This window comes from Dendrobates tinctorius, unplaced genomic scaffold (genome assembly GCF_039654945.1).
Source record: "Dendrobates tinctorius isolate UK_male_01 unplaced genomic scaffold, ASM3965494v1 ptg000038l, whole genome shotgun sequence".
Lineage (NCBI taxonomy): Eukaryota > Metazoa > Chordata > Amphibia > Anura > Dendrobatidae > Dendrobates > Dendrobates tinctorius.
In genome coordinates this window covers 2649365-2721453 of record NW_027361706.1, presented here as the reverse complement: position 1 = coordinate 2721453, position 72089 = coordinate 2649365, and the positions used below count along the sequence as shown (strand labels likewise).

Sequence of the window (72089 nt, the reverse complement as noted above, 5' to 3'; positions counted from 1 at the left end):
TTGGATAGTAAGCCAACATGATCACAGAAGTTCCAAGTTAAAAAAAAAAATAGTTTATTACAATAAGAGTTTGTTCACATAACCATATAATATGGCCTAGAACTATCTGATGTTTTATCAGATAGCACAAGACCCAATGTTATACCCCTGGGCAGAGCAGATCTGCTATTTTTTTCTCATACTAATTTGGCATGAGAAAAAAAATCGCAGCAATGCCACCTGGCCACGTCCTGATGGGCACCATCAAGAATGTTCATGAAGTGACCAGATAAAGTCCATTATCATCCTTCTCCGTGGTTCAGCTGGACGTGGCTCTTCTTTAGCACATGAGGTTCACGAAGGAGTCACAAAAGCATTTTTTTACTAAGCAGATATTCCATTTGTTGCTCAAACTGTTTTTATTGAAAATGTTCTAATTATTATATAAAATGGAGTTAAACAACATGAAGTAAGAGAAAAGGAAAAATATGGTGAAACAAGGGAAAATAAAGGAAAATGGGAGAAGGAACTATCACAAAGCAATAACAGTTATTGTGTCTCTGATACATGTACCAAGAGATATTAAGATCAAGGGTAAAACAATGGAATTATCATTTCTTTGACAGTATCTCACCAGTTTGATAGTTTCATTATCACATATTATGAAAGCTAGCTATGTTCCTGATCAGGGCTACCAAAAGGAATTTCAGGGCCCCATAATGGCAAAATTTTCGGGCTCCCTTGAGACTCCACCCAGGCTCCACCCCAGTTCTGCCTCTACCCCCAAGCCCCGCCTACACCCTTCGAACTTTGCACAGTCCCATCGCCCACTCTTGGAAAAACTCTTCTGCCCCGTCGTCACCAATCACACATTAATAGTTCCCATGTAACGATACCACAAACGTAACCATCAGCTTTTGTTTTGACCAACAGGTTTTTTAAGCCTGCCACCACGACAAGGTAGACTCTTTTGGCAGGGCCCTACTCTACTCTAACGTATTAAACATTTCTTAAAATATCCAATAATCTTTTTAGGTATATTTTTTACTTATTTTTCTTTAAGGGAATGTGTCACATACATTTATAAAATTTTTAAACTAATTGAAATCAGATTGTTATAATCTTTTGTATAATCTGTATTTCTGATTGCAGATCATTGTATTCTGTTTCCTGTACATTTATGGAAGCTGCTCTCTTGCCTGTTTGAAGATATGGACATTGGACATATACATGTACAGTATATATATCATAAGACATTATAAGGGACTCTATTTCCTTGGCAGAGTTTTCTATTCATGTTCTCATGTTTAGTGACATGCAGATGTCATTGTGCAGGAAGGGGGAAGAGGTGAGCTGTGACACTACCTACTGTGAATGGTGAATTCTATTAACTCTCATTGTAATCCTGCCTATTATGATAATGAGGTGACTGCTAATAAGGGATCTCTTCTGGACATGCCAGTCTATTAGAAAAGTCGTTTCTTTTGATTTATTATTTTATGATATAAGGGGTGACAAAATTTAAAGTAAATTCTTGCAAAACTTTAAACTATGATTAAAAGGATTGGACATTTTCTGGTTATTGTTGACGAATGTTTTTGAGATGATAAGGCTGACGTTTTTAATGATACCACTTTTGCGGAGATATTTTCTTTTGATCGACCGTTATTGCATTTTAATGCAATGTCACAGCGACCAAAAAAAAGTAATTCTGTTTTTTTTATTTTTTTCCCGCTACACCGTTTAGCGATCAGGTTAATCCTTTTTTTTATTGATAGATCGGGCGATTCTGAATGTGGCGATATCAAATATGTGTATGTTTAATTTTATTTTTATTGTTTAATTTTGAATGGGGCATGATTTAAACTTTTATATTTTTCTATTTTTTTTCGTCTTTTTAAATACATTTTTTTTTTACTTTTAGCATGCTTCAATAGCCTCCATTGGAGGCTAGAAGCTGCCAAAGCTTGATCGCCACTGCTACATCTAGGCGATGAGCAGATCGCCTACATGTAGAAGAAATACAGCATTGCTATGAGCGCTGTCCACATTGTGGCGCTCATAGCAATCCGGCATCAACAACCATAGAGGTGTCCAGGAGACCTCTGATTGTTGTGCCAACGCATTTGTGACCCCCTTATCACGTGACGGAGGACAGCGGTGCGCGTATTTCTGACCACGCGGCCAGAGTGCTTGTTAAATACCGCTGTCAGTGTTTGACAGCATCATTTAACTAGTTAATAGGCGAAGGTGGATCGCGATTCCACTTGCGCCTATTGCAGGCACATGTCAGCTGTTCACCGCCGGAGCCCTCATCAAAGCGGGGGAGATGTCCAATGATGGACTATGTCCGTCATTGGACATTAAGGGGTTAAGATTGTTGTACTTGTGTTTATTATGGACACCCCTTTTCACATGTAAAGCACCATGGCACGATGGAAAAAATGGAGCTATAATAATAAATAATGGCAATAATATACACATTGGTTAATAATAACCAGATAGTGGTCAATGTCCAAAACCTAAAAGCTTAATAACACATTCCGACTAAACATTTTGCTAATTAAATCTATTTTCTTTAGAGTCATTTAGTTTAACCCTTTGGTCAAATACATAAAGTGCAAAATTACAGTACCAATAACAGAAAAGAAAACAAACAAATAAAGAAAACAGACAAAACAAAGACAACACTTATAACCAATCAGAACAATGAAAATAAGGTCATTTTGTGGGATCAGAGAAACAACAAAGCATTATCATAAAGACAGAATATAAAACTTATCCACAACAAGACCATTAATATGAGGCATACAGGAAGGACTAGCTTACCATTTCTATTACCTGTATGCCCATATTAATAGGTCCTATATGTCTCGCGGGGGGGGGGGTGACAGATTCCATTTAAAGCATAAACAGACATATATTAATTCTTATCTATTTAATAGGATGACGACAGCTGTCCAGACCTGCATCCCACCACAACCACCAATCCGGAGTAATCCCTGGCGAATGCTATCCTCCTCAGTGACACAGTGAAAGGCTACGCGCCACCTTCTGCTCTGAGGGTATGTACTCATCTAAGAGTGATGCTCAAACTGTTAGGGTGCAGCTGTGGGACCCTATTTTCAGAGATGATGTCCTCCACCCAAGTCTCAAAAGCTGAAAGGGTCTTCAGGAGAGGTGGGTAGTCGAGCTAGGCTATCAGACGGTCACCTCTGTAGCTGTAATGTCATCCTTCCTATGGTTCCATTCAGGGGTGAACAAGGGCAGACATGTTGTTGATGCAACTGCACACGGGCCAAGAGGTAAGGGTACCAATTTCCACTTCCAAAGCTGATGAAGCTGTACGTTATGATGAGTCATTGGGCTGATCATTAGCATAAAATCAGAATCTAAAATTTATCCACAACAAGACCATTAATATGAGGCATACAGGTAGGAGTATCTTAACATTTCGATTACCTGTATGCCCATATTAATAGGCTACATATGTCTTGCGGGGTGACAGATTCTATTTAAAGCATAAACAGACATATATAAATTCTTATCTATCTAATAGGATGACGACAGCTGTCCAGACCTGCATCCCACCACAACAACCACTCCGGAGTAATCCCTGGCGAATGCTATCCTCCTCAGTAACACAGTGACTGGCTATGCGCCCCCTTCTGCTCTGAGGGTATGTACTCTTCTAAGAGTGTTGCTCAAACTGTTGGGGTGCAGCTGTGGGACCCTATTTTCAGAGATGATGTCCTCCACCCAAGTCTCAAAAGCTGAAAGGGTCTTCAGGAGAGGTGGGTAGTCGAGCTAGGCTATCAGACGGTCACCTCTGTAGCTGTAGTGTCATCCTTCCTATGGTTCCATTCAGGGGTGGACAGGGGCGGACATGTTGTTGGTACAACTTGTGCAACTGCACACGGGCGATGAGGTACATATATTAATCTCTATCTATCTATCTAATAGGATGACGACAGCTGTCCAGACCTGCATCCCACCACAACAACCACTCCGGAGTAATCCCTGGCGAATGCTATCCTCCTCAGTGAGACAGTAAATGGCTACGCTCCCCCTTCTGCTCTGAGGGTATGTACTCATCTAAGAGTGATGCTCAAACTGTTGGGGTGCAGCTGTGGGACCCTATTTTCAGAGATGATGTCCTCCACCCAAGTCTCAAAAGCTGAAAGGGTCTTCAGGAGAGGTGGGTAGTCGAGCTAGGCTATCAGACGGTCACCTCTGTAGTTGTAGTGTCATCCTTCCTATGGCTCCATTCAGGGGTGGACAGGGGCGGACATGTTGTTGTTACAACTTGTGCAACTGCACACGGGCGATGAGGTACATATATTAATTCTTATCTATCTATCTAATAGGATGACGGCAGCTGTCCAGACCTGCATCCCACCACAAGAACCACTCCGGAGTAATCCCTGGCGAATGCTATCCTCCTCAGTGAGACAGTAAATGGCTACGCGCCCCCTTCTGCTCTGAGGGTATGTACTCATCTAAGAGTGATGCTCAAACTGTTGGGGTGCAGCTGTGGGACCCTATTTTCAGAGATGATGTCCTCCACCCAAGTCTCAAAAGCTGAAAGGGTCTTCAGGAGAGGTGGGTAGTCGAGCTAGGCTATCAGACGGTCACCTCTGTAGCTGTAATGTCATCCTTCCTATGGTTCCATTCAGGGGTGGACAGGGGCGGACATGTTGTTGGTACTACTTGTGCAACTGCACATGGGCCAAGAGTTAAGGGTACCAATTTCCACTTCCAAAGCTGATGAAGCTGTGCGTTATGATGAGTCATTGGGCTGATCATTAGCATAAAGACAGAATCTAAAATTTATCCACAACAAGACAATTAATATGAGGCATACAGGTAGGACTAGCTTAACATTTCTATTACCTGTATGCTCATATTAATAGGCCATATACGTCTCGCGGGGGGGGTGACAGATTCTATTTAAAGCATAAACAGACATATATAAATTCTTATCTATCTAATTGGATGACGACAGCTGTCCAGACCTGCATCCCACCACAACAACCACTCCGGAGTAATCCCTGGCGTATGCTATCCTCCTCAGTGAGACAGTAAATGGCTACGCGCCCCCTTCTGCTCTGAGGGTATGTACTCATCTAAGAGTGATGCTCAAACTGTTGGGGTGCAGCTGTGGGACCCTATTTTCAGAGATGATGTCCTGCACCCAAGTCTCAAAAGCTGAAAGGGTCTACAGGAGAGGTGGGTAGTCGAGCTAGGCTATCAGACGGTCACCTCTGTAGCTGTAGTGTCATCCTTCCTATGGTTCCATTCAGGGGTGGACAGGGGTGGACATGTTGTTTTTACAACTTGTGCAACTGCACACGGGAGATGAGGTACATATATTAATCCTTATCTATCTATCTAATAGGATGACGACAGCTGTCCAGACCTGTATCCCACCACAACAACCACTCCGGAGTAATCCCTGGCGAATGCTATCCTCCTCAGTGAGACAGTAAATGGCTACGCGCCCCCTTCTGCTCTGAGGGTATGTACTCATCTAAGAGTGATGCTCAAACTGTTGGGATGCAGCTGTGGGACCCTATTTTCAGAGATGATGTCCTCCACCCAAGTCTCAAAAGCTGAAAGGGTCTTCAGGAGAGGTGGGTAGTCGAGCTAGGCTATCAGACGGTCACCTCTGTAGCTGTAGTGTCATCCTTCCTATGGTTTCATTCAGGGGTGGACAGGGGCGGACATGTTGTTGGTACAACTTGTGCAACTGCACACGGGCGATGAGGGACATATATTAATTCTTATCTATCTATCTAATAGGTTGACGACAGCAGTCCAGACCTGCATCCCACCACAACCACCACTCCCGAGTAATCCCTGGCGAATGCTATCCTCCTCAGTGACACAGTGAGGGGCTACGCGCCCCCTTCTGCTCTGAGGGTATGTTCTCATCTAAGAGTGATGCTCAAACTATTGGGGTGCAGCTGTGGGACCCTATTTTCAGAGATAATGTCCTCCACCCAAGTTTCAAAAGCTGAAAGGGTCTTCAGGAGAGGTGGGTAGTCGAGCTAGGCTATCAGACGGTCACCTCTGTAGCTGTAGTGTCATCCTTCCTATGGTTCCATTCAGGGGTGGACAGGGGTGGACATGTTGTTTTTACAACTTGTGCAACTGCACACGGGCGATGAGGTACATATATTAATCCTTATCTATCTATCTAATAGGATGACGACAGCTGTCCAGACCTGCATCCCACCACAACCACCACTCCGGAGTAATCCCTGGCTAATTCTATCCTCCTCAGTGACACAGTGAGGTGCTACGCGCCCCCTTCTGCTCTGAGGGTATGTACTCATCTAAGAGTGGTGCTCAAACTGTTGGGGTGCAGCTGTGGGACCCTATTTTCAGAGATGATGTCCTCCACCCAAGTCTCAAAAGCTGAAAGGGTCTTCAGGAGAGGTGGGTAGTCGAGCTAGGCTATCAGACGGTCACCTCTGTAGCTGTAGTGTCATCCTTCCTATGGTTCCATTCAGGGGTGGACAGGGGCGGACATGTTTTTGGTACAACTTGTGCAACTGCACACGGGCCAAGAGTTAAGGGTACCAATATCCACTTCCAAAAGCTGATGAAGCTGTGCGTTATGATGAGTCATTGGAGTGATCATTAGCATAAAGACAGAATCTAAAATTTATCCACAACAAGACCATTGATATTAGGCATACAGGTAGGACTAGCTTAACATTTCTATTACCTGTATGCTCATATTAATAGGCCATATACGTCTCGCGGGAGGGTGACAGATTCTATTTAAAGCATAAACAGACAAATATAAATTGTTATTTATCTAATAGGATGACGACAGCTGTCCAGACCTGCATCCCACCACAACAACCACTCCGGAGTAATCCCTGGCGAATGCTATCCTCCTCAGTAACACAGTGACTGGCTACGTGCCCCCTTCTGCTCTGAGGGTATGTACTCATCTAAGAGTGATGCTCAAACTGTTGGGGTGCAGCTGTGGGACCCTATTTTCAGAGATGATGTCCTCCACCCAAGTCTCAAAAGCTGAAAGGGTCTTCAGGAGAGGTGGGTAGTCGAGCTAGGCTATCAGACGGTCACCTCTGTAGCTGTAGTGTCATCCTTCCTATGGTTCCATTCAGCGGTGGACAGGGGCGGACATGTTGTTGGTACAACTTGTGCAACTGCACATGGGCCAAGAGGTAAGGGTACCAATTTCCACTTCCAAAGCTGATGAAGCTGTGCGTTATGATGAGTCATTTGGCTGATCATTAGCATAAAGACAGAATCTAAAATTTATCCACAACAAGACCATTAATATGAGGCATACAGGTAGGACTAGCTTAACATTTCTATTACCTGTATGCTCATATTAATAGGCCATATACGTCTCGCGGGGTGGGGTGACAGATTCTATTTAAAGCATAAACAGACATATATAAATTCTTATCTATCTAATTGGATGACGACAGCTGTCCAGACCTGCATCCCACCACAACAACCACTCCGGAGTAATCCGTGGCGAATGCTATCCTCCTCAGTAACACAGTGACTGGCTACGCGCCCCCTTCTGCTCTGAGGGTATGTACTCATCTAAGAGTGATGCTAAAACTGTTGGGGTGCAGCTGTGGGACCCTATTTTCAGAGATGATGTCCTCCACCCAAGTCTCAAAAGCTGAAAGGGTCTTCAGGAGAGGTGGGTAGTCGAGCTAGGCTATCAGACGGTCACCTCTGTAGCTGTAGTGTCATCCTTCCTATGGTTCCATTCAGGGGTGGACAGGGGCGGACATGTTGTTGGTACAACTTGTGCAACTGCACACGGGCGATGAGGTACATATATTAATCCTTATCTATCTAATAGGATGACGACAGCTGTCCAGACCTGCATCCCACCACAACAACCACTCCGGAGTAATCCCTGGCGAATGCTATCCTCCTCAGTGAGACAGTAAATGGCTGCGCGCCCCCTTCTGCTCTGAGGGTATGTACTCATCTAAGAGTGATGCTCAAACTGTTGGGGTGCAGCTGTGGGACCCTATTTTCAGAGATGATGTCCTCCACCCAAGTCTCAAAAGCTGAAAGGGTCTTTAGGAGAGGTGGGTAGTCGAGCTAGGCTATCAGACGGTCACCTCTGTAGCTGTAGTTTCATCCTTCCTATGGTTCCATTCAGGAGTGGACAGGGGTGGACATGTTGTTTTTACAACTTGTGCAACTGCACACGGGCGATGAGGTACATATCTTAATCCTTATCTATCTATCTAATAGGATGACGACAGCTGTCCAGACCTGCATCCCACCACAACAACCACTCCGGAGTAATCCCTGGCGAATGCTATCCTCCTCAGTGAGACAGTAAATGGCTACGCGCCCCCTTCTGCTCTGAGGGTATGTACTCATCTAATAGTGATGCTCAAACTGTTGGGGTGCAGCTGTGGGACCCTATTTTCAGAGATGATGTCCTCCACCCAAGTCTCAAAAGCTGAAAGGGTCTTCAGGAGAGGTGGGTAGTCGAGCTAGGCTATCAGACTGTCACCTCTGTAGCTGTAGTTTCATCCTTCCTATGGTTCCATTCAGGAGTGGACAGGGGCGGACATGTTGTTTTTACAACTTGTGCAACTGCACACGGGCGATGAGGTACATATATTAATTCTTATCTATCTATCTAATAGGATGACGCCAGCTGTCCAGACCTGCATCCCACCACAACTACCACTCCGGAGAAATCCCTGGCGAATGCTATGCTCCTTAGTGACACAGTGAGGGACTACGCGCCCCCTTCTGCTCTGAGCGTATGTACTCATCTAAAAGTGATGGTCAATCTGTTGGGGTGCAGCTGTGGGACCCTATTTTCAGAGATGATGTCCTCCACCCAAGTCTCAAAAGCTGAAAGGGTCTTCAGGAGAGGTGGGTAGTCGAGCTAGGCTATCAGACGGTCACCTCTGTAGCTGTAGTGTCATCCTTCCTATGGTTCCATTCAGGGGTAGACAGGGGCGGACATGTTGTTGGTACAACTTGTGCAACTGCACACGGGCCTAGAGTTAAGGGTACCAATTTCCACTTCCAAAGCTGATGAAGCTGTGCGTTATGATGAGTCATTGGGCTGATCATTAGCATAAAGACAGAATCTAAAATTTATCCACTACAAGACCATTAATATGAGGCATACAGGTAGGACTAGCTTAACATGTCTATTACCTGTATGCTCATATTAATAGGCCATATACGTCTCGCGGGGGGGGTGACAGATTCTATTTAAAGCATAAACAGACATATATAAATTCTTATCTATCTAATTGGATGACGACAGCTGTCCAGACCTGCATCCCACCACAACAACCACTCCGGAGTAATCCCTGGCGAATGCTATCCTCCTCAGTAACACAGTGACTGGCTACGCGCCCCCTTCTGCTCTGAGGGTATGTACTCATCTAAGAGTGATGCTAAAACTGTTGGGGTGCAGCTGTGGGACCCTATTTTCAGAGATGATGTCCTCCACCCAAGTCTCAAAAGCTGAAAGGGTCTTCAGGAGAGGTGAGTAGTAGAGCTAGGCTTTCAGACGGTCACCTCTGTAGCTGTAGTGTCATCCTTCCTATGGTTCCATTCAGGGGTGGACAGTGGCGGACATGTTGATGGTACAACTTGTGCAACTGCACACGGGCGATGAGGTACATATATTAATCCTTATCTATCTATCTAATAGGATGACGACAGCTGTCCAGACCTGCATCCCACCACAACAACCGCTCAGGAGTAATCCCTGGCGAATGCTATCCTCCTCAGTGAGACAGTAAATGGCTACGCGCCCCCTTCTGCTCTGAGGGTATGTACTCATCTAAGAGTGATGCTCAAACTGTTGGGGTGCAGCTGTGGGACCCTATTTTCAGAGATGATGTCCTCCACCCAAGTCTCAAAAGCTGAAAGGGTCTACAGGAGAGGTGGGTAGTCGAGCTAGGCTATCAGACGGTCACCTCTGTAGCTGTAGTGTCATCCTTCCTATGGTTCCATTCAGGGGTGGACAGGGGCGGACATGTTTTGGTACAACTTGTGCAACTGCACATGGGCCAAGAGTTAAGGGTACCAATTTCCACTTCCAAAGCTGATGAAGCTGTGCGTTATGATGAGTCATTGGGCTGATCATTAGCATAAAGACAGAATCTAAAATTTATCCACAACAAGACCATTAATATGAGGCATACAGGTAGGACTAGCTTAACATTTCTATTACCTGTATGCTAATATTAATAGGCCATATACGTCTCGCTGGGGGGGTGACAGATTCTATTTAAAGCATAAACAGACATATATAAATTCTTATCTATCTAATTGGATGACGACAGCTGTCCAGACCTGCATCCCACCACAACCACCACTCCGGAGTAATCCCTGGCGAATGCTATCCTCCTCAGTGAGACAGTAAATGGCTACGCGCCCCCTTCTGCTCTGAGGGTATGTACTCATCTAAGAGTGATGCTCAAACTGTTGGGATGCAGCTGTGGGACCCTATTTTCAGAGATGATGTCCTCCACCCAAGTCTCAAAAGCTGAAAGGGTCTTCAGGAGAGGTGGGTAGTCGAGCTAGGCTATCAGACGGTCACTTCTGTAGCTGTAGTGTCATCCTTCCTATGGTTCCATTCAGGAGTGGACAGGGGCGGACATGTTGTTTTTACAACTTGTGCAACTGCACACGGGAGATGAGGTACATATATTAATCCTTATCTATCTATCTAATAGGATGACGACAGCTGTCCAGACCTGCATCCCACCACAACAACCACTCCGGAGTAATCCCTGGCTAATTCTATCCTCCTCAGTAACACAGTGACTGGCTACGCGTCCCCTTCTGCTCTGAGGGTATGTACTCTCCTAAGAGTGATGCTCAAACTGTTGGGGTGCAGCTGTGGGACCCTATTTTCAGAGATGATGTCCTCCACCCAAGTCTTAAAAGCTGAAAGGGTCTAAAGGAGAGGTGGGTAGTCGAGCTAGGCTATCAGACGGTCACCTCTGTAGCTGTAGTGTCATCCTTCCTATGGTTCCATTCAGGGGTGGACAGGGGCGGACATGTTGTTGGTACAACTTGTGCAACTGCACACGGGCGATGAGGTACATATATTAATTCTTATCTATCTATCTAATAGGATGACGACAGCTGTCCAGACCTGCATCCCACAACAACCACCACTCCGGAGTAATCCCTGGCGAATGCTATCCTCCTCAGTGACACAGTGAGGGACTACGCGCCCCCTTCTGCTCTGAGCGTATGTACTCATCTAAAAGTGATGGTCAAACTGTTGGGGTGCAGCTGTGGGACCCTATTTTCAGAGATGATGTCCTCCACCCAAGTCTCAAAAGCTGAAAGGTTCTTCAGGAGAGGTGGGTAGTCGAGCTAGGCTATCAGACGGTCACCTCTGTAGCTGTAGTGTCATCCTTCCTATGGTTCCATTCAGGGGTGGACAGGGGCGGACATGTTGTTGGTACTACTTGTGCAACTGCACACGGGCCTAGAGTTAAGGGTACCAATTTCCACTTCCAAAGCTGATGAAGCTGTGCGTTATGATGAGTCATTGGGCTGATCATTAGCATAAAGACAGAATCTAAAATTTATCCACAACAAGACCATTAATATGAGGCATACAGGTAGGACTAACTTAACATTTGTATTACCTGTATGCTCATATTAATAGGCCATATACGTCTCGCGGGGGGGGGTGACAGATTCTATTTAAAGCATAAACAGACATATATAAATTCTTATCTATCTAATTGGATGACGACAGCTGTCCAGACCTGCATCCCACCACAACAACCACTCCGGAGTAATCCCTGGCGAATGCTATCCTCCTCAGTAACACAGTGACTGGCTACGCGCCCCTTTCTGCTCTGAGGGTATGTACTCACCTAAGAGTGATGCTAAAACTGTTGGGGTGCAGCTGTGGGACCCTATTTTCAGAAATGATGTCCTCCACCCAAGTCTCAAAAGCTGAAAGGGTCTTCAGGAGAGGTGGGTAGTCGAGCTAGGCTATCAGACGGTCACCTCTGTAGCTGTAGTGTCATCCTTCCCATGGTTCCATTCAGGGGTGGACAGGGGCGGACATGTTGTTTTTACAACTTGTGCAACTGCACACGGGCGATGAGGTACATATATTTATTCTTATCTATCTATCTAATAGGATGACGCCAGCTGTCCAGACCTGCATCCCACCACAACTACCACTCCGGAGAAATCCCTGGCGAATGCTATGCTCCTTAGTGACACAGTGAGGGACTACGCGCCCCCTTCTGCTCTGAGCGTATGTACTCATCTAAAAGTGATGGTCAATCTGTTGGGGTGCAGCTGTGGGACCCTATTTTCAGAGATGATGTCCTCCACCCAAGTCTCAAAAGCTGAAAGGGTCTTCAGGAGAGGTGGGTAGTCGAGCTAGGCTATCAGACGGTCACCTCTGTAGCTGTAGTGTCATCCTTCCTATGGTTCCATTCAGGGGTAGACATGGGCGGACATGTTGTTGGTACAACTTGTGCAACTGCACACGGGCCTAGAGTTAAGGGTACCAATTTCCACTTCCAAAGCTGATGAAACTGTGCGTTATGATGAGTCATTGGGCTGATCATTAGCATAAAGACAGAATCTAAAATTTATCCACAACAAGACCATTAATATGAGGCATACAGGTAGGACTAGCTTAACATGTCTATTACCTGTATGCTCATATTAATAGGCCATATACGTCTCGCGGGGGGGGTGACAGATTCTATTTAAAGCATAAACAGACATATATAAATTCTTATCTATCTAATTAGATGACGACAGCTGTCCAGACCTGCATCCCACCACAACAACCACTCCGGAGTAATCCCTGGCGAATGCTATCCTCCTCAGTAACACAGTGACTGGCTACGCGCCCCCTTCTGCTCTGAGGGTATGTACTCATCTAAGAGTGATGCTAAAACTGTTGGGGTGCAGCTGTGGGACCCTATTTTCAGAGATGATGTCCTCCACCCAAGTCTCAAAAGCTGAAAGGGTCTTCAGGAGAGGTGAGTAGTAGAGCTAGGCTTTCAGACGGTCACCTCTGTAGCTGTAGTGTCATCCTTCCTATGGTTCCATTCAGGGGTGGACAGTGGCGGACATGTTGATGGTACAACTTGTGCAACTGCACACGGGCGATGAGGTACATATATTAATCCTTATCTATCTATCTAATAGGATGACGACAGCTGTCCAGACCTGCATCCCACCACAACAACCGCTCAGGAGTAATCCCTGGCGAATGCTATCCTCCTCAGTGAGACAGTGAGGGGCTACGCGCCCCCTTCTGCTCTGAGGGTATGTACTCATCTAAGAGTGATGCTCAAACTGTTGGGGTGCAGCTGTGGGACCCTATTTTCAGAGATGATGTCCTCCACCCAAGTCTCAAAAGCTGAAAGGGTCTAAAGGAGAGGTGGGTAGTCGAGCTAGGCTATCAGACGGTCACCTCTGTAGCTGTAGTGTCATCCTTCCTATGGTTCCATTCAGGGGTGGACAGGGGCGGACATGTTTTGGTACAACTTGTGCAACTGCACATGGGCCAAGAGTTAAGGGTACCAATTTCCACTTCCAAAGCTGATGAAGCTGTGCGTTATGATGAGTCATTGGGCTGATCATTAGCATAAAGACAGAATCTAAAATTTATCCACAACAAGACCATTAATATGAGGCATACAGGTAGGACTAGCTTAACATTTCTATTACCTGTATGCTAATATTAATAGGCCATATACGTCTCGCTGGGGGGGTGACAGATTCTATTTAAAGCATAAACAGACATATATAAATTCTTATCTATCTAATTGGATGACGACAGCTGTCCAGACCTGCATCCCACCACAACCACCACTCCGGAGTAATCCCTGGCGAATGCTATCCTCCTCAGTGAGACAGTAAATGGCTACGCGCCCCCTTCTGCTCTGAGGGTATGTACTCATCTAAGAGTGATGCTCAAACTGTTGGGATGCAGCTGTGGGACCCTATTTTCAGAGATGATGTCCTCCACCCAAGTCTCAAAAGCTGAAAGGGTCTTCAGGAGAGGTGGGTAGTCGAGCTAGGCTATCAGACGGTCACTTCTGTAGCTGTAGTGTCATCCTTCCTATGGTTCCATTCAGGAGTGGACAGGGGCGGACATGTTGTTTTTACAACTTGTGCAACTGCACACGGGAGATGAGGTACATATATTAATCCTTATCTATCTATCTAATAGGATGACGACAGCTGTCCAGACCTGCATCCCACCACAACAACCACTCCGGAGTAATCCCTGGCTAATTCTATCCTCCTCAGTAACACAGTGACTGGCTACGCGCCCCCTTCTGCTCTGAGGGTATGTACTCTCCTAAGAGTGATGCTCAAACTGTTGGGGTGCAGCTGTGGGACCCTATTTTCAGAGATGATGTCCTCCACCCAAGTCTCAAAAGCTGAAAGGGTCTAAAGGAGAGGTGGGTAGTCGAGCTAGGCTATCAGACGGTCACCTCTGTAGCTGTAGTGTCATCCTTCCTATGGTTCCATTCAGGGGTGGACAGGGGCGGACATGTTGTTGGTACAACTTGTGCAACTGCACACGGGCGATGAGGTACATATATTAATTCTTATCTATCTATCTAATAGGATGACGACAGCTGTCCAGACCTGCATCCCACAACAACCACCACTCCGGAGTAATCCCTGGCGAATGCTATCCTCCTCAGTGACACAGTGAGGGACTACGCGCCCCCTTCTGCTCTGAGCGTATGTACTCATCTAAAAGTGATGGTCAAACTGTTGGGGTGCAGCTGTGGGACCCTATTTTCAGAGATGATGTCCTCCACCCAAGTCTCAAAAGCTGAAAGGTTCTTCAGGAGAGGTGGGTAGTCGAGCTAGGCTATCAGACGGTCACCTCTGTAGCTGTAGTGTCATCCTTCCTATGGTTCCATTCAGGGGTGGACAGGGGCGGACATGTTGTTGGTACTACTTGTGCAACTGCACACGGGCCTAGAGTTAAGGGTACCAATTTCCACTTCCAAAGCTGATGAAGCTGTGCGTTATGATGAGTCATTGGGCTGATCATTAGCATAAAGACAGAATCTAAAATTTATCCACAACAAGACCATTAATATGAGGCATACAGGTAGGACTAACTTAACATTTGTATTACCTGTATGCTCATATTAATAGGCCATATACGTCTCGCGGGAGGGTGACAGATTCTATTTAAAGCATAAACAGACATATATAAATTCTTATCTATCTAATTGGATGACGACAGCTGTCCAGACCTGCATCCCACCACAACAACCACTCCGGAGTAATCCCTGGCGAATGCTATCCTCCTCAGTAACACAGTGACTGGCTACGCGCCCCTTTCTGCTCTGAGGGTATGTACTCACCTAAGAGTGATGCTAAAACTGTTGGGGTGCAGCTGTGGGACCCTATTTTCAGAAATGATGTCCTCCACCCAAGTCTCAAAAGCTGAAAGGGTCTTCAGGAGAGGTGGGTAGTCGAGCTAGGCTATCAGACGGTCACCTCTGTAGCTGTAGTGTCATCCTTCCCATGGTTCCATTCAGGGGTGGACAGGGGCGGACATGTTGTTGGTACAACTTGTGCAACTGCACACGGGCGATGAGGTACATATATTAATCCTTATCTATCTATCTAATAGGATGACGACAGCTGTCCAGACCTGCATCCCACCACAACCAGCACTCCGGAGTAATCCCTGGCGAATGCTATCCTCCTCAGTAACACAGTGACTGGCTACGCGCCCCCTTCTGCTCTGAGGGTATGTACTCTTCTATGAGTGATGCTCAAACTGTTGGGGTGCAGCTGTGGGACCCTATTTTTAGAGATGATGTCCTCCACCCAAGTCTCAAAAGCTGAAAGGGTCTTCAGGAGAGGTGGGTAGTCGAGTTAGGCTATCAGACGGTCACTTCTGTAGCTGTAGTGTCATCCTTCCTATGGTTCCATTCAGGGGTGGACAGGGGCGGACATGTTGTTGGTACAACTTGTGGAACTGCACACGGGCGATGAGGTACATATATTAATTCTTATCTATCTATCTAATAGGATGACGACAGCTGTCCAGACCTGCATCCCACCACAACCACCACTCCGGAGTAATCCCTGGCGAATGCTATCCTCCTCAGTGACACAGTGAGGGGCTACGCGCCCCCTTCTGCTCTGAGGGTATGTACTCATCTAAGAGTGATGCTCAAACTGTTGGAGTGCAGCTGTGGGACCCTATTTTCAGAGATGATGTCCTCCACCCAAGTCTCAAAAGCTGAAAGGGTCTTCAGGAGAGGTGGGTAGTCGAGCTAGGCTATCAGACGGTCACCTCTGTAGCTGTAGTGTCATCCTTCCTATGGTTCCATTCAGGGGTGGACAGGGGCGGACATGTTTTGGTACAACTTGTGCAACTGCACACGGGCCAAGAGTTAAGGGTACCAATTTCCACTTCCAAAGCTGATGAAGCTGTGCGTTATGATGAGTCATTGGGCTGATCATTAGCATAAAGACAGATTCTAAAATTTATCCACAAGACCATTAATATGAGGCATACAGGTAGGACTAGCTTAACATTTCTATTACCTGTATGCTCATATTAATAGGCCATATACGTCTCGCGGGGGGGGTGACAGATTCTATTTAAAGCATAAACAGACATATATAAATTCTTATCTATCTAATAGGATGACGACAGCTGTCCAGACCTGCATCCCACCACAACAACCACTTCGGAGTAATCCCTGGCGAATGCTATCCTCCTCAGTAACACAGTGACTGACTACGCGCCCCCTTCTGCTCTGAGAGTATGTACTCATCTAAGAGTGATGCTAAAACTGTTGGGGTGCAGCTGTGGGACCCTATTTTCAGAGATGATGTCCTCCACCCAAGTCTCAAAAGCTGAAAGGGTCTTCAGGAGAGGTGGGTAGTCGAGCTAGGCTATCAGACGGTCACCTCTGTAGCTGTAGTGTCATCCTTCCTATGGTTCCATTCAGGGGTGGACAGGGGCGGACATGTTGTTGGTACAACTTGTGCAACTGCACACGGGCAATGAGGTACATATATTAATTCTTATCTATCTATCTAATTGGATGACGACAGCTGTCCAGACCTGCATCCCACCACAACAACCACTCCGGAGTAATCCCTGGCGAATGCTATCCTCCTCAGTAACACAGTGACTGGCTACGCGCCCCCTTCTGCTCTGAGGGTATGTACTCATCTAAGTGTGATGCTCAAACTGTTGGGGTGCAGCTGTGGGACCCTATTTTCAGAGATGATGTCCTCCACCCAAGTCTCAAAAGCTGAAAGGGTCTTCAGGAGAGGTGGGTAGTCGAGCTAGGCTATCAGACGGTCACCTCTGTAGCTGTAGTGTCATCCTTCCTATGTTTCCATTCAGGGGTGAACAAGGGCAGACATGTTGTTGATGCAACTGCACACGGGCCAAGAGGTAAGAGGACCAATTTCCACTTCCAAAGCAGATGATACTGTGCATTATGATGAGTCATTGGGGTGATCATTAGCATAAAGACAGAATATAAAATTTATCCACAACAAGACCATTAATATGAGGTATACAGGTAGGACTAGCTTAACATTTCTATTACCTGTATGCTCATATTAATACGCCATATACGTCTCGGGTGGGGAGGGAAAGATTCAGTTTAAAGCTTAAAACATACATATATAAATTCTTATCTATCTAATAGGATGACAACAGCTGTCCAGACCTGCATCCCACCACAACCACCACTCCGGAGTAATCCCTGGCGAATGCTATCCTCCTCAGTGACACAGTGAGAGGCTACGCGCCCCCTACTGCTCTGAGGGTATGTACTCATCTAAGAGTGATGCTCAAACTGTTGGGGTGCAGCTGTGGGACCCTATTTTCAGAGATGATGTCCTCCACCGAAGTCTCAAAAGTTGAAAGGGTCTTCAGGAGAGGTGGGTAGTCGAGCTAGGCTATCAGACGGTCACCTCTGTAGCTGTAGTGTCATCCTTCCTATGAATCCATTCAGGGGTGAACAGGGGCGGACATGTTGTTGGTACAACTTGTGCAACTGCACACGGGCCAAGAGTTAAGGGTACCAATTTCCACTTCCAAAGCTGATGAAGCTGTGCGTTATGATGAGTCATTGGGCTGATCATTAGCATAAAGACAGAATCTAAAATTTATCCACAATAAGACCATTAATATGAGGCATTCAGGTAGGACTAGCTTAACATTTCTATTACCTGTATGCTCATATTAATACGCCATATACGTTTCGCGGGGGGTGACAGATTCTATTTAAAGCATAAACAGACATATATAAATTCTTATCTATCTAATTGGATGACGACAGCTGTCCAGACCTGCATCCCACCACAACAAACACTCCGGAGTAATCCCTGGCGAATGCTATCCTCCTCAGTGAGACAGTAAATGGCTACGCGCCCCCTTCTGCTCTGAGGGTATGTACTCATCTAAGAGTGATGCTCAAACTGTTGGGGTGCAGCTGTGGGACCCTATTTTCAGAGATGATGTCCTCCACCCAAGTCTCAAAAGCTGAAAGGGTCTTCAGGAGAGGTGGGTAGTCGAACTAGGCTATCAGACGGTCACCTCTGTAGCTGTAGTGTCATCCTTCCTATGGTTCCATTCAGGGGTGGACAGGGGTGGACATGTTGTTTTTACAACTTGTGCAACTGCACACGGGCGATGAGGTACATATATTGATCCTTATCTATCTATCTAATAGGATGACGACAGCTGTCCAGACCTGCATCCCACCACAACAACCACTCCGGAGTAATCCCTGGCGAATGCTATCCTCCTCAGTAACACAGTGACTGGCTACGCGCCCCCTTCTGCTCTGAGGGTATGTACTCTTCTAAGAGTGATGCTCAAACTGTTGGGGTGCAGCTGTGGGACCCTATTTTCAGAGATGATGTCCTCCACCCAAGTCTCAAAAGCTGAAAGGGTCTTCAGGAGAGGTGAGTAGTCGAGCTAGGCTATCAGACGGTCACCTCTGTAGCTGTAGTGTCATCCTTCCTATGGTTCCATTCAGGGTTGGACAGGGGCGGACATGTTGTTGGTACAACTTGTGCAACTGCACACGGGCGATGAGGTACATATATTAATTCTTATCTATCTATCTAATAGGATGACGACAGCTGTCCAGACCTGCATCCCACCACAACCACCACTCCGGAGTAATCCCTGGCGAATGCTATCCTCCTCAGTGACACAGTGAGGGGCTACGCGCCCCCTTCTGCTCTGAGGGTATGTACTCATCTAAGAGTGATGCTCAAACTGTTGGGGTGCAGCTGTGGGACCCTATTTTCAGAGATGATGTCCTCCACCCAAGTCTCAAAAGCTGAAAGGGTCTAAAGGAGAGGTGGGTAGTCGAGCTAGGCTATCAGACGGTCACCTCTGTAGCTTTAGTGTCATCCTTCCTATGGTTCCATTCAGGGGTGGACAGGGGCGGACATGTTTTGGTACAACTTGTGCAACTGCACATGGGCCAAGAGTTAAGGGTACCAATTTCCACTTCCAAAGCTGATGAAGCTGTGCGTTATGATGAGTCATTGGGCTGATCATTAGCATAAAGACAGAATCTAAAATTTATCCACAACAAGACCATTAATATGAGGCATACAGGTAGGACTAGCTTAACATTTCTATTACCTGTATGCCAATATTAATAGGCCATATACGTCTCGCGGGGGGGGTGACAGATTCTATTTAAAGCATAAACAGACATATATAAATTCTTATCTATCTAATAGGATGACGACAGCTGTCCAGACCTGCATCCCACCACAACAACCACTCCGGAGTAATCCCTGGCGAATGCTATCCTCCTCAGTGAGACAGTAAATGGCTACGCTCCCCCTTCTGCGTTGAGGGTATGTACTCACCTAAGAGTGATGCTCAAACTGTTGGGGTGCAGCTGTGGGACCCTATTTTCAGAGATGATGTCCTCCACCCAAGTCTCAAAAGCTGAAAGGGTCTTCAGGAGAGGTGGGTAGTCGAGCTAGGCTATCAGACGGTCACTTCTGTAGCTGTAGTGTCATCCTTCCTATGGTTCCATTCAGGAGTGGACAGGGGTGGACATGTTGTTTTTACAACTTGTGCAACTGCACACGGGAGATGAGGTACATATATTAATCCTTATCTATCTATCTAATAGGATGACGACAGCTGTCCAGACCTGCATCCCACCACAACAACCACTCCGGAGTAATCCCTGGCGAATGCTATCCTCCTCAGTAACACAGTGACTGGCTACGCGCCCCCTTCTGCTCTGAGGGTATGTACTCTCCTAAGAGTGATGCTCAAACTGTTGGGGTGCAGCTGTGGGACCCTATTTTCAGAGATGATGTCCTCCACCCAAGTCTTAAAAGCTGAAAGGGTCTTCAGGAGAGGTGAGTAGTCGAGCTAGGCTATCAGACGGTCACCTCTGTAGCTGTAGTGTCATCCTTCCTATGGTTCCATTCAGGGGTGGACAGGGGCGGACATGTTGTTGGTACAACTTGTGCAACTGGACACGGGCGATGAGGTACATATATTAATCCTTATCTATCTATCTAATAGGATGACGACAGCTGTCCAGACCTGCATCCCACCACAACAACCACTCCGGAGTAATCCCTGGCGAATGCTATCCTCCTCAGTAACACAGTGACTGGCTACGCGCCCCTTTCTGCTCTGAGGGTATGTATTCACCTAAGAGTGATGCTAAAACTGTTGGGGTGCAGCTGTGGGACCCTATTTTCAGAGATGATGTCCTCCACCCAAGTCTCAAAAGCTGAAAGGGTCTTCAGGAGAGGTGGGTAGTCGAGCTAGGCTATCAGACGGTCACCTCTGTAGCTGTAGTGTCATCCTTCCCATGGTTCCATTCAGGGGTGGACAGGGGCGGACATGTTGTTGGTACAACTTGTGCAACTGCACACGGGCGATGAGGTACATATATTAATCCTTATCTATCTATCTAATAGGATGACGACAGCTGTCCAGACCTGCATCCCACCACAACAACCACTCCGGAGTAATCGCTGGCGAATGCTATCCTCCTCAGTGACAGAGTGAGAGGCTACGCGTCCCCTTCTGCTCTGAGGGTATGTACTCATCTAAGAGTGATGCGCAAACTGTTGGGGTGCAGCTGTGGGACCCTATTTTCAGAGATGATGTCCTCCACCCAAGCCTCAAAAGCTGAAAGGGTCTTCAGGAGAGGTGGGTAGTCGAGCTAGGCTATCAGACGGTCACCTCTGTAGCTGTAGTGTCATCCTTCCTATGGTTCCATTCAGGGGTGAACAGGGGCGGACATGTTGTTAGTACAACTTGTGCAACTGCACACGGGCCAAGAGTTAAGGGTACCAATTTCCACTTCCAAAGCTGATGAAGCTGTGCGTTATGATGAGTCATTGGGCTGATCATTAGCATAAAGACAGAATCTAAAATTTATCCACAATAAGACCATTAATATGAGGCATACAGGTAGGACTAGCTTAACATTTCTATTACCTGTGTGCTCATATTAATAGGCCATATACGTCTCGCGGGGGGTGACAGATTCTATTTAAAGCATAAACAGACATATATAAATTCTTATCTATCTAATTGGATGACGACAGCTGTCCAGACCTGCATCCCCCCACAACAACCACTCCGGAGTAATCCCTGGCGAATGCTATCCTCCTCAGTGAGACAGTAAATGGCTACGCGCCCCCTTCTGCTCTGAGGGTATGTACTCATCTAAGAGTGATGCTCAAACTGTTGGGGTGCAGCTGTGGGACCCTATTTTCAGAGATGATGTCCTCCACCCAAGTCTCAAAAGCTGAAAGGGTCTTCAGGAGAGGTGGGTAGTCGAGCTAGGCTATCAGACGGTCACCTCTGTAGCTGTAGTGTCATCCTTCCTATGGTTCCATTCAGGGGTGGACAGGGGTGGACATGTTGTTTTTACAACTTGTGCAACTGCACACGGGCGATGAGGTACATATATTAATCCTTATCTATCTATCTAATAGGATGACGACAGCTGTCCAAACCTGCATCCCACCACAACAACCACTCCGGAGTAATTCCTGGCGAATGCTATCCTCCTCAGTAACACAGTGACTGGCTACTCGCCCCCTTCTGCTCTGAGGGTATGTACTCTTCTAAGAGTGATGCTAATACTGTTGTGGTGCAGCTGTGGGACCCTATTTTCAGAGGTGATGTCCTCCACCCAAGTCTCAAAAGCTGAAAGGGTCTTCAGGAGAGGTGAGTAGTCGAGCTAGGCTATCAGACGGTCACCTCTGTAGCTGTAGTGTCATCCTTCCTATGGTTCCATTCAGGGGTGGACAGGGGTGGACATGTTGTTTTTACAACTTGTGCAACTGCACATGGGCGATGAGGTACATATATTAATCCTTATCTATCTATCTAATAGGATGACGACAGCTGTCCAGACCTGCATCCCACCACAACCACCACTCCGGAGTAATCCCTGGCGAATGCTATCCTCCTCAGTGACACAGTGAGGGGCTACGCGCCCCCTTCTGCTCTGAGGGTATGTACTCATCTAAGAGTGATGCTCAAACTGTTGGGGTGCAGCTGTGGGACCCTATTTTCAGAGATGATGTCCTCCACCCAAGTCTCAAAAGCTGAAAGGGTCTTCAGGAGAGGTGGGTAGTCAAGCTAGGCTATCATACGGTCACCTCTGTAGCTGTAGTGTCATCCTTCCTATGGTTCCATTCAGGGTTGGACAGGGGTGGACATGTTGTTGGTACAACTTGTGCAACTACACACGGGCCAAGAGTTAAGGGTACCAATTTCCACTTCCAAAGCTGATGAATCTGTGCGTTATGATGATTCATTGGGCTGATCATTAGCATAAAGACAGAATCTAAAATTTATCCACAACAAGACCATTAATATGAGGCATACAGGTAGGACTAGCTTAACATTTCTATTACCTGTATGCTCATATTAATAGGCCATATACGTCTCGCGGGGGGGGTGACAGATTCTATTTAAAGCATAAACAGACATATATAAATTCTTATCTATCTAATTGGATGATGACAGCTGTCCAGACCTGCATCCCACCACAACAACCACTCCGGAGTAATCCCTGGCGAATGCTATCCTCCTCAGTGAGATAGTACATGGCTACGCGCCCCCTTCTGCTCTGAGGGTATATACTCATCTAAGAGTGATGCTCAAACTGTTGGGGTGCAGCTGTGGGACCCTATTTTCAGAGATGATGTCCTCCACCCAAGTCTCAAAAGCTGAAAGGGTCTTCAGGAGAGGTGGGTAGTCGAGCTAGGCTATCAGACGGTCACCTCTGTAGCTGTAGTGTCATCCTTCCTATGGTTCCATTCAGGGGTGGACAGGGGTGGACATGTTGTTTTTACAACTTGTGCAACAGCACACGGGCGATGAGGTACATATATTAATCCTTATCTATCTATCTAATAGGATGACGACAGCTGTCCAAACCTACATCCCACCACAACAACCACTCCGGAGTAATCCCTGGCGAATGCTATCCTCCTCAGTGAGACAGTAAATGGCTACGATCCCCCTTCTGCTCTGAGGGTATGTACTCATCTAAGAGTGATGCTCAAACTGTTGGGGTGCAGCTGTGGGACCCTATTTTCAGAGATGATGTCCTCCACCCAAGTCTCAAAAGCTGAAAGGGTCTTCAGGAGAAGTGGGTAGTCGAGCTAGGCTATCAGACGGTCACCTCTGTAGCTGTAGTGTCATCCTTCCTATGGTTCCATTCAGGGGTGGACAGGGGCGGACATGTTGTTGGTACAACTTGTGCAACTGCACATGGGCGATGAGGTACATATATTAATTCTTATCTATCTATCTAATAGGATGACGACAGCTGTCCAGACCTGCATCCCACCACAACCACCACTCCGGAGTAATCCCTGGCGAATGCTATCCTCCTCAGTGACACAGTGAGGGGCTACGCGCCCCCTTCTGCTCTGAGGGTATGTACTCATCTAAGAGTGATGCTCAAACTGTTGGGGTGCAGCTGTGGGACCCTATTTTCAGAGATGATGTCCTCCACCCAAGTCTCAAAAGCTGAAAGGGTCTTCAGGAGAGGTGGATAGTCGAGCTAGGCTATCAGACGGTCACCTCTGTAGCTGTAGTGTCATCCTTCCTATGGTTCCATTCAGGGGTGGACAGGGGCGGACATGTTGTTGGTACAACTTGTGCAACTGCACACGGGCGATGAGGTACATATATTAATCCTTATCTATCTATCTAATAGGATGACGACAGCTGTCCAGACCTGCATCCCACCACAACAACCACTCCGGAGTAATCCCTGGCGAATGCTATCCTCCTCAGTGAGACAGTAAATGGCTACGCGCCCCCTTCTGCTCTGAGGGTATGTACTCATCTAAGAGTGATGCTCAAACTGTTGGGGTGCAGCTGTGGAACCCTATTTTCAGAGATGATGTCCTCCACCCAAGTCTCAAAAGCTGAAAGGGTCTTCAGGAGAGGTGGGTAGTCGAGCTAGGCTATCAGACGGTCACCTCTGTAGCTGTAGTGTCATCCTTCCTATGATTCCATTCAGGGGTGAAAAAGGGCAGACATGTTGTTGGTACAACTTGTGCAACTGCACTCGGGCGAAGAGGTACATATATTAATCCTTATCTATCTAACTAATAGGATGACGACAGCTGTCCAGACCTGCATCCCACCACAACAACCACTCCGGAGTAATCCCTGGCGAATGCTATCCTCCTCAGTAACACAGTGACTGGCTACGTGCCCCCTTCTGCTCTGAAGGTATGTACTCTTCTAAGAGTGATGCTCAAACTGTTGGGGTGCAGCTGTGGGACCCTATTTTCAGAGATGATGTCCTCCACCCAAGTCTCAAAAGGTGAAAGGGTCTTCAGGAGAGGTGGGTAGTCGAGCTAGGCTATCAGACGGTCACCTCTGTAGCTGTAGTGTCATCCTTCCTATGGTTCCATTCAGGGGTGAACAAGGGCAGACATGTTGTTGATGCAACTGCACACGGGCCAAGAGTTAAGGGTACCAATTTCCACTTACAAAGCTGATGAAGCTGTGCGTTATGATGAGTCATTGGGCTGATCATTAGCATAAAGACAGAATCTAAAATTTATCCACAACAAGACCATTAATATGAGGCATACAGGTAGGACTAGCTTAACATTTCTATTACCTGTATGCTCATATTAATAGGCCATATACGTCTCGCGGGGGGGGTGACAGATTCTATTTAAAGCATAAACAGACATATATAAATTCTTATCTATCTAATTGGATGACGACAGCTGTCCAGACCTGCATCCCACCACAACCACCACTCCGGAGTAATTCCTGGCGAATGCTATCCTCCTCAGTGACACAGTGAGGGGCTACGCTCCCCCTTCTGCTCTGAGGGTATGTACTCATCTAAGAGTGATGCTAAAACTGTTGGGGTGCAGCTGTGGGACTCTATTTTCAGAGATGATGTCCTCCACCCAAGTCTCAAAAGCTGAAAGGGTCTTCAAGAGAGGTGGGTAGTCGAGCTAGGCTATCAGACGGTCACCTCTGTAGCTGTAGTGTCATCCTTCCTATGGTTCCATTCAGGGGTGGACAGGGGTGGACATGTTGTTGGTACAACTTGTGCAACTGCACACGGGCGATGAGGTACATATATTAATCCTTATCTATCTATCTAATAGGATGACGACAGCTGTCCAGACCTGCATCCCACCACAACAACCACTCTGGAGTAATCCCTGGCGAATGCTATCCTCCTCAGTGACACAGTGAGGGGCTACGCGCCCCCTTCTGCTCTGAGGGTATGTACTCAACTAAGAGTGATGCTAAAACTGTTTGGGTGCAGCTGTGGGACCCTATTTTCAGAGGTGATGTCCTCCACCCAAGTCTCAAAAGCTGAAAGGGTCTTCAGGAGAGGTGGGTAGTCGAGCTAGGCTATCAGACGGTCACCTCTGTAGCTGTAGTGTCATCCTTCCTATGGTTCCATTCAGGGGTGGATGGGGCGGACATGTTGTTGGTACAACTTGTGCAACTGCACACGGGTGATGAGGTACATATATTAATCCTTATCTATCTATCTAATAGGATGACGACAGCTGTCCAGACCTGCATCCCACCACAACCACCACTCTGGAGTAATCCCTGGCGAATGCTATCCTCCTCAGTGACACAGTGAGGGGCTACGCGCCCCCTTCTGCTCTGAAGGTATGTACTCATCTAAGAGTGATGCTCAAACTGTTGGGGTGCAGCTGTGGGACCCTATTTTCAGAGATGATGTCCTCCACCCAAGTCTCAAAAGCTGAAAGGGTCTTCAGGAGAGGTGGGTAGTCGAGCTAGGCTATCAGACGGTCACCTCTGTAGCTGTAGTGTCATCCTTCCTATGGTTCCATTCAGGGGTGGAAAGGGGCGGACATGTTGTTGGTACAACTTGTGCAACTGCACACGGGCGATGAGGTACATATATTAATTCTTATCTATCTATCTAATAGGATGACGACAGCTGTCCAGACCTGCATCCCACCACAACCACCACTCTGGAGTAATCCCTGGCAAATGCTATCCTCCTCAGTGACACAGTGACTGGCTACGCGCCCCCTTCTGCTCTGAGGGTATGTACTCATCTAAGAGTGATGCTCAAACTGTTGGGGTGCAGCTGTGGGACCCTATTTTCAGAGATGATGTCCTCCACCCAAGTCTCAAAAGCTGAAAGGGTCTTCAGGAGAGGTGGGTAGTCGAGCTAGGCTATCAGACGGTCACCTCTATAGCTGTAGTGTCATCCTTCCTATGGTTCCATTCAGGGGTGGACAGGGGCGGACATGTTGTTGGTACAACTTGTGCAACTGCACACGGGCGATGAGGTACATATATTAATTCTTATCTATCTATCTAATAGGATGACGACAGCTGTCCAGACCTGCATCCCACCACAACCACCACTCTGGAGTAATCCCTGGCGAATGCTATCCTCCTCAGTGACACAGTGAGGGGCTACGCGCCCCCTTCTGCTCTGAAGGTATGTACTCATCTAAGAGTGATGCTCAGACTGTTGGGGTGCAGCTGTGGGACCCTATTTTCAGAGATGATGTCCTCCACCCAAGTCTCAAAAGCTGAAAGGGTCTTCAGGAGAGGTGGGTAGTCGAGCTAGGCTATCAGACGGTCACCTCTGTAGCTGTAGTGTCATCCTTCCTATGGTTCCATTCAGGGGTGGACAGGGGCGGACATGTTGTTGGTACAACTTGTGCAACTGCACACGGGCCAAGAGTTAAGGGTACCAATTTCCACTTCCAAAGCTGATGAAGCTGTGTGTTATGATGAGTCATTGGGCTGATCATTAGCATAAAGACAAAATCTAAAATTTATCCACAACAAGACCATTAATATGAGGCATACAGGTAGAACTAGCTTAACATTTCTATTACCTGTATGCTCATATTAATAGGCCATATACGTCTCGCGGGGGGGTGACAGATTCTATTTAAAGCATAAACAGACATATATAAATTGTTATATATCTAATTGGATGACGACAGCTGTCCAGACCTGCATCCCACCACAACAACCACTCCGGAGTAATCCCTGGCGAATGCTATCCTCCTCATTAACACAGTAAATGGCTACGCGCCCCCTTCTGCTCTGAGGGTATGTACTCATCTAAGAGTGATGCTAAAACTGTTGGGGTGCAGCTGTGGGACCCTATTTTCAGAGATGATGTCCTCCACCCAAGTCTCAAAAGCTGAAAGGGTCTTCAGGAGAGGTGGGTAGTCGAGCTAGGCTATCAGACGGTCACCTCTGTAGCTGTAGTGTCATCCTTCCTATGGTTCCATTCAGGGGTGGACAGGGGCGGACATGTTGTTGGTACAACTTGTGCAACTGCACATGGGCGATGAGGTACATATATTAATCCTTATCTATCTATCTAATAGGATGACGACAGCTGTCCAGACCTGAATCCCACCACAACAACCACTCCGGAGTAATCCCTAGCGAATGCTATCCTCCTCAGTGACACATTGAGGGGCGATTCACCGCCTTCTGCTCTGAGGGTATGTACTCTTCTAAGAGTGATGCTCAAACTGTTGGGGTGCAGCTGTGGGACCCTATTTTCAGAGATCATGTGCTCCACCCATGTCTGAAAAGCTGAAAGGGTCTTTGTGAGAAATGGATTGTCAAGCTAGGCTATCATACGGTCACCTCTGTAGCTGTAGTGTCATCCTTCCTATCTCTCCATTCAGGGGTGGACAGGGGCGGACATGTTGGTGCAACTTGTACAACTGCAGACAGGACAAGAGGTAAGGGGACCCATTTCCACCTAAAAAGCAGTTGAAATTGTGCGTTATTATAAGTCTTTGGGGTGATCATTAGTATAAAGACAGAATGTAAAATTTATCCACAACAAGACCATTAATTTGAGGCATACAGGTAGGACTAGCTTGACATTTCTATTACTTTTATTCATTCAGTGACATCACTAGTAGAAGGTAATGGGGGTGAAACCAACAACCAAAACATTTAGTGACATCACAAGTAGTGTCTTATGGGGGCAAAGCTAACAACCAAAACATTCCGTGAAATGAAAAATAAGAGCTAATGTGAATGAAGCCAACAACCATAATCTTCCGTGACATCATATGACGCAGCTATTTGGGGTGGATCAACTATCCCATCACTCTAAGACAGTGTTCCCCAACTCCAGTCCTCAAGAGCCACCAACGGTTCATGTTTTCAGGATTTCATTCGTATTGCCCAGGTGATGGAATTTTTGCCTGTGCAGGTACTGCAATTATCACGTAGGCCATACTAAGGAAAGCCTGAAAACATGAATCCTTGGTGGCTCTTGAGGACTGGAGCTGGGGAACGCTGCTCTAAGACATAACAAGGAACAGCTAATGTGGGCAGAGCCAACAGTTACCACATTCCGTGACATCGCAAGTAGCAGCTAGTGGGTGCGGATCCAACAACCTCACTTCCACTGAAGTGCATTGTCCAATATATTAGAGATCAAACTATATGAATCCTAGCAATGTGGGGGAATATTTGAATAGTTTTACTACATATGGAGCTAATATGTATATACATCGGTGTTGTACCAGGATTTCCCAATATTGGTTGGATTTATATTTTTGACCTGGACTGTATTTTACTATGTGTCTCTATAACATCCGACAATTACATAATTATCTTCATGTTACATGTGTTCCCTTTACAGGATGTAACTTTAATCTCCCAGATTTGGATGATTCTATAACAATACATGGCCTAAAAATCAAGAAGTCGTCATGTTCCAGTTATGGCTGAGGGGATTCTCTTAATTAACTAATTAACTAATCTATGGACCTGATGAGCAAGAAAGTCAGAAACCAGTAAAATGTGATGGATAATCGGTAAATCATTGTCATTTCTGTACTTGAAGATAAATCCCGTCACATCCTATGTATCTCTTTACTGTTGGAAGAAAGGCTGTAAAATTTGGACATCTCCTAATATGAGGGGTTCACTATTTTTTTTGGACCTGCTTGTATTATAGAGAATAAAGACTCCTTAATGAATAAAAAATAAATGAGAAATAGATGATAGAAGAAAATGAAGGACACAACAAGAGATGACATAGCGCCGACTTATCTCTCTCCACCGTCTGCAACTGTCAGATGGAATGTTGGCTCTGCAGCTCTTTACACAATGTTTGTGTGTGATGTCATAATGCAAGGGGGCAGAGCCAGAAACCTCAACATTCTGTGACATCATCAGCAGGAGCAGCAGCTGTTTAAAGAGACCAGAGCAGGCCATACAACCAATTCATTACCATATACATGAAATGGACTCTAATTATCCACCTTGGCTTCTTAAAACTTTTATAAAATGCCACAATGTTAACATACACTGTAATTCCAGAGTAGTTCCTACTGATTTGAACAGTGATAAATCAATAATAATAACTCATATATCCCAGTATTATAGAAGATTAGATTATATGGATGGTTGGATGGGGAGGTGGACATGCTACTGTAGGATAATGTTACTATATACCAGGGTTGGGCTATTACTTATCCCAAGGGGCTACATGATAGACAGTAACATATTAATTACAATTATTATTTTATAGTAATAATAACTTTATAACTTAATATTGAGCAGAATTAAATATGCTGACACCCCATACATACCATATGAGCCCATATACAGCTCTCCTCTATACCTCTTTATACTGTAAGAGCTCACACTTAGCTTCCTACATACAGTATGATTCCTCACATAGCCCCTCTATATACGTTGTCAGAACCCACATAGCCTCTCTATACATAGTATGAGCCCCCACATAGCCTCTATATATAGTATGAGCCTCCACATAGCCACTCTGTATATAGTATGTGCCCCCAAATAGCCTCTCTATATTCAAAATGAGCCCTCACATAGCCTCTCTATATTCAATATGAGCCCTCACATAGCCTCTCTATATATAGTATGAGCCTTCACATAGCCCTTTGTATATAGTATGAGACCACACATAGCCACTCTATATATAGTATGAGCCCCCACATAGCCTCTATATATAGTATGAGCCCCCACATAGCCACTCTCTATATAGTATGAGCCCCCACATAGCCTCTATATATAGTATGATCCCCCACATAGCCACTCTATATATAGTATGAGCCCCCACATAGCCTCTATATATAGTATTAGCCCCACATAGCCTCTACATATAGTATGAGCCACCACATAGCCACTCTATATATAGTATGAGCCCCCACATAGCCTCTATATATAGTATGAGCCCCCACATAGCCACTCTTTATATAGTATGAGCCCCCACATAGCCTCTATATATAGTATGAGCCCCCACATAGCCTCTACATATAGTATGAGCCACCACATAGCCTCTCTATATTCAATATGAGCCCTCACATAGCCTCTCTATATTCAATATGAGCCCTCACTAGCCTCTCTATATATAGTATGAGCCCTCACATAGCCCTTTGTATATAGTATGAGACCACACATAGCCACTCTATATATAGTATGAGCCACCACATAGCCTCTCTATATTCAATATGAGCCCTCACATAGCCTCTTTATATATAGTATGAGCCACCACATAGCCACTCTATATATAGTATGAGCCCCCACATAGCCTCTATATAGTATGAGCCCCCACATAGCCACTCTATATATAGTATGAGCCCCCACATAGCCTCTATATATAGTATGAGCCACCACATAGCCTCTCTATATTCAATATGAGCCCTCACATAGCACTTTGTATATAGTATGAGACCACACATAGCCACTCTATATATAGTATGAGCCCCCACATAGCCTCTATATAGTATGATCCCCCACATAGCCTCTCTATATTCAATATGAGCCCTCACATAGCACTTTGTATATAGTATGAGACCACACATAGCCCCCTATATACAGTATGAGCCAGAGGTGTATCTAGAAGTGATGAGCAAGCCTGCTTGCCACTGCTCAATACTTGATCAAGCATCGCGGTCAGTGGCGTAGCGTGGGGGGGGCAGGGGGGTGGTCCGCCCCAGGCGGCACGTGTGTGAGGGCGGCGCGGTAGCAGCCGCAGCAATTCCTCTCCTCTGTGGGAGAACTCATTTCCGCCCAGTCTCCCTGGCTGTGGATGGTGCAGCAGTGCTGGAGGTCTCCTCCTTCCTCCAGTTATGGGGGTGGCTGGGATTGCTGTAGGCCAGCCCAGTCTGATGTGTATACACTGGATCCAGGGCAGGGTTTGCTCCATGCTCTCACTCATGCTGAATGTGCCCGGGACAGGAGCTGTACAGCCTGGGAAACAAGTCCTCTGCCAGGCTGATGCCCACTCCTGCCCTGCAGGTAAGCTGCCCCCCTGCTGTGCTGGGGGCACTGTGTGGGTGAGGGGCTATAGAGTGCCAGGAAGCTCTGCTGCAGGGATCTGTGCCCCAGGCATGGGGGGAGAGCAGGGCAGCCCTGCTAATCCTATTAGTATGTGCAACTAGTAGAAAACTCATGAAGTTTTTTTTTTTTCTTTTTTTATTATTAATGGAAAAAACTGCTTCACCAGGCTGCATGCCCTCTGTATGTGTGATCCCTGCCAAGAGGTTCTGCAGCAGCAGCTCAGAGCTGATAATAGTGATGTGGTTATGCACAGATATAGCAGAGTTGGGTGTGTCATATAACTGCATGCTGTACAAGCAGTGAAGCAATTGCATTGTAAGCACTTTCCCATTCCACATCTTGTAGCCCAGTTTAGGAGCCTGAATTTTACGTACCCTTACGACTTGACTTTTTTACACCCCTTGTGCATGTCGTACAGCAGGCGGTTGACACAACTGATGAGAACTGAGGGGAAAAAAAGAAAGATTGCCAGGGAATTGCTCACAATGCAATTGCTTGATATATAGTAGGACCCAATGCAAAAACAATTGCCTTATTATGTGACAACTAGCTGGAGAGCTCGGCGCTGCCCGGGCATAGTTACTAACTGTGGTTAGTTATAACAAATTATAATTATCCGCCATCCCATAGTCCCGTGCCCATATACCCATCACACATCCTCCATCCCATAGTTCCGTGCCCATATACCTGTCATACATATTCTCCATCCCATAGTCCCGTGCCCATATACCCATCACACATCCTCCATCCCATAGTCCCGTGCCCATATACCCGTCATACATATCCTCCATCCCATAGTCCAGTGCCCATATACCCATCACACATCCTCCATCCCATAGTTCCGTGCCCATATACTCGTCATACATATCCTCCATCCCATAGTCCAGTGCCCATATACACATCACACATCCTCCATCCCATAGTTCCGTGCCCATATACTCGTCATACATATCCTCCATCCCATAGTCCAGTGCCCATATACCCATCACACATCCTCCATCCCATAGTCCCGTGCCCATATACCCGTCATACATATCCTCCATCCCATAGTCCCGTGCCCATATACCCATCACACATCCTCCAACCCATAGTCCCGTGCCCATATACCCATCACACATCCTCCATCTCATAGTCCCGTGCCCATATACCCGTCATACATATCCTCCATCCCATAGTCCCGTGCCCATATACCCATCACACATCCTCCATCCCATAGTCCCGTGCCCCTATACCCATCACACATCCTCCATCCCATAGTCCCGTGCCCATTTACCCATCACACATCCTCCATCTCATAGTCCCGTGCCCATATACCCGTCATACATATCCTCCATCCCATAGTCCCGTGCCCATTTACCCATCATACATATTCGCCATTTCATAGTCGAGTGCCCATATACCCGTCATACATATCCACCATCCCATAGTCCAGTGCCCATATACCCATCACTCATCCTCCATCCCATAGTTCCGTGCCCATATACTCGTCATACATATCCTCCATCCCATAGTCCAGTGCCCATATACCCATCACTCATCCTCCATCCCATAGTCCCGTGCTCATATACCCGTCATACATATCCTCCATCCCATAGTCCCGTGCCCATATACCCGTCATACATATCCACCATACCATAGTCCAGTGCCCATATACCCATCACACATCCTCCATCCCATAGTCCCGTGCCCATATATCCATCATACATATCCACCATCCCATAGTCCAGTGCCCATATACCCATCACACATCCTCCATCCCATAGTCAACCATTATGACATCATAATGAGCGGAGGCAGGGCTTGCAACCTATGATGACATCAGCGTCGCCATGGCAACCATTGTGACATCATAATGAGGGGCGGGGCTTGATACGCACACACTGCTTCCCCAGGATGCAAATAGGGGCATTATGACATCATAATGAGGGGCGGGGCTTGACGCGCACACAATTTTTCCCCAGTATGTAGGCAGGGGCAAAATTGTTTGGTGAATTGGAACGCACAGGGTTAAAATTTCGCCTCACAACATAGCTTAAGACGCTCTCGGGGTCCAGACGTGTGACAGTGCCAAATTTTGTGGCTGTAGCTGCGACGGTGCGGATGCCAATCCCGGACATACACACATACATACATACACACATACATACATACATACATACAGTTGTGGCCAAAAGTATTAACACCCCTGCAATTCTGTCAGATAATACTCAGTTTCTTCCTGAAAATCTTTGCAAACACAAATTCTTTGGTATTATTATCTTCGTTTAATTTATCTTAAATGAAAAAACACAAAAAGAATTGTCCTAAAGCCAAATTGGATATAATTCCACACCAAACATAAAAAAGAGGGTGGACAAAAGTATTGGCACTGTTCGAAAAATCATGTGATGCTTCTCTAATTTGTGTAATTAACAGCACCTGTAACTTACCTGTGGCACCTAACAGGTGTTGGCAATAACTAAATCACACTTGCAGCCAGTTGACATGGATTAAAGTTGACTCAACCTCTGTCCTGTGTCCTTGTGTGTACCACATTGAGCATAGAGAAAAGAAAGAAGACCAAAGAACGGTCTGAGGACTTGAGAAACCAAATTGTGAGGAAGCATGAGCAATCTCAAGGCTACAAGTCCATCTCCAAAGACCTGACTGTTCCTGTGTCTACCGTGCGCAGTGTCATCAAGAAGTTTAAAGCCCATGGCACTGTGGCTAATCTCCCTAGATGTGGACGGAAAAGAAAAATTGACAAGAGATTTCAACGCAAGATTGTGCGGATGTTGGATAAAGAACCTCGACTAACATCCAAACAAGTTCAAGCTGCCCTGCAGTCCGAGGGTACAACAGTGTCAACCCGTACTATCCGTCGGCGTCTGAATGAAAAGGGATCGTATGGTAGGAGACCCAGGAAGACCCCACTTCTTACCTCGAGACTAAAAGCCAGGCTGGAGTTTGCCAAAACTTACCTGAAAAAGCCTAAAACGTTTTGGAAGAATGTTCTCTGGTCAGATGAGACAAAAGTAGAGCTTTTTGGGCAAAGGCATAAACATAGAGTTTACAGGAGAAAAAGAGAGGCATTCAAAGAAAAGAACACGGTCCCTACAGTCAAGCATGGCGGAGGTTCCCTGATATTTTGGGGTTGCTTTGCTGCCTCTGGCACTGGACTGCTTGACCGTGTGCATGGCTTTATGAAGTCTGAAGACTACCAACAAATTTTGCAGCATAATGTAGAGCCCAGTGTGAGAAAGCTGGGTCTCCCTCAGAGGTCATGGGTCTTCCAGCAGGACAATGACCCAAAACACACACTTCAAAAAGCACTAGAAAATGGTTTGAGAGAAAGCACTGGAGACTTCTAAGATGGCCAGCAATGAGTCCAGACCTGAATCCCATAGAACACCTGTGGAGAGATCTAAAAATGGCAGTTTGGAGAAGGCACCCTTCAAATATCAGGGACCTGGAGCAGTTTGCCAAAGAAGAATGGTCTAAAATTCCAGCAGAGCATTGTAAGAAACTTATTGATGGTTACCGGAAGCGGTTGGTCGCAGTTATTTTGGCTAAAGGTTGTGCAACCAAGTATTAGGCTGAGGGTGCCAATACTTTTGTCTGGCCCATTTTTGGAGTTTTGTGTGAAATGATCAATGTTTTGCTTTTTGCTTCATTCTCTTTCGTGTTTTTTAATTTAAGACAAATTAAATGAAGATAATAATACCAAAGAATTTGTGTTTGCAATCATTTTCAGGAAGAAACTGAGTATTACCTGACAGAATTGCAGGGGTGTCAATACTTTTGGCCACAACTGTACATATATACATACATACATACACACTTTGAGCTTTATATATTAGATGAGGGAGTTATGCCAAATGACAAACATGGCTCTGCTACATCTGTAAGTAAGCTGAATTTAAGCAAAAGCATTATAAATGCAGAATGGTCAAATTGCTGGATGAGCTTTCTGGATGCCCTGGTGCCGGTGTTTGCGCTGTCACGCTACTGCACACCAGGACGTACAGCAACGCGACCAACAGGTTTTGGATTTATTATTTTCTTCTGTGATATTTTATTGGATTGTTTCATTGCAGACAGGGTTTCGCTGTTAATCCACCTTTACTGGGGACGGCCAGATATTTGTGGTATTAATACACAAACATCTTTAGTCCACACAGCTCTTGCTAATACATGGGGGTCCTGGGCAGGTGACCACCTCGCAATGACGGGTATACAGGGTTTATCTTCGTGAGACTTTTATTTTGGTTTCCTTTCTTTGGTAGCATCATTGTTGGCACTTGCTATGTGGTGGGGGCCCTCTGTGTGGCGCTGTAGGTGGGGGCCCTCTGTGTGACTGTGTTTGGTGGGGGTCCTCTGTGTGGCGCTGTTTGGTGGGGGCCCTCTGTGTGACGCTGTTTGGTGGGGGCCCTCTGTGTGGCGCTGTTTGGTGGGGGCCCTCTGTGTGGCGCTGTTTGGTGGGGGTCCTCTGTGTGACGCTGTTTGGTGGGGGCCCTCTGTGTGGCGCTGTTTGGTGGGGGCCCTCTGTGTGGCGCTGTTTGGTGGGGGCCCTCTGTGTGACGCTATTTGGTGGGGGCCCTCTGTGTGGAGCTGTTTGGTGGGGGTCCTCTGTGTGGCGCTGTTTGGTGGGGAGCCTCTGTGTGGCGCTGTTTGGTGGGGGCCCTCTGTCTGACGCTATAGGTGGGGCCCCCAGCCCCTTATGTATTATCAACGACCAAAGGGGCGGCAAATTTTTCGACCGCCCCGGGCGCCACAAACAGTTGCTACGCCACTGATCGTGGTGCTTGGTTACACTCGTTACTCGATTGAGTATCGCGGGTGCTCAAGTGCCATTCTCAAGTAGTTTTGGATTAGAGGCATACAGGCAGGATTTATTGCCTTACAGGCCTTCCATAGGTATACTGCTGCTGTAAGCTAAAAACAAAAGTCCTTTTCAAGGCAACATATTTTCTTTTACCTATTAATACCAGAAAATTTGCATGCATAAATTATATACGTAATTTAAAAAAGCACAAGGCGTGGGGTAAGGGACAGAGAAGTTTACGTGCTGCTGATGGTGCACGCAGAGGCCAAAGCCGTTGGCCAAGTGAAACTATGCATGCTTTGGGAACACAACAAACACGATCATCCATGAGACGTAGGTTCCTGTCCCATTTTGCAGAGGGTTGCAGGACACCACTCTTAAAGAGAGATCAGTGCAAACAGGTGGTTGGTTAAATGGCAGATAATGCTTCCAGTATTTCCCAGCACTACCTGTCTTCCACACGGTCCAGTCTCACTAGCCAGGAGTCTGGACCACAGAATCCTCACCCTGATCCTCTTTCCTCCCACCATGGCGAGTCCCAGGAGCAGTAACGGCGTTAGGGGCAGGCAGACCAGGCAGCTGCCTAGGTTCCCCGCTAACCCAGGGGCCCCCGGGTAGCGGCACATTACACATCCGCTATGGGGCCCGTGAGGCGGGGGGGCTTACCTGCCGCTAGTGGCGACTCCCCCCACCGCCGCCACATTGAACTATACCGGTGTCTGCATTAGTATAGAAGTTGAACCAAAGCAAATGCCGAAATTCTTAAGTGGATTCTATCACTGTGAACAAAAAAATCATACACCAATCAGATAGGAGAATGTATGCATATAAGATATGATTAATCAGAAGCTGTAAAGTGCATTTCTACAAGGACAGCTCCATGGTCTACTTCCATATTTTCACCTGCAGTATGATTAGAATATCACAATACTCCGAGCTCCTGCCCCACTGCTAAGCAGTTCAAATGCTTGATTTTTCATTGATTGAATCATTTGATTTTTTCCAGGGCTAGCTTCTTGCTTACTAAATGTTCCAGATTGTTCCTTTTGTTCATATAATCTGTAACCAGTTTTGGGATATCAGAACCCTTGTAGCCTCCAAATATAGATCCTTTCAAGGTACGCCCTGTGACAAGCAAACCTGGATGCAAACAAAGTGTGTCCTTGGGAGATGCCACACCCAACACAACAGCAACACCATTTCCACAGTAAGTACACTGGAGAGCAGTCAGCATGGTTTCAGTGCGTCCTGCACATTCAATGGCAAAATCCACTCCTCCGTTAGTTAGCTCCGTAATGACCTCATGGATGGGTTTATCATAATCCTTTGGGTTTAGGCACTCAGTGGCTCCCAGTTGTAGGGCTTTTGGATACTTATCCTTATGTGAACCTACGCCAATGATTCGTGTAGCGCTTGCATCCTTGCATCCTACAATTGCTGAACAACCAACTCCTCCCAAGCCAAAAACAGCACAACTAGAGCGCTTGGTCACCTTAGCAGTGTTGACAGCTGCACCATATCCAGTAGCAAATCCACAGCCTATAAGACAAACTTCAACAAGGGCACGGGCATCTGGGTCGCCCTCCAAGGGCTGTGGGGTACTCGGTACCGGGCCAGTGTAAGTGGGATAAGTCACAGCAGCTGTGACCCGGTCCGTGGCCCTGGGCGCCCAAATCAATGGTGGTTTGTAATATAGTTTATGTGATAGTTTGTGACGCCACCTGTGGTGTTTGGCAAGCAAGATGGTAAGCCAACGCTGCGTGCAGATCCTCTGGGGCTGATGGTGTGTTGCAGCATAGATGGTGTAGCTCCCCGCAGGTGAAGCTGTAACCCCAGGACAGTGTATAGGCGTAGGCGGTGTGAGGAATGTTGGTAGCCAGATGTAGCGGTGCTGACGGTGTTGGCGCACAAATGAATGGAAGACACCAGGGCTTGCAGTTCCAAAGCTTTACTCACAGTTCATGGTACACACTGGTGCCTGACTCCGGGGTAGAGACTCAATCAACCTCCCGGGCTAGTCAGGATTATCCTCTCCAACACTCCGCCAACATGTACCTTTCCTGAACGACTCCTCTATTGCGCCTTTTAGTGTGAAGAGCTCGAGCACCGTGGTACTCTGAAGTTCCTCCTGTCAGATGTTCCTAACAACTCTACTCGTATGGCAGACAGCTGTAGCCTCTCTTGGGGACTCCCTTCTCCGGAGTCCTGGCTCTCTATTCAGTTGCTGTTGTGCCCCAAGTCTTAGATGGGAGTAGTGCATTTACAGCCAACTACTCCACCGGTGTCTGCTGCAGAACCATAAGTGTCCATACAACCTCGGGGACCGGTCCCTGGCCTTGCGCTGAGAACCTATAGGCAGGGTTCCTCTTCCAACCCACAACTCCTCTCTGTTCTCCTACTCCTTCGTTCCGCACTGTTTCTTCTCTCTCTTATGGAAGCTTAGGTTGCAGTTCTACGTCTTTCTCCTTCTGTTCCTTTTCCGTGCCAGATGGCTCAGGTCACTGAGGCAGCTGCAGCACTCCTTCCTCCATCCCTTCTTCCAGGGATCCCCACTCCTCCCGAGTGGCTCCTTTCCTTCCTTTCTGACCCTCTGTCAGACTGAACCTCCAGACTGATCTGTAATTCTAAACCTTCCCAACCTTTTATATATCTCAACTCCACCCACCTCCCAGCACATCTCGTGTTACGAAGCAAGGACCCACGAAAGGTGCGCTGCTACCCTCTAAGCATGGAGCCGCAATGTGGTCCTGCTGAACTATCCTGTGTGTGGGGTGCAGGTGTTGGAGTGTGGAAAGGAGTTCCCTACTTACCTAGGTGGTGGGGCACTACACCTTAGGAGAAGGTGCAGTACCTCTGTGGCGACTGAGCCTCAGGGGCGCCACACATCCACTTTGGCAGCGCAAATGTCAGACACCACTGTGTATTCAGTAAATGTACTTGTGCATGCGTAATGATTAGTGTTGAGCTATACCACCCGATACTGAAAAATATCGTATCGGAATGGATCGGCCGATCTAAAAAAAAGTATCGGGTATCGCAGATTCCGATCCCGAAGTCCCATTCAAGTCAATGGAACAGAAATATCGGAATAAAAAAAAACCCTTTCTTTCCCTGTAGGTTAATTCTACATGAAGAAAAACAACTAATAATAATGTAGAATGTATTGTGGGAGGTGTAGGAGACATTAAAGCCATAGAGGTTTAGCCCAATCAAATGGAATAGCAGGATTTTTTTTTTTTTAAAGACGTTCGTAGTTACAAAGATATTGACTATGTTAAAGTCTTTAATTTTTTGTCAGATATGTATGTTTCACTACTTCCATGCTCTTTACCTTCTTTTTTACTTCTCCCACACTTTCTCCTTCATGATCCTCAGCAGCAGCATCTTTTTCATCAACTTCTTCTTCTTTTTCTTCTTTTTTTTCTTCTTTTTCTTTTTTTTTTTTTACATTCTTCATATTCTTCTTATTCAACTATTACTCTTCTTCATATTCTACTTCTTCATCTTCTTCCTATTCTTCTTCATCATATTCTTATTTGTGTCAGGCATTCCTGTAGTTGTTATCTATAAAAGTTTGAAGATTACACCTTCCGTTCAGCCTGTCACAAAAGATTTACAACAGGATTTGTCCACGTTCAGTTTGTCCTGCAGCAGCAGGCCTTTTCCAGGGGCACCACGAGGAGGAACGGACACACCCCTGTTGTGAGTTCATTTTCCCCTTCACCGTCGCTGTCTGATGAACTCCCTCTTCTGGTGAAGGAAGGTAGTGAGGCTGATTACCAAACACCTGATCTGGTAGATGATGACTGGGTAACAGGAAATTCTGACTGGATATAAGGCAGCCGACGCCCTTCTGAGTCGCTGGTGATTTCTCTGCTGGATTCTTGGAGACCAGTCTGATTCCTGCTTCCCAAAGATAAATTTTTGCTCTGCTATTGAACTTATTAGTTTTGTTTTGTTTACCTTGTTTTTTGGAGTTCAGCCATCCCCGGTCGGGGGTGTGCTGAGTTCCATTTTTGTCTCTTGGCTCTGTCTTCAGAATTTACCTGAGTGCTGATATAGCGACTTCAGGGCCTGTTTTTCCTATCAGACGGTTGGGACATTTTTTGGTAGGGTTTTTTACGGATTGCAGACAGCAGCTTTTCTATCCTGTCCTTTTTAGTTAGCTTGGGCCCCATCGTTTGCTCAACCTATCTTTCTATCTGTGTTAGTGTTTTCATCTTGCTTCACCGTCATTATTTGTTGGGGCTGCCTATTGCTTTGGGGTCTGCTCTGGGGCAGTTTAGATTTCCCCTTTCTTTCTTTAGGCCTATTTAGTTCTCTGGCTGTGATCGAGGGGTCTAGGGCATCGTAGGAACCCCCCACGGCTACTGTTAGTTGTTGTGGATAGGATCAGGGGTCTGCAATCTGATAGCTACCAACCTCTCCGGTTTTTCTGGACTTAGCTTGTATTTTTGTTTTTTCCTCCTTCGGTGACTCATTCATAACAGAATTACCAGCCATACCGCAGATCCTAGGGTACTCAATAGCAGGAAAGAATTGTAAAAAAAAAAAGAGAGTTTGTCAGAATGTTTTTTTTTTTTTTTTGTGTATATTTCTTCCTCTATGTCTCTGAGGCCGTAGGGGGAATTTTTTTTTTTCTTTCTCAATGGAGATGAAGCAATTGTCTGATCGTGTGGAGCAGCTCACTGCTGAAGTGCGGGGAATTTCCGCCTATCTTGCTCATTCTCATGCTGCTGAACCAAAGAACCCTACTCCTGATGTGTTTTTGGGGATCGGTCTAAATTTTTGAATTTTAAGAATAATTGTAAATTATTTTTTGCCTTGAAGCCTAACTCGTCGGGGAGCTCCACGCAGCAGGTTAAAATTGTCATCTCTTTGCTGCGCGGCGATCCCCAGGATTTCTTTGAAACCTGATGATCCTATTCTTACTAATGTGGACGCATTTTTTCAAGCCTTGGGGTTGTTGTATGATGAACCTAATGCTATTGATCAGGCTGAAAAGGCCCTGTTGGCATTGAGCCAGGGTCGGGATTCTGCAGAGTTGTACTGTCAAAAATTCCAAAAGTGGGCGGTCCTTACTACCTGGAATGATGGTGCCTTGGCAGCTCTCTTTCGGAAGCGTTTGTCAGAAACCGTAAAAGATACTATGGTGGTCTCTTGGCTCTGTCTTCAGAATTTACCTGAGTGCTGATATAGCGACTTCAGGGCCTGTTTTTCCTATCAGACGGTTGGGACATTTTTTGGTAGGGTTTTTGGTAGGGTTTTTTACGGATTGCAGACAGCAGCTTTTCTATCCTGTCCTTTTTAGTTAGCTTAGGCCCCATCGTTTGCTCAACCTATCTTTCTATCTGTGTTAGTGTTTTCATCTTGCTTCACCGTCATTATTTGTTGGGGGCTGCCTATTGCTTTGGGGTCTGCTCTGGGGCAGTTTAGATTTCACCTTTCTTTCTTTAGGCCTATTTTGTACTCCGGCTGTGATCGAGGGGTCTAGGGCATCGTAGGAACCCCCCACGGCTACTGTTAGTTGTTGTGGATAGGATCAGGGGTCTGCAATCCGATAGCTACCAACCTCTCCAGTTTTTCTGGACTTAGCTTGTATTTTTGTTTTTTCCTCCTTCGGTGACTCTTTCATAACACACCCCCATACACTGCTTAGTCTTCTTCTGCTAATAAATTTGATAATATCCTTTGCTCAGATTTTTAGTCTTATGCTTAATGTTCTTCTGCTTTTGTTTTTTATGCTTCTTGGTCTTCTGTCTCTTGTTGTTCTGCATCTTGGTGGTTGTCTTCCTGTTCTTTGTCCTCTTGGTCATCTTATTCAGGGTCATCTTTTAGGTATTCTTCTGTGTGGTCTTCAGGGTATTTGTCTTCAGGGTCATTTTCATGGAGATCCAGAGTGAGAATCAAAAACCATTTCCACAAGCTTGAACTTGGAAAAGTAGCAGAAGTTACAAGAAGGCTGAGGAACTGTCGAGAACCAGCTGACGGTACTGGAACCCGGAGTGGCAGCAGAATGAACAAGAGCCAATGGCGCAACCATGGACCAGCTGACTGTGCTGGAACACAGTTACTAAGCAGGAGGTACCTGTGCTCCAAAGCACTACCAAGGACCAGCAGACGTTGCTGGAACTCGGATACCAAGAAGGAGGCACCTAGGCCAAAGGCACTGCCGAAAACCAGCTGACGGTGCTGGAACCCGGATGGGTAGCAGAAGGAACAAGAGCCAATGGGACAACCGTGGAACAGCTGACGGTGCTGGAACACCGTTACTAAGCAGGAGGTACCTGTGCTCCAAAGCACTACCAAGGACCAGCAGACGTTGCTGGAACTCGGATACCGACAAGGAGGCACCTAGGCCAAAGGCTCTGCCGGGAACCAGCTGACGTTGCTGGAACCCGGATGGGTAGCAGAAGGTACCCATGATTAACAAAGTTTTGCATCCGCGAGCAGGCCGCAGTTACCGAAACCCACAGTCCTACAGGGGGTGCTTGTCCTATTGGCACTATGGAACCAGCCTTTTTTACCAGAACCCGCAGCCCAAATAGGAAGCACCGAAACTGCAGGCACCATAGACTCGGCTAACCCTACCGCAACACGACAGGACAACGTATCGGTGGCAAAGTGACGTTGACACTACCCGGAAACAGCAGGCGTGCTGTAACAAGGCTGGGCAGGAGGGAGTACCCGTGCCAAAGACAATGCCGAGAACCAGCTGACGGTGCTGGAACCCGGATGGGTAGCAGAAGCTACAATACTCAATGGAACTACCGAGAACCAGCTGACGGTGCTGGAACCAGGAGGGGCAGCAGAAGGAACAAGAGCCAATGGCCCAACCGTGGACGAGCTGACGGTGCTGGAACACGGTTTCTAAGCAGGAGTTACATGTGCTAAAAAGCACTACCAAGATCCAGCAGACGTTGCTGGAACTCGGATACCGACAAGGAGGCAACAAAGCCAAAGGCTCTGCCGGGAACCAGCAGACAGTGCTGAAACCCGGATTGGTAGCAGAAGGTACCCATGATCAACAAAGTTGCAAGGCCGCGAGCAGGACGCAGTTTCCGAAACCCACAGTCCAACAGGGGGTGCTTGTCCTATTGGCACTACAGAACCAGCCTTTATTACCAGAACCCGCAGCCCACATAGAAAGCACCAAAACTGCAGGCACCATAGACTCGGCAAACCCGACCGTAACACGACAGGACAACGTATCGGTGGCAAAGTTACGTTGACACTACCCGGAATCAGGCGTGCTGGAACCAGGCTGGGCAGGAGGGAGTACCCGTGCCAAAGACACTGCCGAGAACCAGCTGACGGTGCTGGAACCCGGATGGGTAGCAGAAGCTACAAGAGTCAATGGAACTACCGAGAACCAGCTGACGGTGCTGGAACCCAGAGGGGCAGCAGAAGGAACAAGAGCCAATGGCACAACCGTGTACCAGCTGACAGTGCTGGAACACGGTTTCTAAGCTGGAGTTACCTGTGCTGAAAAGCAATACCAAGAACCAGCAGACGTTGCTGGAACTCGGATACCGACAAGGAGGCATCAATGCCAAAGGCTCTGCCGGGAACCAGCAGACGGTGCTGGAACCCGGATGGGTAGCAGAAGGTACCCATGATCAACAAAGTTGCAAGGCCGCGAGCAGGACGCAGTTTCCGAAACCCACAGTCCAACAGGGGGTGCTTGTCCTATTGGCACTACAGAACCAGCCTTTATTACCAGAACCCGCAGCCCACATAGAAAGCACCAAAACTGCAGGCACCATAGACTCGGCAAACCCGACCGCAACACGACAGGACAACGTATCGGTGGCAAAGTTACATTGACACTACCCGGAAACAGGCGTGCTGGAACCAGGCTGGGCAGGAGGGAGTACCCGTGCCAAAGACTCTGCCGAGAACCAGCTGACGGTGCTGGAACCGGGATGAGTAGCAGAAGCTACAAGAGTCAATGGAACTACCGAGAACCAGCTGACGGTGCTGGAACTCAGAGGGGCAGCAGAAGGAACAAGAGCCAATGGCACAACCGTGGACCAGCTGACGGTGCTGGAACACGGTTTCTAAGCAGGAGGTACCTGTGCTAAAAAGCACTACCAAGGACCAGCAGACGTTGCTGGAACTCGGATACCAAGAAGGAGGCACCTAGGCCAAAGGCTCTGCCGGGAACCAGCTGACGGTGCTGGAACCAGGCTGAGCAGGAGGGAGTACCCGTGCCAAAGACACTTCTGAGCTGCAACTGGCGATGTTGGAGCCATGGGGTCAATCATGCAGCAGGCTGAGGCCTACTTCGAGCTAGTTTTATATTGGTTGTACACAACTACTGATTTTAACCGGGCTCTACTTGGGCCTCTGGTTCTACTGTCTCTAGTATTTCCCCTGGCCTACAACCCCGCCAGTCGCCGCTCTGAAGTGGCGTGTGCACAATCCACACTTGTTCCTGTGTGACTGGGGCTCAGTCACGTCAGTTGATCCACTGATGTGTGTCCGGCAAGGTCTCCTGCTCTGTCCACATTCCGACTACTAGTAATGGGAATGGGGACAGAGCGGCAGACATTGCCGGACACACATCAGTGAATCAACTGACGTGCCTGAGCCACAGTAACACAGGAACAAGTGTGGATTGTGCACACGCCACTTCAGAGCAGCGACTGGCGGGGTTGGAGGCCAGGGGAAATACTAGAGACAGTAGAGCCAGAGGCCTAAGTGGAGCACGGTGGAAAATCAGTAGTAGTGTGATTTTGGAGGCAGCAGGAGACTTTGCCATCCACATAGCAGGGGAACAGCAGGCGTTACTGAACCCCACAGACACAGGAGCGAGTGTTTGAATCTGTGCGGACAGCACTTCCAAGCTACAACTGGCTGTGTTGTAGCCCAGGATCAATGCTCCGAGCAGGCTGAGGCCTACTTGGAGCGAGGAGAAAATGCGTTGCAGTGTGAGTTTGGAGGCAGCAGGAGACATTGCCATTCACACAGCAGGGGAACAGCTGGCATTACTGAACCCCACTAACACAGGAGCTAGTGTGTTTTGCTCTGTGAAGACGGCACTTCTGAACACCAACTGGCGTTGTAGGAGCACAGGATGAGGCATGGAGCAGGCTGAGGTCTGATGTTGTTGGCATGTGGATGGAGCAGGAGACTTTGCCGTCTACACAGCAGGGGAACAGCTGGCATTACTGAACCCCACTAACACAGGAGCTAGTGTGTTTTGCTCTGTGAAGACGGCACTTCTGAACACCAACTGGCGTTGTTGGAGCACAGGATGAGGCATGGAGCAGGCTGAGGTCTGATGTTGTTGGCATGTGGATGGAGCAGGAGACTTTGCCGTCTACACAGCAGGGGAACAGCTGGCATTACTGAATCCCACTAACACAGGAGCTAGTGTGTTTTGTTCTGTGAAGACGGCACTTCTGAACACCAACTGGCGTTGTTGGAGCCCAGGATGAAGCATGGAGCAGGCTGAGGCCAACTTGCAGCACGTTTTATAGAGGTTGTAGACTACTACTGATTGTAACCGTGCTCCACTTAGGTCTCAGGCTCCACTGTCTCTAGTATTTCCCCTGGCCTCCAACCCCACCAGTGACAGCTCTGAAGTGGCGTCTGCACAATCCACACTTGTTCCTGTGTTACTTGGGCTCAGTCCTGTCAGTTGATCCCCTGATGTGTGTCCGGCAAGGTCTCCTGCTCTGTCCTCATTCATACTACTAGTAATGGGAATGTGGACAGACCAGGAGACCTTGCCGGACACACATCAGGGGATCAACTGACGTGACTGAGCCCCAGTAACTCAGGAAGAAGTGTGGATTGTGCAGACGCCACTTCAGAGCAGCAACTGGCGGGGTTGGAGGCCAGGGGAAATACTAGAGACAGTGGAGCCAGAGGCCTAAGTGAAGCACGGTTAAAAATCAGTAGTAGTTTGAATGTGGATGGAGCAGGAGACTTTGCAGTCCACACAGCAGGGGAGCAGCTGGCATTACTGAACCCCAATAACACAGGAGCTAGTGTTTTTCTCTGTGCAGACGACACATCTGAGCGACAACTGGCTGTGTTGAAGCCCAGGGATTATAGTTCAGGTGGTAGAAACATGAACACAACAGGAGACCTGGATACAGTTGCCAACCAATTATTTAGTCGGGAAGAGGACTGGCAAATTCTGGGGAGATCCAGGCCTTGTTCATTTTCAGAAAAGTAAGCCGGTCAACGTTATCGGAAGAAAGTCGCGTGCGACGGTCTGTTAGTACACCACCTGCGGCACTAAAGACGCGTTCCGATAATACACTGGCAGCAGGGCAAGCCAGCACCTCCAATGCATACTGGCTAAGCTCTGGCCATGTATCCAGCTTAGAGACCCAAAACTTGAAGGGGGAAGAGCCATCTGGGAGTACACTCACAGGGCAAGACATGTAGTCTGTCACCATCTGATGGAAACGTTGCCTCCTGCTGACTGGAGCCGTCAGTGATGGTGTAGACAATTGTGGCGGACACACAAAACTTTGCCACATTTGGGCCATAGTGGTCTTGCCTTGTGCTGAGGCGCTGCCTCTGCTCCCTCTTTGTGCCGAGTTTCCTCCACTGGCTCGATGCACAGAGGTGCTTTGTAAAGCACTAGCACCACTGCTGTCGGGTGGAATGGAAAACATGATGGACTGCACCAGTGTGTCTTGGTACTCCCGCAGTTTACACTCCCGGTTCAACGTTGGTGTGAGGGTTTGCAAGTTGTCCCGGTAGCGAGGATCTAGGAGGGTGTACACCCAATAATCAGCCGTATAGAGAATGTGGGCGATGCGACGGTCGTTTCTCAGGCACTGCAGCATGAAGTCAACCATGTGCTGAAGACTCCCAACTGCCAAAGAACCGCTGTCCCCTGCTTGAGGCGTGATCTCTGCCTGCTCTGCATCACCCCACCCTCGCTGTACATACTGACTAGAGCTTTGTGTACCTCCCTCCTCTGGAGAGATGTCTTCCTCCTCCATCGACTCCTCCTCATCCGCCTCACAAAGTGTCCCCTGCCTAGGCCTTTGTGAGGAAGCACGTAGCGCAGACTGTCCAGTAGCAGATGGCATTTGGGACTCCTCATCCTCCACCTCTTCCAAAACCTCATCCCTTAGTGCTTGCAGTGTTTTTTGAAGCAGACAGATAAGGGGGACAGTCATGCTGACTAGTGCATCATCTGCACTCGCCATCCGCGTGGAATCATCGAAGGCACGCAAAACGAGGCAGATGTCCTTCATAGAGGCCCAGTCAGTGGTGCTGAAGTGTGACCGGCGCACAGTGCGACTTGTTTGCGCCTGATGCAGCTGGTACTCTATGACTGCTGCCTGCTGCTCACACAACCGCTCCAACATATGTAACGTAGAATTCCACCTGGTGGGTAAGTCACATATGATGCGATGTTCCGGAAGGCGTAATCGGCGCTGCAGAGCAGCAAGGCGCGACCTTGCCGTGCTGGAACGCTGCAAGTGAGCGCACTCTATGCGGACCTTGTGCAGCAGTGCATCAAGATCCGGATAGTCGCTCAGAAAGCTCTGCACGACCAAGTTGAGCACATGTGCCAGACATGGGATGTGAGTGAGGTTGCAAAGGCCAAGAGCTGCCACCAGATTTCGGCCATTGTCACACACTACCAAGCCCGGCTGGAGATTCGCTGGCAGAAACCACACGTCGCTCTCCTGCTTGATGGCATTCCAGAGCTCCTGCGCTGTGTGGCTTCGATTCCCCAAAGAAATTAATTTCAGTACGGCCTGTTGACGTTTGGCGACGGCTGTTTCAGAGGAACTTGAGTAGGAGGAGGAGTCAATGTGTACAGACTGGATTCCTGCAATCCATGGAGTTGGCAGAACACGTACAGCGCCACTCTCCAGATCTGTACCCGGCTCAGCAACATTGACCCAATGGGCAGTGAGGGAAAGGTATCGTGTCCCTGTCCATGGTTACTGGTCCACGCATCGGTGGTCAGGTGGACCTTGCTACTGACGGCGTTTAGTAGCGCATATTTTATGTTTGCCTCCACATGTTTCTGCAGGGCAGGGACGGCTCGCCTGCTGAAATAAAAGCGGCTGGGCACGGTGTATTGTGGGACCGCCAATGCCATGAAGTCCCGGAAGGTGTCAGTCTCCACCAGCCTGAATGACAGCATTTCAAGTGCCAGTAGTTTGGCAATGCCAGCATTCATAGCCTGTGCTCGGGGATGGTTTGCCGAGTATGGTCACCTTTCTCCCATGCCTGTGCTACCGATGGCTGTCGAGTGGCCTGGGAGTGTGAGGATGACTTGGAATGTGGTGCTGTGGGTGGAATGTCACAGGGTCTCCGGACAACAGTGCCAGAGGTTCTTCCTTGGCGATCCTGTGAGGAAGCCGAACCAGCTGTGTGTGAGCTGGAGGAAGAGGCCCCAACACGAGCTGAAGAGGTGGTAGGTGGTGCTGTACGTTGGCCTACGTCTTCAGTGTGTCTGTGTAACTCCACCTCGTGCTTGGTCCGCACATGTTTCCACATATTAGTGGTATTGAGGTTGCTGACATTTTTCCCTCTTTTGACTCTCTGATGACACAGCTTGCATTTGACAAAGCAAATGTCATCTGCAACTGTGTCAAAAAAGGACCACGCACTGCAAGTCTTGGGAGCGCCCGTTTTGCCTTTTGAAAGTGGAATGCTCCTAACGTGTGCCGAAGTGGAGGCTACAGGCAACCAAGTCTGCCCCTCTCCCTCTCCCTCCGGTTTTGGCCGTTCGGGGAATCTCTTCCTCAGAGTTGCTCCCACCACCTTCCTGTTCCTCACGCCATGATGGGTCAAGGACCTCATCATCTACACTCCCCTCTTCAAACACCTGCTTCTCCTGGGTTGTCTCGCCAGCACCGTACGCAACAGAAAGTGGCAACTGTGTCTCGTCATCATCTGATGCGTACTGAGGTGTGCTGACCATAGGCACTGACCCACCCGCCTCTTCAGATTCAGAGGGACAAAGAAGTTGCGCATCACTGCATACTCCCTCTTCTTCACAATCTGGAATGCTGCTTGGCTGGCCCCCTCTTTCCAAACCAACAGATTCCAAGAACAGAAGTAGAGACTGTGATGGCTCCTGTCCAGTGCTCTCTGACTGCCTGGGCACTTTGGCAGGTGGTGAAGAGACAGATGGTTGCTCTTCGGTGCTCTGGCCCTGAGAGGATGTGGAAGTAATTGAAGTCGATGCGTTAGCTGGCATCCATCCCACAACGGCTTCAATTTGTTCCTCCCGCAGCAGTGGGGTACGTTGAGGTCCTACAAAGCTGCGCATAAAGGACTGTTGCCTGCTAAAACTGGGGGATGCTGACTCACTGGTGCCAACAGCAGGCACAGACTCTCCACGTCCTCTCCCTGCAGAATCCCCACGTCCTCTCCCTGCAGAATCCCCACGTCCTCTCCCTGCTGAAACTCCACGCCCACGTGCCTTACTCCCTGCCTTCTTCATCTTGCTAGACTGAGAAAGATAGGCAGAAAAGTACAAAGGGGGGCCTTAGTGTGCTTATTCCTGAACAGCTGGTTACAGGTATAAGAAACACTAATTTTATGAAGTGTGTGTATCGACTACACTTTAATGGGAGCTAATGTGGCCTACACAACTTTCAACTGTAGTGTTTGGTGAACTTTGCTGTTTTTTTGGGGGGGGAAAAAAACTAAAATGATGTGATCAAAGATTTGAAAGTGAGAGTATCACCAACTTTCTGGAGCTATTACAATGCAGGCAGGTAACCTACAATGCAAAAGATGAGGCTCCAAAAAATTTGGGTAATACTAATCTGGCTGCAGCTGAAGGGCACAAGCCAGAAAAAAGGCTTCTCTACTCCTATATAGTGTTTGCAACCAACCAATGTAGATGGATATGGATGGATGCACACTAATAGGAGAAGAAAAAATGAGCTGCAATTAAAGAAAAATATGTGCGAGGCAGTGACGCACGCTGAGCAGCCTACAACCAGACGTAGCTGCCGGACACACTACTCAGCGTGAGCTGCACTCACACACAGTCAGAGACCTCTCAGACAGCCGTGAACAGTGCAGCTAAGTGGGCACTAGCACTGACAGGCTGCAGAAAGGCTCCGCTGTGTACTCCTAGAGTGTTTGCAACCACCATATATGGATACGGATGGATGCACACTAATAGGAGAAAATATGAGCTGCAATAAAAGAAAAATGTGTGAGGCAGTGACACGCTGAGCAGCCTACAACCAGACGTAGCTGCAGGACACACTACTCAGCGTGAGCTGCACTCACACACAGTCAGAGACCTCTCAGACAGCCGTGAATAGTGCAGCTAAGTGGGCACTAGCACTGAAAGGCTGCAGAAAGGCTCCGCTGTCTACTACTAGTGTTTGCAACCAACGTATATTGATACGGATGGAAGCACACTAGATAGAATTTTTTAAAAATAAGCAGCTTAAAAAGAAAAATATGTATGAGGCAGCAGTGAGGCACGCTGGGCGGCCTACAACCAGACGTGGCTGCAGGACCCACTCCACAGCGTGAGCTGCACTCACACAGCCCTTGCAGACAGCTGTGAACACTGCTGCTAGGGAAAAGAAAGCTACAGTGGTGGTTTATGTAGCCTGGGTAAAGCACAATATTGTTTTGAGAATCGCTATTTCTAACTGTCCCTCACAGTCTTCAACAGCAGCCTGTCCCTAACTGAATTCACAGCCGAGTGACCAGAAATGGCGGCGGCTTTTATAGTGCATCATGACATCATTTCAGCAGCCAATCACAGCCATGCCAATAGTTTACATGCCTAACAGGATGTGCCCACACTTCTGAGGATTCCCATTGGCTGAATCAAAGCGAGCGGGCTGATAGCATTATGGGAACTTCCCATTCCGTTATCCGATACGAAAAAAGTATCGGAAGTCAGTATCGGAATTCCGATACAGCTAATATCGGCCGATACCCGATACTTGCGGTATCGGAAAGCTCAACACTAGTAATGATAAATCGCTTTCCCTTTACAGGTAAATCTGCTTGTACCATCATCCATCAGTCCTGATTGAGCTCCAAATGCAAACTCTAATTTTTTGCAGATGTTACTGTGTGGGCCATCGCAAGCTCTGCACGATTTCTTTTGACTTCATGAGCAAACAAGCAACACCATTTCCACAGTAAGTACACTGGAGAGCAGTCAGCATGGTTTCAGTGCGTCCTGCACATTCAACGGCAAAATCCACTCCTCCATTAGTTAGCTCAGTAATGACCTCATGAATGGGTTTATCGTAAACCTTTGGGTTTAGGCACTCAGTGGCTCCCAGTTGTAAGGCTTTTGGATACTTATCCTTATGTGAACCTACTCCAATGATTCGTGTAGCGCTTGCATCCTTGCATCCTACAATTGATGAAAAACCAACTCCTCCCAAGCCAAAAACAGCACAACTAGAGCGCTTGGTCACCTTAGCAGTGTTGACAGCTGCACCATATCCAGTAGAAAATCCACAGCCTATAAGACAAACTTCAACAAGGGCACGGGCATCCACTTTGGCAACGTAAATGTCAGACACCACAGTTTATTCAGTGAATGTACTTGTGCATGCGTAATGATAAATCGCTTTGCCTTTACAGGTAAATCTGCTTGTACCATCATCCATCAGTCCTGATTGAGCTCCAAATGCAAACTCTAATTTTTTGCAGATGTTACTGTGTTGGCCATCGCAAGCTCTGCACGATTTATTCTGACTTCATGAGCCTTTGGAGGAGCTACTTCAATATCTTCAATGCTGAGGGGCTTGCATGGTTCCCAGGCAATAGCGGCCTTGCATTTAATAGCCTTTCCTGCGGTGCTCATGGTGGTTCCGGTTCAAAGCAATGATGGAGGAGAGAGCGTCAGCTGATGCCTCCTCTCCCATCATTCCCCTCTGCCTCTGACACTGCGGGTGTGTGATGACGTCATCGCGCACTCACTGTGTGCCAGGCAGTGCAGCCGTTGAGACAGGAGCCCCCTGAGGAAGCGACGAAATATCAAGCGAAACGTGCGTTGGGGAACGTGGTCACAGCACGAGCAGTCATTATGGGTAATTAACCTCTTCATTCTTTACTTAGTCATGTAGCGGTCTTTGCATACGTAATGTATACATAAATATATTTATTGTTGATACTGTGGTAATTGCAGGTACGCAGGATGCAGTGACGAGTCGCGAGACAATTTGGTGCTTTCTATAATAACTTTTATAAGACTAGAGGGAACTTTCCTCAGTCACGGCTTGATCACCAAAAGCGGTAATGGAGCGCCGACACCAGGGCCTAGCGGGGTACTCGGTATCGGGCCCGTTGATCTCAATGGGAGTGTCACGGAAGCTGTGACCCGGTCCGTGGCCCTGGGGCTCCATGGCAAAAAAGGGGGTGAATGAACAATGAAATAAAGTTTATGAATAGTTTGTGACGCCACCTGTGGTGTTCGGCAAGTGAGGTGTTAGACCGACGCTGCATGCAGATCCTCTGGGACTGGTGGTGGGTTGCAGCCAAGATGGTGAAGCTCCCCACAGGTGGAGCCGTAGTCCCAGGGCAGTGTAGATGTAGCAATGGAGGAGAGGCACAGGCGGTGTAGAGGCCGTTGCCCAGATGTAGCTTTGCAGGGTGTAGTGATGCGGGAATAAGTGGAGGACACCAGGGCATGTAGTTCCAAAGCTTTACTCACAGTCTGCAGTTCACACAGATGCCTGCCTCCGTGCTGTGTCCTCCGGGTCCTGGGCTCAGTCAACCTCCAGGCAAGATAGGATGCTCCCTTCGAACACTCCGCCAACATGTACCTTTCTGAATGTCTCCTCTATAGCGCCTTTTACTGAAGTACTCCTAGTACTGAGTTACACTGGAGTGCCTCCTGACAGATGTTCCCAAGAACTCTACTTGTACAGCAGACAGCTGTAGCCTGCTTCGGGGACGCCTTACTCCTGAGTCCCAGCTCACTATCCAAGTTGCTGTTGTGCCCCCAAGTCTTAGATGGGAGTAGCTCACTACTCCACCGGTGTCTGCTGCAGAGCCTTCAGTATCCATACAACCTCGGGGACCGGGCCCCGGCCTTGCGTTTAGAACTCCTAGGCAGGGTTCTTCTCTAACCAACGTCCTCTCTGTTCCATTTTTCTCCTTCATTCTGTACTAATCCCTCTCTCTCATAGAAGGTCAGGTTTCAGTCCAATGTCTTTCTCCTTCTTTCCTTTCCTGTGCCAGCTGGCTCAGATCACTGAGGCAGCTGCAGCACTCCTTCCTCCATCCCTCTTCCAGGAATCCTCACTCCTCTCCGAGTGACTCTCTCTCTCACTGACTGACTGACTAACTAACTCTTCCTGCTCTTTATGTAGTCTAAACTCCACCCGCCTCCCAGCACGTTTCGTGTTCCAAGCAGGGAACCACCAAAGGTGCTCTGCTACCCTCTAAGCAAGGAGCCGCAATGTGGCTTTGCTGAACTACCATGTTGTGTGGGATGCGAGTGTTGCAGCGTGGTCAGGAGTTCTCACCTTACCTGGATGGTGGGGCACCACACCTCAGGAGGAGGTGCAGTACCTCTGTGGCGACTGAAGCCTCCGGGGTGCCACAGTAACACGGGTTGCCCTCGCAGGGGCTCTAAAACAAGCAAACACAAACGGGTAGAACACGACTACTTCCGGCAATAGCCGGTCACTATAGGGCCGCGGTATGGCTGACTACGGGTCCGTAAATATATAGTCAACTTAGCCGTCCAGGCGTCCCTCGCCATTCGGGATGGTGGTCTTTCGGCGTAGTAGTCGCTGGGCCCAGTTGCTGAGGCGTTGGCGTAGTCTTCGCACGCTCCAGCGCTCTGATGACACTGGAGCCCCACAGGCCCCGGCTGAGTCCTTGGACGGATGGGCCGCAGTTCCCAGACTGGGGCAAGTGGCAGCGATGTAGGGTGGCGAATCACAGACCACCCACGCAGCTAACAGCTGCGACGGGGAGTCCACGGCCAGCAGAGGCTCGGCCCCTGCTGCGAACCGCTGCGGGACAGTGGTGGCCGGCGGCGGCACTGTACTTGCCGCGAACACTGGTGAGAGCAGGGCGACTGCGGGTGGCGGGTAACAGGTCGCTGCCGCGGGGTGGAGCGAGATGGCAGCGGCCGCGGGCGACCGCGGGTAGGCTGCATCCGCGGGCTGGAGCGGGGCAGCAAATCTCGGATGATCGCCCTGCCACCGTCCCTCTGGAGTCCTCAGTCGGCATCTTCCCTGGCACTGGTAGGTCGCTCTATCTTGCAGTCGCTCCCACAGTCTCCTGCTGCCTCTGTCACAGTCTGCTCACTCATCGTCCCGGGGATTCCCCGCCTCCTTTATATTGTTCCCTCCTCCAGCCCATCTGTCTGTCACAACAGCTTGTCCTCGAACTCTGTGCCCCGGGGACAGTTTCCCCCGGAACCCAGATGACGGCTCCCTTGGTTCCGGTCCGGACACTCGACGGGGGCCATTCCTCCCACACTACCATGGTGATGTTTATGATTTAGGGGCACTTGTTCAGCATACCATTGCACTGCATGGTTGGCTATATGAGCCTCCTGATACTGAGTGAATCAGCTGCCTGATGTTTACATTAACTCTTTCTATTACTATTTGTTTGACATAGGTTATTTTTTGCTCTGTCCTGCTATTATGTTCTGCTCATAGTCTGTGGCCATCAGTCTTGTGGATCATGTGTATTCATACATACTAATTGACATATGATATATTTTATTGTACATTTTACTATTTATGTAATTGATGAACTTCTGTATTAATAAATACTTATTTTTCGTTGTATATGGTAAACTCATTTTTTTCTCTGTATTTTCTGATATGTATCTGAGTTTATATACATGAAATTTTCTTGACTTTGTGCTGGTACTTTTTATGTTTATGTAGGAGCCAGACGGAAGCAGCGCATGGCACGAGGAGAGGTGAAAATTGTGGAGTTTTTTAATATATCAGTGAGTTCTGGACTGTGGGGCCATTCTCGGGGGGGGGGGGGATGTGGACTGTGTTATATATTATGTGGGCTGTGTTATATTCTATGTAGGCTGTATTATATTCTATGTGGATTGTGCTATATACTATGTGGCTGTGTTATATACTATGTGGACTGTGTTATATACTATGTGGCTGTATTATATACTATGTGGGCTGTGTTATATATTATGTGGGCTGTGTTATATTCTATGTGGCTGTGTTATATACTATGTGGCCTGTGTTATATTCTATGTGGGCTGTGTTATATACTATGTGGACTGTGTTATTTACTATGTGGGCTGTGTTATTTACTATGTGGGCTGTGTTATATACTATGTGGACTGTGTTATTTACTATGTGGGCTGTGTTATATACTATGTGGCCTGTGTTATATACTATGTGGCTGTGTTATATTCTATGTGGCTGTGTTATATTCTATGTGGGCTGTGTTATTTACTATGTGGGCTGTGTTATTTACTATGTGGGCTGTGTTATTTACTATGTGGGCTGTGTTATATACTATGTGGACTGTGTTATTTACTATGTGGGCTGTGTTATTTACTATGTGGGCTGTGTTATATACTATGTGGGCTGTGTTATATACTATGTGGACTGTGTTATATTCTATGTGGGCTGTGTTATATACTATGTGGACTGTGTTATTTACTATGTGGGCTGTGTTATTTACTATGTGGGCTGTGTTATATACTATGTGGACTGTGTTATTTACTATGTGGGCTGTGTTATATATTATGTGGCCTGTGTTATATACTATGTGGCTGTGTTATATTCTATGTGGCTGTGTTATATACTATGTGGGCTGTGTTATATATTATGTGGCCTGTGTTATATATTATGTGGCTGTGTTATATACTATGTGGCTGTGTTATATACTATGTGGCTGTGTTATATACTATGTGGGCTGTGTTATATACTATGTGGCCTGTGTTATATACTATGTGGCCTGTGTTATTTATTATGTGGCCTGTGTTATATACTATGTAGCTGTGTTATATACTATGTGGCTGTGTGATATACCATGTGGTTGTGTTATATTCTATGTGGGCTGTGTTATATTCTATGTGGCTGTGTTATATACTATGTGGCTGTGTTATATACTATTTGGCTGTGTTATATACTATGTGGACTGTGTTATTTACTATGTGGACTGTGTTATATATTATGTGGCCTGTGTTATATACTATGTGGCTGTGTTATATACCATGTGGCTGTGTTATATTCTATGTGGCTGTGTTATATACTATGTGGACTGTGTTATTTACTATGTGGGCTGTGTTATTTACTATGTGGGCTGTGTTATTTACTATGTGGGCTGTGTTATATACTATATGGCTGTGTTATATACTATGTGGACTGTGTTATTTACTATGTGGGCTGTGTTATTTACTATGTGGGCTGTGTTATATACTATGTGGACTGTGTTATTTACTATGTGGGCTGTGTTATATATTATGTGGCCTGTGTTATATACTATGTGGCTGTGTTATATTCTATGTGGCTGTGTTATATACTATGTGGGCTGTGTTATATATTATGTGGCCTGTGTTATATATTATGTGGCTGTGTTATATACTATGTGGCTGTGTTATATACTATGTGGCTGTGTTATATACTATGTGGGCTGTGTTATATACTATGTGGCCTGTGTTATATACTATGTGGCCTGTGTTATATACTATGTGGCCTGTGTTATTTATTATGTGGCCTGTGCTATATACTATGTGGCTGTGTTATATACTATGTGGCTGTGTTATATACCATGTGGTTGTGTTATATTCTATGTGGGCTGTGTTATATTCTATGTGGCTGTGTTATATACTATGTGGCTGTGTTATATACTATTTGGCTGTGTTATATACTATGTGGACTGTGTTATTTACTATGTGGACTGTGTTATATATTATGTGGCCTGTGTTATATACTATGTGGCTGTGTTATATACCATGTGGCTGTGTTATATTCTATGTGGCTGTGTTATATACTTTGTGGCTGTGTTATATACTATGTGGGCTGTGTTATATACTATGTGGGCTGTGTTATATACTATGTGGCTGTGTTATATACTATGTGGCTGTGTTATATACTATGTGGCTGTGTTATATACTATGTGGCTGTGTTATATACTATGTGGGAAGTGTTACATATTATGTGGACTGTGTTATATACTATGTGGACTGTGTTATATACTATGTCGGCTGTGTTACATACTATGTGGACTGTGTTATATACTATGTGGACTGTGTTATATACTATGTGGGCTGTGTTATATACTATGTGGCCTGTGTTATATACTATGTGGGCTGTGTTATATACTATGTGGACTGTGTTATATACTATGTTGGCTGTGTTATATACTATGTGGCCTGTGTTATATACTATGTGGCCTGTGTTATATACTATGTGGCTGTGTTATACACTATACTATGTGGCTGTGTTATATACTATGTGGGCTGTGTTATATACTATGTGGACTGTGTTATATACTATGTTGGCTGTGTTATATACTATGTGGCCTGTGTTATATACTATGTGGCCTGTGTTATATACTATGTGGGGCTGTGTTATACACTATACTATGTGGCTGTGTTATATACTATGTGGGCTGTGTTATATACTATGTGGGCTGTGTTTTATACTATGTGGCTGTGTTGTATACTATGTGGGCTGTGTTATATACCAGGGTTTCCCAACTCCAGTCCTCAAGGCACACCAATAGATCATGTTTTCAGGATTTCCTTAGTATTGCTCAGGTGATAATTGCTTCACCTGTGCAATACAAAGGAAATCCTGAAAACATGATCTGTTGGTGTGCCTTGAGGACTGGAGTTGGGAAACCCTGTTATATACTATGTGGCCTGTGTTTTATACTATGTGGCTGTGTTATATACTATGTGGCTGTATTATATACTTTGTGGCTGTGTTATATACTATGTGGCTGTGTTTATATACTATGTGGGCTGTATTATATTCTATGTAGGCTGTATTATATTCTATGTGGGCTGTGTTATATACTATGTGGCTGTGTTATATACTATGTGGATTGTGCTATATACTATGTGGCTGTGTTATATACTATGTGGGCTGTGTTATATACTATGTGGCTGTGTTATATACTATGTGGGCTGTGTTATATATTATGTGGGCTGTATTATATTCTATGTGGGCTGTGTTATATTCTATGTGGCTGTGTTATATACTAAGTGGGCTGTGTTATATACTATGTGGACTGTGTTATATACTATGTGGACTGTGTTATATACTATGTGGTTGTGTTACATACTTTATAGGCTATGTTATATGTTATGTGGCCTGTGTTATATACTATGTGACTGTGTTATAAAGTATACTATGTTGCTGGGTTATATACTATGTGGCTGTGTTATATACTATGTGGACTGTGTTATATACTATGTGGCTGTGTTATATACTATGTGGGCTGTGTTATATACTATGTGGGCTGTGTTATATACTATGTGGACTGTGTTATATACTATGTGGGCTGTGTTATATACTATGTGGCTGTGTTATATACTATGTGGCTGTGTTATATACTATGTGGACTGTGTTATATACTATGTGGTTGTGTTACATACTTTATAGGCTATGTTATATGTTATGTGGCCTGTGTTATATACTATGTGGCTGTGTTATATACTATGTGGGCTGTGTTATATACTATGTGGGCTGTGTTATATACTATGTGGACTGTGTTATATACTATGTGGGCTGTGTTATATACTATGTGGCTGTGTTATATACTATGTGGACTGTGTTATATACTATGTGGACTGTGTTATATACTATGTGGTTGTGTTACATACTTTATAGGCTATGTTATATGTTATGTGGCCTGTGTTATATACTATGTGACTGTGTTATAAAGTATACTATGTTGCTGGGTTATATACTATGTGGCTGTGTTATATACTATGTGGACTGTGTTATATACTATGTGGCTGTGTTATATACTATGTGGGCTGTGTTATATACTATGTGGGCTGTGTTATATACTATGTGGACTGTGTTATATACTATGTGGGCTGTGTTATATACTATGTGGCTGTGTTATATACTATGTGGCTGTGTTATATACTATGTGGCTGTGTTATATACTATGTGGGCTGTGTTATATACTATGTGGGCTGTGTTATATACTATGTGGACTGTGTTATATACTATGTGGGCTGTGTTATATACTATGTGGCTGTGTTATATACTATGTGGCTGTGTTATATACTATGTGGCTGTGTTATTTACTATGTGGGCTGTGTTATTTACTATGTGGGCTGTGTTATATACTATGTGGGCTGTGTTATATACTATGTGGACTGTGTTATATACTATTTGGCTGTGTTATATACTATGTGGACTGTGTTATATGGGATTTGGATGTTTCTCCCCCCGCAGTTCGCCCCCAGCAGTTCGCCCCCGCACATTTCGCCCCCAGCATTTTGCCCCCAGGGTGTTTCGACCCCGCACATTTCACCCCCGCACATATCGCCCCATACCCAAGGAGCTGCAGCTGTGACAGGTAAGTATGTCAGTTTTTTTGTGTTCTAGGGTGATAATACTCCTTTAAGGCCAGCCAGATGAGACACTGGGTGAGCTGCTGAAAAGGCAGCCACAGGAATCCCCAGCAATTGGGGTCCTGTATATTTTACCCTCAGGTATGTTCAGCCCTAGATGTTTTGTTCCCTGCATGTTGACCCCAAAAGCTGAGGGTGAAACATCAGGGGTCAACATGCTAGGGGCGAAACATCAGATGGCGACCCATCCAGGGACAAAATGCTGTAGGTGAAACATCCGGGGGCGAAACATCCAGGGGCGAAACGCTGGGGGTGAAATGTGCGGTGGCGAAACATCCTGGGGGCCAAATGCTGGGGGCAAAATGTACCTGGGGCGAACTGCTGGAGGCAAATTGCTGGGGGCGAAGCTTCCTATAACCGCTCTTAATAGGGTGCATTTCCTGGAGTTGGACAATGCATTATTCTGCACATTGCTTCCTTCTAGAATTCCTGCGCATGATAAGGAGATTAAAGATTTTCTCTATTTCCTATTTTCAGTAACAAAACAAAGGTTCAGGAAGAAGATGAGCTGATAGAAATAATAAGTGATGACCCAGGTAAGTACAATAATGTGGGTCTATAAAAAATAAAGCAAATGAACTGCATTTTTTTTTTTGCTGCTTAAAGGGTAGGAGAACTTATTTTTTGGATAGAGGAAAAAACGATTGTACCGTGATGGAAAAAGCGGACACATTGACCAAAAATGGATGAAAATTTTCTCTTTGCATGCAAAAACAACCCCAAAACATCTGAATGAGGCCTAAAGGTACTGTCACACTTAGCGATGTACCAGCGATCCCGACCAGCGATATGACACGGTCAGGATCGCTGGTGCATCGCTAAGTGGTCGCTAGTGAGCTGCCACACTGGCAGATCTCACCAGCGACATCGCTGGGGACGGGGGTCGCTACTTACCTGTCACACCAGGCGATCCTGCGTCCTCCCGCCCGGCTCCACGCGTCGCTCGTCATCACAACAGGAAGCTGACGACGAGAAGCGGTCCTGAACGTTCTCGCGCGATCAGCGATAACCAGGGGGGAAGCGGGTTGTAGGTAAGTATCACACACAGCGATATCGCTAGCAATATCGCTATAACGTCACAAGTTATAGCGATATTGCTAGCGATATCGCTTAGTGTGACAGTACCTTTACTAATTTTGAGTTGGCCTCCTCCATTACACCCAAAGAAATAATTACATTATCTTCTTCTGTTTTTCACAAACAGAGCGTCCCTTCAATATCAGAAAAGAGGAAATAGTGGACTGGGTAAGGTCAGTGGAAGGCTGAAAGAGACGAAGAAAGAATACAATCAAGATTTATAGACAACATTATTATTATTATTATTATTATACAATTTATAGCGCCATTTATCCATGGCGCTTTACATGTGAAAAGGGGCAAATATAGACAAGTACAATAAACATGAGCAGTACAAGACACACATAAGTACAAAAGGAGAGAGGACCCTGCCCGCAAGGGCTCACAATCTACAGGGTTGGGTGAGGATACACTAGGAGAGGGTAGAGCTGGTTGTGCGGCGGATCAGTAGACTGTGGGTCACTGCAGGTTATAGGTTTGTCGGAAGAGCTGGGTCTTCAGGTTCTTTTTGAAGGTTTCCATGGTAGGCGAGAGTCTGATGTGTAGGGGGAGGGAATTCCAGAGAACCGGGGAAGCACAGGAGAAGTCTTGTATGCGGTTGTGGGAAGAAGAGATAAGAGGAGAGTAGAGAAGGAGATCTTGAGAGGATCGAAGGTTGCATGCTGGTAGGTACCGGGAGACCATGTCACAGATGTAAGGAGGAGACAGGCTGTAGGTGGCTTTGTATATCATAGGGTTTTGAACTGGAGCCTCTGCACAATAGGAAGCCAATGAAGGGCTTGGCATAGGGGAGAGGCTGGGGAATAACGGGGAGACAGGTGGATTAGTCGTGCAGCAGAATGTAGGATGGATTGGAGTGGTGCCAGAGTGCTAGAGGGGAGGCCAGAGAGTAGGAGGTTGCAGTAGTCAAGGCCGGAGATGATAAGGGCATGCACTAGTGTTTTTGCGGTGTCATGGTCAAGGAATGCACGGATCCGGGAAATATTTTTGAGATTGCGACAGCAGGAGGTTAGGGTTTGGATAAGTGGCTTGAAAGCGAGGGCAGAGTCGAGGATCACCCCGAGGCACCGAGCATGCGGGACTGGGGAAAGTGAGCAACCATTGACATTGATGGATAAGTCTGGTGGAGGGGTAGAGTGAGATGGGGGAAAGATTATGAATTCTGTTTTGTCCATGTTCAGTTTTAGAAAGCGAGCAGAGAAGAAAGCTGAAATAGCGGACAGACATTGTGGGATTTTGGTCAGTAAGGAGGTGAGGTCAGGTCCAGATAGGTAGATCTGCGTGTCATCGGCATAGAGATGATACTGCAAGCTGTGGAATTCTATGAGCTGTCCCAGGCCAAAGTTGTAGATGGAGAAGAGTAGGGGTCCTAGAACTGAGCCTTGAGGAACACTGACAGAGAATGGGAAAGGTGAGGAGGTGGTGTGGGAGAGGGAGACACAGAATGATCAGTCTGTTAGATATGATGAGATCCAGGATAGGGCCAAGCCTGTGATACCCAGAGATGAGAGAATCTGGAGCAGGAGGGAATGGTCCACAGTGTCGAAGGCAGAAGACAGGTCCAGGAGAAGAAGGACTGAGTATTGTCGCTTGCTCTTGGCGGTTAGTAGGTCGTTGGTGACTTTAGTTATGGCAGTTTCAGTTGAGTGGTGCAGTCGGAAGCCTGATTGTAAGCGGTCAAAGAGGGAGCAGGAGGAGAGGTGGGAGGACAGTTCAAGATGGACAACATCAACAATATCATCATTACCACCAGTGAGATCATCACTACCATCATCATCATTACCACCAGTGAGCTCATCACTACCATCATCATCATTACCACCAGTGAGATCATCACTACCATCATCATCAATACCACCAGTGAACGGTTTTGTCAGCAGATCGTCAGTATTCTCACAAATAAATCTAAAGAGAATAGAACATCAGAAAGTTTCCTGAATGCAAAAAACTTTCTTAAAAATAAAAGCAGAAAATGTGATAGTTTCACATTTATACCTGTACTTACTGTGACAAATATTGTCTGTGTAATCATATTATAATATTTATTGCCCCCAATTTTTTTTAACTCTCAACTTTTTTTTTTATTTCAGTCTTTGACATATACCCTTCACTTTTCTACTGTAGGGATATGGGTATTTTTTCCTTAAAATTCATGTATTTGGGGCTAAAAATCATTTTTTCAACTAGGTTTTATTAATGAACTTTACACCAAATGAGATGTCCCTTTTCAGAGATTCCTTGACGAGGTGGGTTGGGTTGATCTTTGAGGGATGCGTCCGCCATGCAGGGTCGGTTTTAGACAAAGTGGGGCCCTTGGCGAAAGCTTAAAGTGGGTCTGCAAATGCTCACATATCGCTCCATCACTCAGAAACATTTCTGTTGTATTTACTTGCGCTGAGTTCAGGCCGCTAAACGAGCCCGATCGACAATATTGAAGTCATTCAACGCTTGTTTCCTGGAATTTTTAGGGTATCTGCACACGTTCAGTAATTGGCAGCGATTTGTATGCAGCGCATGTCCGCTACGTCCATAGTGTTGCCAGCTATTGAATGCAGGTGATTCTGAATGTGTCCATTGAACTGTGCGGAATTAAACCTTCAAATACATTGTACGGGTGAGATTTATCTTACGGAGGCTTGTGTCTCTGCAAGATAAATAGACATGCTGCGAACTGGAGAGACACGCCACATGTCCATCTCTGGGTGATCCGCGGGCATCGGTGCACGCACAGTAGGCATGGGATTTCTTGAAATCCCATCCGCTATGCTGTAACATCTGGATGCTGCACAGGTACGCAGCATCCAACCCACATCATTTACTGACCGTATGCACCTACCCTTACTCTGGCTGAGGGAGAATGATTGGTGCAGATAGTCCTTGATACTGTATAATGCAGGTCCCATATAGTACATATAGTAAAATGCGCTCCCATGGTCCTTGATAGAGTATACTGCAACCCCCCTCAGAGTATAAAGCAGCCCCTCAGAGTATAATGCGGCCCCCCACAAACACACACACACACATAGTGCAGCCCTCACACACAGTATAATGCAGAACCCACACCCACAGTATTATGCAGCCCCTTCAGAGAATAATGCAGCTCCCTCAGAGTATAATGCAGCCCTTTCAGATTATAATACAGCCCCCCCACACACACAGTATAATGTAGACCCCCAGAGTATAAAGCAGCCCCCTCAGAGTATAATGCAGCCCCACACACACAGTATAATTCATCCCCCCACAAACACACACAAAGTATAGTGCAGCACCCACACACAGTATAATGCAGCCCCCCACACAGTATAATGCAGCCCCCACACACAGTTTACTCACTAGAGGACGGAGACGTGTGAGAACCAATCTCTCTAGTACCTTCATCAGGTGTGATGTCAATGCTAGAGGTCTATAGTCATTAAGGTCTTTCGGATAAGGTTTCTTCGGAACTGGTACCACACACGATAATTTCCACAATTGTGGTACTATACCTATTCTCAGGCTCATATTGAACAGATATGTAATGATCTCACTCAGCTGGTGCCCGCAGGTTTTGATTAGCCTTGCACTGATGCCGTTGTGAAGTACAGTATTCAGATGTACAGGACATCTTGTTCTCCGGGATCCATTTTTGTGCTTGCGACTCCAATTTGCTGTTTACGAGTTAAATTTTGTAACTTAACTAGATGAAAGTTCACGGCTGTTATGAAACCAGACTGTTCCAGCTTGTAAAAGATATAAGATATGAGATGAGACCCTAAAAGAATGTGCTATTGTTCTATATTCTACGTCACGCAGCTAGGGACATATTCGGATTCTCTTACAATACTATTGGCTTACATGTATTACGATTCTATTGGTAGCTGTATACTTTGCATAATTAAGCAGAATGCTATGTAATGTGAGATTCAGTAAAGGGGCTCAGTGATCTGCCTCGATCCTCCCGTACAGAGACCCCCGTCTCCGTGTGGTCATTCCCAGTTGCTAGCAACGCCCTGTGAATTAATTTGGAAATCACTGGCTAAACCGTGAAGGGTTAATTTAGCCCTACCTCAACACCGTCAGGACCTGCAGCCTTCAAAACTTTGATCTTATCCAGTTCTTTTGCAACCTGGGTACTTGTGAAGAACAGACCCTGGCTCAGTTGACAAGTTGCAGCAGGGGGTGAGGTTATTGTAGCAGAGAGGTGTGAATGATATGCAGGGGCAGGAGCAGCCAGTGTGTGATTAAATCTGTTAAAGAATAGATTAAGTTCATTAAGCCCCTCTTTATCTACAACCATCCTGGTGACAGTCTGTCTATGCCCAGACATAGGCTTTAGACCCTCCCAGACTTCATGAATCCTTTTCTGTGACAATTTCAGTTCAATCTTTGCCTTATAATTAGCCTTTCCCTGCCTGATTAGATTCTTCAGATCTTTCTGCACCTCTCTCAGCCTGCCCTTGTCACCTGATCTGAAGGCCAACTTCTCTTTGAAAAGAGCCTTTATTCCGGGGCTGATCCCTGGTTTATTGTTAGAGAAGCACCTCACTACTTTTGTGGGTACCATGTTGTCTACACAGAAATTAATGTAGTCCGTTATACAGTGTGTGAGACCATCCATGTCATCACCATATGAATCTTGCAGCACTTCCCAAGTGGTTGTTTCAAAGCAGTCTCTCAGAGCATCATCACTCTCCTCAGTCCATATCCTCACTGTGCGAGTGACAGCAGGTTCTCTGTACAAGTGGCTTGTACACGGGTTGTAGGTGCTCAAGGTTGTGATCCGATCTTCCAAGGGGCGGTAGGGCTGACGAGGCATATGCCCCTCTCACATTGGCAAAGAACAAGTCCATTGTTTTGTTGTCTCTAGTGAGGCAGGTAACATACTGTGTGCAACTGGGTAGTATGGATGCTGGAGACTAGGAGACAAGATGACTAGTGTCATCTTGTGGATTGATATGAGCCACAAAGTCCTTCAAAATGAAACTGTTCTGGATGTAATGATGCTTGCATTAAAGAACTGATTGGCCAGATATGTACGGGGTCAGGATGACCGGGCTGCGGGTACATGTGCTGCATCGGGTCCGGAATTGTCAAGGCTGCGTCCCCTATTTCCCAGGGGAAGGAATAGGGGAACGGACAGACCCCATTACCCAGGAAGAGGGGGCATGTTTAGACAGGGAACCTGTCCGGAAGCTGAGGAAAAAAATGCAAAGTAGGAGTGAGTCCCCAGCTGTGAGCGTGTGAGCAGGAAGGGGGGCAGTGCACTACGCACCCAAAGTGCCAACGCCGCGTCAAACTGTAGCAGACGTACAGACCCAGTGACCTAGAGGCAGGGGGCCAGCTTAAGAGAAAGCGGGCATGACAGCAGAGATTTTTGGCGTGGACAAGCAGCGCATAGGAGGCTGAGCAGTGTGCTCCATCCTTAGAGCACTGGCGCTGCAAAGGGCTGTTCCCGTTGGCTCCCGCCACTAAAAGTGATACTGCCAGAGAGCGAGGCGCTGTGTGCCCACTGACCACCAGAGAGCGAGGCGCTGTGCGTTCCTTGACCATGAGTACCACGCACGTGCGCAGTAGAGAGAGCAAGTTCATGCCACGTGTTCAGCGTGGATAACCAATAATTATAAGGCACAGAGGAATGACAGAGGACGTTGGTGCGGTCAGCAAGGTACTTCCACAGCATTTTCCCAAACTTTGCACTCTTTGTGAGAGTCCCCCGTGCCTCGGGGTCAGGGCGATGGGATGGTCTGAGAAAACTCTCCCCGAACTTTGCCAGTGTACCACTGCGTCTGCTGGATTGGAGTTGTGTCTCTCTCACCTGTACTCCTTGCTTCGCCAATGAACTGAGACCTCTGCTGTCAGCGTTTTCATATGGGAATTTTTTTAATAATTCCGCAAGAAGGGCCCTCTGGTCCTCCAACATTTTAGTACACCTGTCTGCCTCTGGAATAAGATATATAAAGTTCTCCTTGTAGCGTGGGTCTATAAGTGTCACCAATCAGTATTGCCCATCAAGCAAAATTTTGAAAATGCAAGGGTGACGGGAAAAGCAGCGTAACATAAACTCAGCCATGCGTGTAAGACTGCTAACAGTCAATACTTCCGTGTCCTTACCAAGAGTATGACTGACCATGATCTCTTCCTCCTTGTCCTCAGGCCTCCACGACTTTCGACTAACCTCAGTAATATCATTGTAAAAACATCATCTTATATATAAAGCTCAAAGTGTGTATGTATGTATGTGTGTGTGTGTGTGTGTATGTCCGGGATAGGCATCCGCACCATCGCAGCTACAGCCACAAAATTTGGCACAGTCACATGTCTGGACCCCGAGAGCGTCCTAAGCTATGTTGTGAGGTGAAATTTTAACCCTGCGCATTCCAATTTACCAAATAATTGTGCCCCTATCTACATAATGTGGAAAAAGAGTGTGCGTGTCAAGCCTCGCCCCTCATTATGATGTCATAATGCCCCTATCTACATAATGTGGAAAGAGTGTGTGCGTGTCAAGCCCCGCCCCTCATTATGATGTCATAATGGTTGCCATGGCGACGCTGATGTCATCATAGGTTGCAAGTCCTGCCGCTCATTATGATGTCATAATGGTTGACTATCGGATGGAGGATGTGTGATGGGTATATGGGCACTGGACTATGGGATGCAGGATATGTATGACGGGTATATGGGCACGGGACTATGGGATGGAGGATGTGTGATGCGTATATGGGCACGGGACTATGGGATGGAGGATAATTATAATTTGCTATAACTAACCACAGTTAGTAACTATGCCCAGGCAGCGCCGGGCTCTTCAGCTAGTTGTAAATACATTCTTGTAAATATACCCCTGTAGTTTTTATCTCCCCCACCTCATTGTAAATTGTAAGTTGTCACGAGCAGGATTGCATTTTTGGGGGTTAATTATTGATATCGTTGTTACTTAGTGTAGAATGCAAGCTGTCACGAGCAGAGTCATTTTATTTTGGTTTAATTATTGTAATATTGTTGTCGTTATTACTTAGGACTGTTGTGCTTGAAACTGTTAAACTGCAAATATGTTTGCTCTATATAAATAACCACCAACTTGGTGGATTCCTCAAAGTTTTGGAGGATGGCACATATGTCTGAAATCCATGTCCACTCCTGAGATCTTATGTGTGAAGTCAGAACTGATTACCGACAACCTTGTTGATGCTGGTAGATTAGTCACCAAATGCCCTCTTCTGCTCACAAATCCTTTCCAACATCTGCAGTGTAGAGTTCCATCCCCTGAGGACATCACACACCAGTCAGTGAGCCAGAAGCTGCAAGCGCCGCTGAGGCACAGCAAGGGCGGATGAAGATGGAGATGACTTTCAAAATGGGTACGCAGAGAGTTGTACTTTTCTAGCAGATCTGTCAGCTCTGTGTCGCTTTTCAGAAAACATTGACTAATGAGATTAAGCGCATGAGCCAGCCATGGCACATGTGTGAGCTCGCATCGCCACAGACCAGCCACCAGGTTCCAGCCATTGTCACACACAACCATGCCTGGCTGTGGGTTCAGCGGTGTCAGCCACAGATCTATTTCAATGTGAAGCGAAAAAAGGAGAAATATGCAGCACTCACCGATATAGCTGAAAAACTGTGCGTCTTTATTTCACATAAATTCCATCAATAGTTAAGTGGACATGCAGGATGTTAGAGGAATGCTAGGGGAGGGAGGTGCCGGACAACGGCCATTTCGCGATTACTCGCTTCTACTGGTCCAAGACTGGAGTGCTGCATATTTCTCTTTTTTTTGCTTCACATTGAAATATTCATATTTTCCATTTCGTCCCTCTGGACAACACCATGGAGGAAGTCCTCCCTTGACCTATAGCGGGACAGGATCACAGAGAGGTTAAAAGGTCCCTCCAGCCTCCAGTGTTTTTCCTGTCCCAAAGGGGACGGTCATAGGAGAGGTTGCTCCAGGAGGAGTGAAGATAGAAGGTGAACGTTTGACGGGGCCCAGGGGGATCGGGCGGCTGGGCCAAACCTTCCCCCTGTCAAGCAGCCCGGGGCTGAAACCATCCTAGGGGGGTCCCTCAGCCACAGAGACCAGGGTGCGGACGAGGCTCCTGGGTAGAGCCGCTTCCTCCCACAGTCGAGGCTCTCGGCTCTGACGCCGGCCTGCAAGCCACTGCTACTTACGGAAATCGGGGGAGAAGAAGGCGTCGCTCCTCCGGTAATGCCAGAGCAGGTCGGCGTGCGTTCCGCTGTAGAACGTGGTTGTGCAGAACGAGACAGGCAACGGGCGAGTTTCCTGGATCTCGTGGGGCACAGGAGAAGAAATCATTGGCAGTAATGCAGCATGCCTGACGGGACGCCGCTTCCCTCCATGGTGGGCACTCGGCATTACCAGCTCCCCCTGTTTTCTAGCAGGTATGGAGCCAGCACAGGTAAGTGCACGGTGGAATGCTGTTGATGGCCTAGGCCTCTGGACGGATGCTAGTCTCATGCCTTTGTGCTGAAAGCTGCTCAGGTGATGAGGTATTTGTTCACATATATGCAGCTAAGCCTTGCACCTCTAGGCTATAATAAGGCCATATGTCCAGGTTACATCTCATGGTTCGACTTAACTACTCTATCCATAGGAGGACACAGGGGGTTAATGCAGCACAGTGTCTCCATGAAGGCCCTCCAGCTGCAGCTCAGTAATTAGCTCCTTCGGGTGGGGTCAGGCTGACAAATGAGATGTTCCGTTCAGAGTGGCAGCTCATGGCCCTAGCCGTAGAGACACAGAGGGAAAGGAAAAGAAAGAAAATCACACCACTCAACAGGATTGAGAGCAACGGTTGGGTCTACGGATTATATTGAGCATCTATGCTTTAGATTGCATTATAGCGTTTCCATGCTTTATATTGTGGGCCTCTGTACATCATATTGCATCAGACTGCCTCTATGCATTACATTGAGTGTTTCTCTGCACCATATGGCTTCTATGCAATATATTGGGTGCCTCTATGCTTCATATCGCATTAGAGTGCTTTTATGTTTTATATTGAGGGCCTCTGTCCATCATATTGCATAGTGCCTCTATGCATGGCACTGAGTATCTCTATGCATCATGTTGCTTCTTTGCATTGAGTGCCTCTATGCTTCATATTGCATTATAGTGCTTTTATACTTTATATGGAGTGCCTCTGGACATCATATTGCATCATACTGCCTCTACGCATTACATTGAGTATCTCTATGCATCAGGTTGCTTCTATGCATTGAGTGCCTCTATGCTTCATATCGCATTATAGTGCTTTTATGCTTTATATGGACGTGTCTCTGTGCATATCATTTCAACATAGCATCACATTGAGTATCTCTATGCATCATATTGCCTCTATGCGCTATATTGAGTGCCTCTATGCTTCATATTGCATTATAATGCTTCAATGCTTTATATTGAGTGCCTCTATGGATCATATTGCTTCAGGATGCCTCTGCATCATATTACATCATAGTGCATCATATTGCATCCATAGTGCCCGGGGCATCAGATGGCATCATAATGCCTCTGTACATAATTACATCATAGTGCCTCTATGCATTATATGGAGTGCATCACGTTGCACCAGATTGCATCATAGTACCTCTGTCATACTGCCTCTAGGCATTATATTGAGTACATCAGGTTGCACCATATGGCATAGTGCTTCATAGTGCCTCTGCATATTGAACCATAGTACTTCTCAGTAATTCGACATCATATTGCATCAGAGTGTTTCACAGCAACGCTGCATCATATCGCATTATAGTGCATCATATTGCCTTTAGGCATCATAGTGCTTCATAGGCCTCTGTGTATTTTGCAGCATAATGTTTCACAGTGCCCCTCATCATATTACTTCATATTGCTTCATATTGCATCATAGTGCTTCATAGGCCTCATGCCCCTCATCATATTACTTCATATTGCAACATAGTACCTTTTTGCATCATATTGCATCAGTGTTTCAGGGTGCCTTTGTGCATCATATTGCATCATAGCGCTTCATAAGTGCCTTTTTTCATATGGCATCATAGTGCTTCATAGCGTCTCTATACATCATATTGCGTCATAATGCTTTGGTGCATCATATGGCATCATAGTGCTTTGGTGCCCCTGTGCCTCAGGGTGTATCACTAGTGTTTCATAGTGCTTCATGGTACATCATGGTGCCTCATAGTACTTCGGGTGTTGTGGCTTTGTGCCGCTGGCTGTGGGCCTCTGGCTTAGACCATCTGACTTGGGCCTTGTTGTGTGGCCGCACCCTGTTTTGTTGGCCTACCACTTCACGTTTTATCTCAGGCCCAGAGTCCTTCAGTTTGGACCCAGATCCAACTTTTCTTGCTTCATTCTTGGCATCCGAGCTTAGCCAAAAAAAAAAAAAACACCTATGCTTGAATTGGCCTAGTAAAGTAGCATTTCTTCCGTCTGGAACAGAACTCTCAAGGAGCTACTGCCTTGAGTGCTAAGGGCAAGTCTCTTGCATAATTAGCTTTAAAGGGAGATATACATCTTTGGGTTCATCCTACAAAGGACATACTACGGTCCTGGGAGCAGTAAATCCCATGAGGTGGAAGGAGAGAATCTTTCCCAGCTCCACATACGGCAATCAGACTAGTTGTCTTGATCAACATCCAGTAGACAGATTTTTGTCACATAAGTCTGTTGTATTATGTTTACCAGGAACTGCATCATTGCCTTTGTAAAAACAAAAGAGAACATTCAGCTCACCCCCGAGATATAATTCCAAGCACAAGAAGGAGCACGGCTTCCTCACTGCTGCACAGCCTCCAAGGCAATAGGGAAAATAGAAGTGGATCCAGCTCACTCA

At 46.8% G+C, this 72089-nt stretch overlaps 2 pseudogenes; both read right to left on the bottom strand.

The window, feature by feature from the left end:
- Window positions 1-37650: 37650 nt before the first annotated feature.
- On the bottom strand, window positions 37651-51660 carry LOC141088150 (NADP-dependent alcohol dehydrogenase-like; annotated as a pseudogene).
- A 46-nt stretch (window positions 51661-51706) lies between these two features.
- Window positions 51707-54921, bottom strand: LOC141088149 (NADP-dependent alcohol dehydrogenase-like; annotated as a pseudogene).
- Between the last annotated feature and the right edge of the window lie 17168 nt (window positions 54922-72089).